Source organism: Megalops cyprinoides, chromosome 16 (genome assembly GCF_013368585.1).
Source record: "Megalops cyprinoides isolate fMegCyp1 chromosome 16, fMegCyp1.pri, whole genome shotgun sequence".
Taxonomy (NCBI): domain Eukaryota; kingdom Metazoa; phylum Chordata; class Actinopteri; order Elopiformes; family Megalopidae; genus Megalops; species Megalops cyprinoides.
Genome location: NC_050598.1, coordinates 9884921 through 9937500, shown reverse-complemented (window position 1 = coordinate 9937500; position 52580 = coordinate 9884921). Strand labels below are relative to the sequence as shown.

General features: G+C 44.1%; 2 protein-coding genes across 5 annotated transcripts in view; both read right to left on the bottom strand.

Annotated features, from left to right (window-relative positions):
- Positions 1–16075, bottom strand: part of ebf1a (EBF transcription factor 1a) — a 152716-nt gene extending 136641 nt beyond the window's left edge. For all 4 annotated transcript variants that reach the window (XM_036547929.1, XM_036547930.1, XM_036547931.1 and 1 more), the window contains exons 1-5: positions 15422–16075; positions 14090–14246; positions 12741–12804; positions 10901–10956; positions 2788–2861 (exon numbers count right to left, since the gene is read on the bottom strand). In XM_036547929.1, the coding sequence (XP_036403822.1) occupies positions 2788–2861; positions 10901–10956; positions 12741–12804; positions 14090–14246; positions 15422–15555 (485 nt within the window). In that variant the 5' untranslated portion in view covers positions 15556–16075. The remainder of the gene's footprint in view (positions 1–2787; positions 2862–10900; positions 10957–12740; positions 12805–14089; positions 14247–15421) is intronic.
- A 9173-nt stretch (positions 16076–25248) lies between these two features.
- Positions 25249–50424, bottom strand: rnf145a (ring finger protein 145a). Its single transcript, XM_036548991.1, has 11 exons — positions 50243–50424; positions 46717–46931; positions 36935–37043; positions 35077–35168; positions 32034–32269; positions 31101–31276; positions 29799–29939; positions 29311–29493; positions 28619–28766; positions 27564–27920; positions 25249–26554 (listed from the first exon to the last, which is right to left on the bottom strand). Exons 2-11 carry the CDS (start codon positions 46898–46900, stop codon positions 26066–26068), a joined length of 2115 nt encoding a protein of 704 aa, XP_036404884.1. The 5' UTR covers positions 46901–46931; positions 50243–50424; the 3' UTR covers positions 25249–26065.
- Between the last annotated feature and the right edge of the window lie 2156 nt (positions 50425–52580).

Genomic DNA, 52580 nt, shown 5'->3' with positions numbered 1-52580 from the left:
GAGGGAGGGGACGGGGGAAGGGGGGGAGCGCGGGGGTTCTGAACAGCAGGGAGAAACCTCAGCTCACGTTTCGTCCGCACAGATGGCAGAGGGGGGTTTGAATGAGGCTGGGGAAGACACCGTCACCTGAAACCGGCCGCATTGTTTCACTTCAGGAGCCCAGCGTGCTGCTGGCTGCCACCGTCCCTCCGCCCCGGTCATCTGCCTCCTCTACCTCTCTCCTTCAAAATGCCAGAAAAGAGGCGGCAGCTGATTCAGCGTTTCTTTTTTTCCCTTCTTCGTCTCCCCCCCCCCCCCCCCCCCCCCTCGCTTCGCTCCTCTCATCGGTAGTGCCGCACTCTAACTTCCGCTCCCTCTCCTCGTCTTTCTCCAACTTCTCTCCCTCACCTCCGCGAATGGGTGCGTCTTCGCCGATGTTCCGTTATTTCCTCAGAAGTGGGTCACAGCGTGGTCCCACCGGATCAGAACTGAGAGGAGCCGGGGGGGTGGGGGGTGGCGTTGTAGGGGGGATGGGGTGCGGACTGCTGTGATTTGCCACTTCCCAATAATCCAATCATCAGCCGGCACCCATGGGAGGCAGCACACTCTCCCACCCCCCCAACCTCCACAAAAAAGTATGCTAATTAGTACATGCATACAACAGCTTTGTTTGGGGATTTTTTCTTTTCCTGTTAATTCCAATTCTGTCCCGCAGGACATCTGAGGAAGTCATATCTTTAATCTCGACGGTTTCTTCCTGGTAAAGCTTTTGAAGAAATTTAATCTAAATTGCCTCATGTAATTACCAGACATGGCGATTCCAGTGTTCATTTGGACACAACTGTTCGCGCAACCTGGACTGGGCTTTTTATAGATGCGACATAAATTATACATAAATAAACCGCTTGCCGAGTTATTCCCACTAACCTTTTGAAAAAGCTTTGAAGCAAATCCGACGTTATGAGATGAAAAAACTAGATGAAGATTAATTTCCACACCTCTTAATTTGTTCTGTAGACAAAATATTTTTTTTTGCTGCCATAAATCTAAAATCTACTTCAAATAAAGTTCCCCCGCTTTGAATAGCGTTTGAAATGCTTTCTCCCCTTTTCTTCTGTCGCCCATGTTTGACAATAAAAGACTAAGCATTTCTGTCCCATGGTTGCAAGCTGGCTTGGCACCATATGGCTAATGGTAGAGCGCAGCAATTAACAGTACTGATTAATGGTGAACAGACTCTAATTTTATGCTTATAATTGAGACTGTGTTTGCACCCCCAGTGCAGAATCAGCACAGACACACAGGACAAGAGAAGGGGGGACATGTGAGGGAGGGGGACCCCCAAAACCCCAACACATACATGTACATTTCTAACACATTCATTCCCAGTTTTGCCTTTGTTAGGCTATTTTAAGAAAAGAGCCTCTGGGAAATGAAGAGCTCTGTCCTAGGAATTCTGGGAACACAGGTAGAACACAGTGTCTGAAAGACTTCACCTTCAACCTCTCCAAACAGGTATTTCATCCCACGCCAAGGCCTTTTCACACACTTGAGAGAAAACCCTTGTTACTGAAGCTAAGTTAATTTTTTTATTATTGTGTGTGTGTGTGTGTGTGTGTGTGTGTGTGTGCGTGTGTGTGTGTGTGTGTGTGTGTGTGCGTGTGTATGTATGTCCAAGTGTCTGTGTGTATGCAAACGTGTGTGTATGTCTGTGTCTGTGTATGTCTACACATGTGCATGTGTGTGTGTGTAGTGTGTGTGTGTGTATGAGTGTATGTGCACGTGAGAGAGAGTGTGTGTATGTGTGTGTTTGCGTGTGTCTGTGTGTCTCTGCATGCCTGCATATATTTCATCGTCAAGACACAAAGCAAATGGCATTTGTTACCCAAAGAATAACAAGAAAATTCATATTGAGTAATGAGTTTCTGCTTGTCCTAATTAACCAAGCATGAGTGGGATATTTTTAGGAGAAAAACTGTTAAAATGCTCCCCAGCATTCCCAAAAATAGATGAGAGCCTATCTTCACAACCCAGTTTTAAGCGAGAGATATTCATCTTTTGATTTTAATTAAAGGAGCAACGTTTGATAGTAACTCATCTTCCTCCTGTTTCCCCTCTCTCTTTTCCGGAGCTCCGTCTCTCCTCTGAGGAACACAGGGGTGACCTGGTTAGGCAGAGCACGGGGACTGTTTGCGACTGTTGCGGGGGGACACTGTATCACGGCACAGAAGCCTAACTTTGACACCCAGGCTGCCGTTGTCAAATATGTACGCCGGCGTGGCGCGGGAGAGTGAACCTCCAGAACTCTCGGGGCCGAACGTGACGACCGATGCCCTCTTCTTCCTGCTGCTTTTCACAGACGAGCATCCGCGTTCTGGCTACCTGGACGAGGCAGCTGGGCTTTAATCAGGGTAGAGAGGAAGTGTGGGAGGATCGGCCTCCAGAGCCTGGAATGTGAGCTCTCCTCTGTGCCATGCAGATGAAAAGGGGAAAGACTGGATGGGATACAAATGGAGGAGAGACGGGAACTCGGCCGGGGGGGGGGCTCTTTAAATCCAGTGCCATGCTCCGTCACCTGACTGCCACTCAGCACTCCAAGCCCCAGTGGGCTGCTGGGACATACGGAGAGTGCGTGCGGGGGGGGTGGGGGCAGCGAGGCGGTGTTGGTGTGCAAGGCCAACAGACAGCGGCGTCCGCCAAGCGCTCTGGTACGCCAACGCGGCGAAGGCTCGGGGGGGGGGAGCGTGGTGAGAGGGTGCGTGGGGGTGGGGGGGGGGTGTAGCAGGAGAAACGGCAACCGCATCATACCTGCACATGATCTCGTGGGTCAGCAACACGCGGCACATCTCCGGGTTCTTGTCCTGACCTTCGTAAATAATAGCCTTTAAAAAAATAACAAGGTTTGATTAGCGACATTGTTATTGCACAGTGTCTTGTGTAGCATGCATCTCCTGCATCAGTCACTAATACAGCTGGGTTTTAGGTGCAGCGATTTATAAAGATGACCTTGCTCAAGAGTTCAACAGTATCACCCCATGTGGGATTTGACCCTACATCCTGCTTGCAGGTAGTCCAGCACCCCAGTCACTGCTCCAGACTGCAACATTTCTATAATATACTTCCACCAAACTAACTGTGACAGAAACATGACTTTGCCCCTCTTTAGGAGTATGAAGCAGCCGAGAACTTAAAACTTGTTCCGAAACATGCCAACTCTGTGCTTAACAGTCTCTAACTGCAAAGTGCACAACAAAAAGGCATACAACGATCAGTGCATCAAATCAAGGGTTCTACTCCCCGCATACATCACTTACAGATTACAGATCATGCATTGCATTTAAGCTACACTAAAACTCACAACATTAAGGGAAAAAAAATATCTGGGCACCCAAACCCTCTCACACAAACTCCCTGTTCCACCTTCCAAATCACCCCTTTCACATTTCGCTTCAGATTGCACTTAAGATAAACATACACAGAGCGACCCTAAGAGCTTAATGCAGAATTTATTACATCTGGCAGGGGCGCTCCGGTGAATGACCGTATTTGTCATGGGAATCGAGAGGACCGTTCCAATATTTCAGGCCGAGTACGATCTGTTCAGCAATGACTGAGGCAGTTTCACAGGCTATGCACAGTGTGCAGAACATTACGTAAGGATCTCTCTCTCTCTCTCTCTCTCTCTCTCTCTCTCTTTTTTTTTTTTTAAATCCAATCAGCTCTGTTGGAGGGATTGTGCAGCTATTCGGCCAGAGTGTTCATCTGTTTATTGCACGGGCCGCAAGTGAAAAGTCTCCTTCAACACCCATCACGCGCCAGGCCGGCCGAGAGGCACTACGAGCCCTGAAAACCGCACCGATTAAACATCCGTCGGAGATGTCTGCTCAAGTGCCGTTCGCCCGAGAAAAAAAAAAAAGAGAAACACTCAATACTTGTACTTTAATTCTATTTTCTAATTTAAAAAAGAGATGTATATGGCATAACATTTCCTGGTGTTTGGATTGGACACCGAGTGCAGTGTTATAGCACCGCAATGGAAACCACATGTGGGGTGTGGGAGCCAAAATCTGAAAGACAGACCAAGGCTTGGCCTGCACTATGCAGGGCTTACACTGGACCAGTAGGGGTCACTGTGGTTCCCTAAAGGAAAGCTACAGTACATCCCATCAGGATAGTTCAAAATAAATATGAAATTGCCCATCACATTTACATAAACCACGCAAATAAATAAACTAAGATATAGACGCAAAGCAAGCATTTGACATATCACATGAATAACGCTCACTAAAAATACATTTAGATTCAGTCAGATAATTAGTAGCTCATTAGTTCAATTAGAAATTGATTGTTGAGAGTGTATGAAGAAAAATATTAATTTTGCCGGGAAGTGAATGGGTCACTTGTTCACTCAGAGCCCCACCACCGCACTCAGAGCTACGCCGGGCGTGAGGCCGAGATGGCGATTTGGAAACGGAGCCAGTTCAACCCTAACAGGAAAATAAACTGAAATATAATTTTACAATATGGTAGTAATGGGGCTGGTGATCTTTTTGACTGAAATACTCAGACGTTGAATGGTAGCTGCTCTGCTGTTCTCCTTGCACCATGCCTGTATTTAGGATACACGCTGCAGAGTCCCTCAGACAAGCAGAGAAGCCCTGTTAATTTTGTTGTTGTGTTTCGGTTTGTGGGGTGAGGCTAGTGGTCTCCTCCTCTGGCTGTATCTGTTTGTCAGAGTGTAATGGTGTTTACTTGCATTCTCACAGTGTCTACTCTAGCGTGTAAAGCCCCAAACGAATGGCTGTGTGTCATACCGTGGTGGCAGGAGGAGAGGGAGGGGTGTTTTTATTGAGGGAGGGGGGGAGTTTTGGGGGGGGGTGGAGGGGTGTGGGGGGCACGAGCAGTTGGGCTGCCAGACTGGAGTATAGCGAGCCATCTGGCCCATTCTCGGCTCCTTCCAAAAACTTCAGCTTTGTTTTCACCCTTCAGCCCCACACAACACGTTTTTTTCAGCGCCGCGAATCGCCCGTTTTCCCCAAACATACACGGCCCGGATTCGCTCGCGCGGCTTCTCTCCGTCGCCATCCCCCCTCTCCCACGATAGGCCAGCGCAGAACCGAAAAACGGGGCTCTCTTTGACTGAAATCAGATGCATGTTGTGCGTAGGTTAATATGCACAACAGCAAAAATTTAGGTGAGTAATGTTAACGTCGGTTTCAGTGACTCCCAGAACATGGGTAAAAAAGAACATACACAAGTACATATCCATATAACATATAACATCTACGTACATGTGTGTGACCTAACTTTTCTCTTCTCATTATCATTTTAATGTTATGTAATACATCTATCTATACAGAAATAATTAGATCCACACATAGATTTTGCTGATGGAATATTTAGATTTTATAGTGAGACTATAAAAAAGGATACAAATATCATGATTTCCTATATCTGTGTATGAAAAATAAAATAAACCAAATATAATAAACAAATAATGATAAATATGATGATAAATCATTTGAACTCGCAGGAAGGCTCTACAAAAAAGTATTTACTTAGTTTGAAATGTTCAGAAAGTTTTTTTTTTTTTTTTTTTTACTTTGATCTCTGTGTCCAGGACAGGATATTCCTTGTTAGTTGTGTTTCACTTTGAGAATATAAGGGCCAAGGTCTTCTAAAACTGAACAGTATGCATCACTGTCTGTGTGCCTAAGCCACGGTGCTTCATCCATTCAGTCTTTCTGTGACCTTACGGAGAGCTGCAGGATGGAGGAGAACGCTGAACTAGGCCTGGTGAAATGTCCTGTGCAGTTCCCGACAGCTACAGCAGCGAAGACACGAGTATTTCCAGTTGGCTTCAGCAGGACCGTATCACACATAACGAGAGGATCCGTGGAGAGTGTAGATATTTGATATTTGAAACGTACCCAGCGCATCACGCCGCTGTGAGAATCGCGCAGGGCGAGGAGCGGTAACGCTCTGAAACTCCACCAAAAATAACGCGAGCAACGCAACCCCGTCATTGCCTGGCGCAATCTCGCCGCCTGCAACCTGAAATTAGGTAGGACTCAGAAATATGCAGAGCGACGATCCTGTCCCAGTTTTCGAGTCCAAAATCGCTGCCGGGGCCTTCCCCTCGCAGACAACTGTTTAAAAAATCAAAAAGATGATGGCAAGGAGCACCGTCTAAAAAATCTCAATGTACGAAAAAAAAAAAGACTTCCAGTCGCTCGGAGTCTCATCTGTGTCGATCCATCCTTCTGTTTTCCACGCAGTGGTACAATTACTGTTCGGCGAAGCTTTAATTCTGCGGAGAGAGTTTTAAAAAACTAAAAAAAAAAAAAACCCAGGGAAAGGAAAGAGCAGGAGCAAAAAGGTAAAAACCCAGCCGGCTCATTACAGCGAGGAGAAAAGAACGTGACGGTATTCCCAGCTTGTCTTTCAGTCCGGCTTTAAAAGGGACCTGCAAAGCGACACCACTGTTTTCCCTCATTAGGGGGACGGTGCTGAATGAGCCCACGCAGCTCCTTTCAGGGACTGTGCATGTCCAAATATTTTCATACAGGCCCGTGCTAAGTCCCGACATTCGAGGGAAACAGAAAGCCGCATTCACACCCCCTATCTTACATAATCAAGCTCCATAAACAGGCCACGATTGTAGGAAATGTCTAATATAGGAGATTCATGCCGCCGCGCATTTTGTTTAGATTAGCGAAGTGTCTCCGCGTATGGGCGTATGGAAGTTATATGAATGGGGCCTGGATATAATTGATGGGGAAAATGAGCATTCAAGCAGCCGCCTCAGGAAGGAGGGCTGGAAAGCGAGGAAGGGCCGCTGTCCGACTTCCGAGGAAATACGACACCTCCCCTTTGTATCTAACCTGGCGGGCGAAGCCGCCGCGCAATTTGTCAGCGTCTCCAAAGAGCGTCCAATCCAGACACGGAGAAAACGCTCAAGGCAGAATCTCCCATCCTAGAGTCCAGAGCACCTTTAAAAAAAAAAAAACTGCTCCAAAAAAAAAAAAAAAAACTGTTTAAGCTAGGAAACATTCATGACACCCGGAACCGCCTCTTATATCAAGCCAAACATGGTGCGTATTAACAAGCGCGGAGCATTGATATGTCTTTTAATACATATTTTATTTTGCAGAAGTAACTTTTCATTTTTCATTTGCAGCTTTCTTCAACAGGCTTGATGTGACAACTGCATCTAAGGCATGTAAACAAGTTGCTATAAATACATGAAAACACACTTCCCTCTTTGTTACCGTCATCTGCGCGCGTGTCACCGAGAGTGCGACTGCTTTTCTTCCCCGGCTGCACCGCCACTTTTAAAGGGTGTCGTGATTGCATTGTGATTTCCTTTGTTCCCCCGGCTCAGCTGTTACGGCGCCCAACCCGGGGTGAGAGAGGCCCGCTTCTGCGCTGTCTTCATCTGATCTGTCAGCGCCGGAGCCGCTGATCACAGATACGGCTGTCAGTCTGACACCCAGGGCCCCCTCGCTGCCTCCACCAGCCCTCACGCGCGGGTGCGTGCGTGCGTGTGTGTGTGTGCGCGTTTGTGTGTGTGTGCGCGCGTGCATGCGTGTGCATGTGTACGTGCGCATCTTTGTGACTATTAATGTTATTATTTATTTCTTGGTCTGTTATTTTTGAAATTGTAGCTATTGTTATGTTTATCAAAATCATCAAAAGCATAATTATCATTATTAATAGTATCAATTATTTAATACTATTATTATTGACAGTTGTGTATTTGTAACTACAGCAGTATACAAATCCTGATCTTAAAATCCTGCAAGTAAACTCTTACACAAATAAACTGTCATTACCGGACTAAATTGTTATTATTATTATAATTATTATTATTATTGTTGTTTTTGTTGTTATTATTATTGATGATGATGATGCTACTGCTGATGTCACTTATCAGAGCCAATTGATGGAACGGCGGCCGTGTCAGCGCAGCGATGTGTGTAGCTCACAGTGAGATATGGTTATTATCACAGTTATTATTTACTTCCAGGGCTTTGGACAGCAGCAGCGTGTGGAGCAGTGTCTGTGGTCTGCTGCTTTGTCTGCCTCTTATGAGAACTGCGTGCTCAATGGCCCTCTAACCCTTAACGCATTCCAGGGCTCTGGTGCCGTTCTGTAACAGGAAGAGGCTGGGGGGAGAGCAGAGATAATCTCCCGATTCCTACCGACAATTCGAATTTCAGACCAAGCACGCCCGCAAAGAGTTAAACTCTCTTAAGCCTTGGGGTTTTAATTGCTCATAAAGTTGCACTGGTTTCAATCCTCCCGTTTTGCGGTTTGTCCACAGCTTTGACAATCAAATTTAAGCAAGACCTCACGTTTTCATTGCACTCGCTACATTATGAGTTTGGCAGTAACTGAGGTTATCGGAAAAAAAATGTGGAAGTCATAGAGAAAGTTAACGCGTGCTAAATTTCGCTTTTCAAGGTTAAGCACAAACCACTGAGCGGTTACATTTAATACGGGCCTAATCTTTACACTGGTAATCAGAGACATCGAGTAAAAAATCTGGGGGGGTGCATCCACTTGTGCTTCAGCCTGGAGATCTTAATCACTTCTTTCATTTTTGTTTATTATTATTCTATTCACCAAACAGAGTGGTGTTTGAGCAGCTGATGCTGGGACAGGGAGCCACTGGGACTACGCTTGCTCAGTAGACTGTGACGTTCGCGTCCAGCACCTCTTCAACACTCCACTTTTCAATCCAGGCCTCTCCTCAGCTCCACGCAAGCGCCATGCCAGCGTGTCCACAGGGTTGCCAAACCCTCCTCTCTCCTCCCCACCACATCGTTAACAGGTACTGCGCAGACTGCGCTGCGGTCTACAGGAGTACCCCTGCGAATCAGGAGATGAAATATGCCCTCCCTCCACATTTCTGACAGCTCACGGAACACAAGCAACTCTCTTACCCGAGACGAGCCCCCCAAAAAAACTGAGACAGGTCTGTCCCAGAGCCACCGTATTCATTTCAGGGTTATCAAAGACGCGCATACTTCGAAACGCAACCCGCCTGGCTCTCCCCGAGTCATAAATCTGTCCCGCAAAACGCATTCTTAACTGCTGTAAGAGTCTACGCGTCAGAGCTGCACACTCATGCACCTAGAGAGACGTTTGCTTTGGCTGGGTCCTTTTCACCATTCTGTCAAATGCTGCCAGTGACATGACAGCTTACCTAATGACTGCAAAAATCTGCTGATGCTAATTTGTATTTACAATCCAGGTGAAATAATTAGTTATGCCAAAAACAATGAATGTTTTTATCCCTGAAAACTCTGACCACAAGAAAAATATCTTTGATTGGTAATGTAATATGCAATTATATATTCTTTCAATTCAGTATTTTAGAGGGAGATGTGTACTATCCATATATGTTGCATGCTGTTTAATGGTGAAACACGTGTGACTTATTTTGGACCGTTGCAGTGTCAGTGAATTAACATCTCATGCATCCTAACTGCAACACACATCATCCACCAAATCCCTGACTTATTACACATGAACGGCCCTCTTCGGGGGGGGGGGGAATATCAATGCCACAGAATTGTAAATTATCCCACCTACTGGGGAAGAACAATACGGACAAAACTGTTTATTAGGAGAAAAAAAAATTGCTCTCGATAAATCTGTCGCTCTGACACGCCGGATCGCCTGTTACTGGCTTTAATTCTCTCCGAGGTTCTTTGATATTCCCTGCGACGCCGGCGCGCGAAGCGCAGCACAATCGGAGCACGCTGGCGCGCTGACAACACATGATGTGCTAAGTGTTCGGAGCCCGCCGCGCGCCCTGCTTCCTTTGCAGTGCTGTGACATTACGCAGCGCCGGTTAATTACCCAGCATCCTCACACACCTTTTCCCTGGGACCCGACAAAAAAAAAATAAAATCCTCCATCCATCCTCTTGCCGGGAACCGCTCTGCAGCTAGAGGCCCGGGGAGACTGCCCTGTCAATACTGTGTGTCGTATTTTGCATTTTACTGTGGACCACTGTTTGTTGTTTATTTATTTGCTTTGAGGAATTAATAATACAGGCCAGCTTTAGGTCACTCACCCAGAAAGGAGGGTTCACACTTTAAGAACACTTCGTAGATTAGGAATCTGGTGTTTGACAATGTTTTTTTGTTTGTTTTTCTGGCAAGATTCTGGCCTACGGATCTCAGCAAGGGACAAAGACACCCTCATGAGGGAATGCAATGTCTTGATGTAGCAGGTGCACGAACTTTGACCTGCCCACTTGTCTGGGAACAGTGTGAGACCGCAGAGATGACATCTAAATGAGCTAAGACAAAAGCGATTCCATTTTCCTTCACGGGCGAAGGCGACTTTGCATGAAACGTGATTGACTGCCCGCGGAGAGCACCACGAAGCGCCAAAATGACAGTGACACCCTCTTGCCCACCCACCTAAACTGCTGCCCCACCCCTCCCGCCCCCTTTCATACACATCACAGGAAGCAGCTCAGCAGAGCAACTTCAATGGAGCCGCCACCCCTTTGTCAGACACATGCTGCGAGTCACTACAGGGTATCACTGCTCCCACAGTGAGAGGCCATGTCTAAATGTGACATTACCCACATGCCCCCGGGGGCTTATTGTAAAACCCCACGCCCCATTCACGCACACACACACACACACACACACACACACATGCACACACACAGATGGACAACTACACAACTATATACTGAACAGAGGTTCACCCTAAGACACATTATCTAACTCACATGTATGTGTGTGTATATATATATATATATATATATATATATATATATATACACACACACACACACACACTTCCTTGTATTTGTTCAGCATTCTCATTGTTTGGAAGTTCTTTTCTGAGACGAGGATGGGGACAGAAAGACCCAAGTAAACAAAATGCTTACCTGTTTGGTCATGGAGTCTATCAGCCGCACATAAAAGTCTTGTTCTGTTCTGATACCTGCCAGAGAGCAGATTAAGGAGAGCATTTAAGTCAAAATGGTAAAAATTATCAACTTAAAACTTAGTTATAGGGTACAGAGCTCCTTGTTTAAGACATGCATGCACACACACACGCACAAACACACACACACACACACACACACACGCGCGCGCACGCACTCGCACACACACATACACAGCAAGCTCTCCCATGACACCTAAGTGGTGGCTCAGCTATATAGTGCTAGTACACTCAAACTGAGCACGATGACATTATGAAGTGTGCCCCTCTTCAGATGTTAATGGCTGCTTGCATCTGATAAGTGGTATCGTCCTTGTGTAAAAGACACAGCATTCACTCATTTCCAATTGTTCTCTCTTAATGCTTGGATTGCTTTTGAACTCAAACTTTGCTCTGCTGCCTCTAATTGTTCAATACACGGCATGTAATGCTCATCATGATTCTCCTAAAAAATGCAGCACAACATACCATGAGCTCTGAATATGCTCATAAACAACCTGCCATATTGGATGGCAATAATCCTCTTTAGAACATATAGGAGCAAAAAATAAATTAATGCAATTATTCCCGTCTGTATAATCATCGTTATTCTCGCTGTTGTTTTCGTTCTAAACGGCACTGTTATGTTATTAGCATGCATTTAATATTTTGGGGAATAAAAATTGCATTTTTGGAGCTTGAAAACATTAGGAAGCATTTCTGATTCTTATTTTTCAGGCAGCCACCATCTCTCCCACCAGGAAACAACGGAACCCGTTCTGTCATTAATTTAAAAACTATGAAGAAACACTATTAAATATGTATGATTATAGTATTTGGTATTAACACCAATAACAGTAATAGTGTTGACATGTTCTACAGATAGTTTTCTTATATTTTTATTATTTTTAATCTCAGCGTTAGCCTTGGCTACCCTTGCCAATAACGAGTCTTTGCGTGAAGCAATAAACTCATACAATAAATTATTCAGGAAGTCGCGCGAATGAGCTACTATCTGTACTTCCCAAATGTGAAGTCTGTAGAGAGAAAGCGCACATCAACAACTATTCAGAGAAAGTGAATAACGGATGTAGAGACATGTTACACACATAGCACAGTTTAAAACGGAGGTTTTAACAAAAATACGTTGTCGCTGATATGTAATAAGGTTGCGGCTATTTGAGCAGATATTTAGACACTAATAGCAAGTGTGGCTGTTGAGTAATTGAGCTGAAATTTGACAGATCCGCTGTCAATTAAAAAAGCCGCAGCTTAATGACTGCTGACTACACCCTTTTACTCGCCAAAACTGCTGTAAATTACTTTCGACTGGCAAAAAAATAGCTGGTTATAGAGAGCTACAATAATAATAATAATAATAATAATAATAATAATAATAACTTCAAAATTAACACCATTACGCCGAATTACAGCATCTAGTTTTTTTTTAGATTAGGTGATGACCTCGCGTTACTAATATTGAGTCGTTTGTACAACTTTATAATCGAAAACAAACAATATATGTGAGTGTACGTGTGTGTGTGTGTGTATGTATGTGTGTATGTGTGTCTATAGTAAAAGATTATAATCATTATTAATAGTCGATAGTAATGACAACATCATTGCCATGTTCTATAGTGGAAATGTTGGCAAGAATCATTCGCACCTGCTTTCACGTCGCTTTATTTCTGTACAGATCTATGCAAATGACATCTGTGGCTGCGACTTTCATGCGAAATAAAACTGCAAAGTCTGTGAACGAAACTGTCAGGGCAGATAAGATATACCCATGTCACACTTACCATTGCTGTAGAGAAGTTGTAGTCTGTAATGTATTCCATTGTTGGTCTTTTCGCCATTAGATTCCTGTAGAAACAATTATTTAAGTTATATTTGAAAATATACAAATAGGACATTTCCCAGGCTTTTGACTCCCAGCAAGGAGCAAGCAAGGAGCAAACCCAAATGAATTATTTTTAAAGATAGTCCATGCACAAATAAAAAGTAAACAACACTGACATGAACGCATTTCTCGATCCACCTATAACTTTTTGTTTGGTTACAATAAGGGGAAAATAGTGTCCATCTTTTGATTTTATGGGGATGACAGCATTTATAATTCATGGGCTATTCAACTGTCAATCGCTAATTAGTTGCTTTATAATTGATAAGTCTTAAACTCAGAAACTAAATAACACAGCACAGATATAAATCTGTTGATCACGTGACCCGGTTACCTACTGAGTATCAGTTGCGTGAACAGGTTAAACACACTGGCTTAATGTTGGTAAACGAATACCTTTTCTAAAGTGTGATTGCTATGAACTGCGTGACCAACCAATGACAAAGTAAACAGTCTCATAAATTTGTCAAAAAAAGCATGTGCTGATTCAAAATAAACTTACATTTAAACACAAAAAACATACAGAAAATTAAACCGATAACAACGCAATCAACAGCAATTTTTAAACCAAGGGAGATAACACACAACCAATGATTAAAACTGAGGCCGAGGCGTAATCTATGATAATAATAAACGCTATTGCGTACTTCCTATACACAAAACAAATGCATCGTGCTTTTGACTTTGTCTTTTGTTTCCTCGTGAAGGCATAGACCTGTGTTCATATGGGATGAAAATATAGAGCGTTTCAAAAGCAGCTGAAACGGCTTTTAAGAAAATTATGGAGGCAGGCAATAAATAATTTATGCAGCACAACGTATCAAATAAAAAGCTTTGCGTGCAACTGTAGAATGCATAAATATAGACCAAACAAAAATGAAGTGAAAATGCACCTATGTATGTATTCGCACTAAAAAACACCCATTTGAACAAGATGTGTTAAGAGAATTCAAGTTATTTTAAACTTCATGCGTGCCAGTTACAGTCGTTTTCAAAATAAATGTTCTAGTTCATCTCACACATGACAGCGAGGACCCAACAATTAGAAAATACCATGCAAAACGGAACTCTCCATATGGGGAAATTAGATTTAAAGCTTCGGTGTACAGAAGGAGAAATTAAAAAAAATACAAGTGAAATAACGCGGCGTCTCCTCTAATCAAGCAAGGTGACTTCATAAAGGACTGATCTGTGATCTCGCTGGAAACATTAATCTTCATATGTTTGTTGTAAATTGACACAACTCACCTTTTCTTTTTCAACAAAGCCAACAAAAGAGGTCCTTTCAATTTCCACCGGCTGACCTTGTCTATCGTACAGAGCCAAAACGAAGTGGAAGAAGTTGGATTTCCGAAGGTTTGACGGCGGTTGCTTCTCGAAGTGCGCCCTGGCAAGACCCACTCCACTGCGGAGACAAGAACGAGGTGTTAGAGGACCATTATGAGTCTCCTCAAATGTGATACTGTTTAATTCTATTCAATAGTGTTCATGTATCCTGGTCTTTTGGTTTGCCGACTGCTGGTTGTCAAAAATTTATATCTTTCTGTCCAACAGATCTTGCCTGTAAAAAGGATAGTATTTCACTTTCACCCGGCTCATTTTACACACTGTTTATATTTTGTGGGGCAATTTAAAACACCACTACTTCTCAACTATATGATCTTACATTTCTTAATTTTGCTAGAAAAATACTTTAACATTTTGGATACGTTTGTCATTTGACCTCTGAACACCTGTGTTAATTGTTTTTTTAAGTATCAAATAAACTGATCAAACAGTCATTAATTCCTTTTTTTTTTAGCTCCGAACTGACTTCCACTTTCTGCATGTTAACATTTGCACTGTGAAAGCTAAACATGGAGTTAAAGTACTATTTATGTGCAATGCTGAAAGACTAGGAAAATAATTATTCAGAATAATGTCTTCACCACGTGGGTTTGTATAACACTGGTCCCTTTATAGAGAGTTAATCATATGAAAGGAAATGTTAGCAGTGACAGCATATCGAATGAATTATTTTAAAATTCCATTTGATAATTATTTTTATTGCTTTGCTCACTGTCCATAAACACATTTCTGTTGCTATCAAAAACCTAACATTTGTATTTCAGGTTTCTTAAGAATATTTTTTTTAATATATTTTTGCAGGAGAGATCTATAATTCTTTTTTCATAAGCAGTTGTTAATATTCATATATTGTTATGAGTGTGTTTATTGTTATTTGTAGTAATGGTATCAGTAGTAGTAGTAGCAACAGTAGTATTTGTTAATGTACACTAAGAATTTAAAGAGGAGCTCACTTTTATTATTTGCGTTTTAAATCCTGGTAGTCGGCTAGAGAGAGCGGGAGCATTTCGAACTGAGCTCATCACTGGAACGAGGCGTCGCAACTTTAATCGAACAGTTAATACTAGACCTCTGAGAACCCAAACGGCTCGAAATGACAGAATTGATTGGTCTATTGTCCAAGGAGTTTTGCCATAAATAACTAAAACGCAAAAAAAAAGCGTACAGGAACAATCTGGTCTCTGTTCTGCGGGAGGCGCCGCGCGGAGCGGCGGATGCTGCCTCGAGGCTTACCTTTGAGCGGCCGTGTTTGCATCTAGCACCCCGGCTCCTTGCATCCATGTTCGAACTGCGTTCATCCCGGCTCCGATGGGCTCCTCTTTCATACTACTCCCACTCCTTTGAATGCTCTCTTGAATCCCAAACATGAAAACCGCCTTTTTGTCTTTCACTCTCTGTCTGCTTTGCTACTCCCCGGCCCCGTTTCTTCAGAACGCCGGTAAAATGATTTGCAGCGCGTGGACGAGATTAATGTCTATGTGCAGGTGTCCTTTTTTTTGCTCACCTATCTTTCTTTCAGGAACACAAAAACAAAAAGAGAAACAAAGTATGAGTGGAACTGCGAGCTGTCAGAATCCAGGTTTAGGTGCACAATTCGGGAGCACCAAGAACAGGAACAACAAAAATAAAATGTAATGCAGATGAGCGTAAATGAAGAGACGCTCACTAGAGGTTTGCCGATGTCCCCTCTGTATTAAGGAGGAGGCTTAGTACAAAAAAAAGCTCTGATGTCAGTTTAAGTAACAATAGGATCAACTACAGCTTTCAGTCTGGGCAAGATCAAATGTCATCATCCACCGACAAGTTTTTTTTTCTTCCTTCTTTCAATTTTTTCCACCAAAGACCTTTCTGTGTTCAAATCAAATGAATGAGAAATAGGAAATCAAGAAGAAGAGGTGGACCCTTGTGAATGCAGATCCCGCGTTGCTCCCCTTGTTAAAATGGGAGTGATTTGTGTCCCTTCCCTAAGGAATCCGATTTGGCTATCTCTGGGAACTCAACACAAGCACACTAACCCCAAAGGGAAGAGGGAGTAACTGCGCGTGGGGAGACCGCCCCCAAACACGAGCAAGCCCAGTCTTCGGTTCGCGATCAGCCAACCACCGCTCACGCTGCCCAATTACATACATGAGCCCGCCCCCTCCACTTAACAAACAGCAGCATTTCAAGTCAAAGAACGCCAAAAAATGAAGTTTCTTAACGCCAGATGTCACTGAGATAACTGTACACTCAGTTCCTCGGAATCGCGCCGCATTCAGACGACCTGTACTCTGTGATTATTCAATAATTTGTCCAGACACATCGCATTAGCAACTGCACTGCTACCCCGTCCGAGATAACATCCTACTAGCGGGAGCGGTAGCATCATCAGCAACGGTACCTTCTGCAGCCCGACAACTGAGTGAAGGCAATCGTCATCCAACACAATTCTTTCTCTCTCGATTCTCGGAACCCTTTTGGAGCGTTTCTTTTCCGTTCGCTTGATGTGAATCACAATTCAACAAAGTCTGTATTAATACTTTCAAATAGCCGTCCGACCAATTGAAATGCATAATGGATACGTGCACAACAACGTGGGTTACTTGTCAGCGTATAGTTGCCGTATGTGCTAAATGATTGCCTGTTTCCTCTGTCATATTTCTTTTCGGGTGAAACTTGCACGCCGTGAAACGGTTTGTTTTGTGAAAGCGAAAATGTCGCATCTGGGGCAAAATTATAGGCTTAGGACAGTGGAATGACTTTATGGAGTTGAATTGGTGTTGGTTTATGTAACCTAGATTTTGATTTGCAAATCTTGTAGGTTTAAATTTATGTTCACGACTAAAATATGGAATGTCTTAAAATATTACAAGCAACAGAACTTAAACTTTAAAAAAAAAAACATTATAAGTGGCATTCACTTTATGATTTTGAATCAACTTTCGCTTTTCGTTCCATGCCGGAAAGCCAGTTTCACCTTTGACTAAAAGAACAGTTCGACCTTTGACTGCAAATCCAGTGAAATGTGAGCATCAACCCTTATTTTATTAAAGCGGCGTTTGCGTTATAATTGGCAACGCGTTTTTACACAAATGTTTAGTCTAGGATCCCCATTTACACTCCACGGAGGGAATTGTTCTGGAGACATTGATTTTGAAAGCTCGGAGCGCGTTCTGTTTCTTTTCCCCTTTGACATCTACTTTTCGCTCACATAGGCAAATGCAATCAATCACGAAATATGTCAAAGTTGCACTTTCTCCTGCTGCCCCGAGGAACAGACCCAGCCTTGTCTATCTCGATTCTCTGGTTTAAGATATGATTTTCCAAGCGCGTGCAAGTAATTGTGTAAGACCATTACCATTGCCAGTTACATTTGCTACTCCGTGACAACGAGTTTTAGATGGCACGACTGTGGCTCTTTATTTTTATTTATTTTTTTTTGTAATTTGAAAAGTTGTTTCTTAAAATCAAACGAAAAAAAAATCAAGAAAATAAACAGTCTGTGGGACAGTAAAGGACAACTTGCAAGTAATGCAAAGGAAATATTGATGATAAAACCATAAAATAATGTTCTGTTCAGTGAAATTTACTTGCAATGACCTGGCGACGATCAAAATACCGTTTTGTTTCCCCAGAAATAAATCTCCTCTTTAATATGGTCTTAGACTAAAACAAAATATCGAACAGCTTCACCGCTCTGGTTAAATTCACTGTTTTTATTAAGCTGTCCAAATTATGAACATCAGTTAAAACGCGGGAAAATATCATTGCACATTTATAACAACAAATTCATTATCAAAAGAAAAAACAATGAAACAATAGTTAGTTTAAAATAACAATGAAGCGCATTGTGATGTCTTCCAAATTGTTTTTTGACTTGTATTTGTATTTTTGCTTGTTTTATTATTCCTGCAAAATATATCCGATGCAACAGCAGATGAAATCTTGGTAGATTTTATGATTACTATTAAAATACTAAAATATTTATGCATTTTTATCAAGAGATGAATATGGTTGTAATCTGACTATGATGTGTTTGCACAAGTCATTTTTGCAAATATGTATAACGCGTACATGTATTTCAACATTGAGGATTTTCGAAGGGGTATGACTGAAAAACTGTAGATGTAGCCAACTCTTGCTCTAAAATCTGTGCACAAAACACCAGTTTACCAGAGACAAATAAGCACATAACTTGTGTAGGTAGATCATTTTCCTTGCCCCGTGATAGTGAATTTATGAATAACAGTAAAGCTGCAATCGGCAAGCCTAATTAAGTCCTAATAAATGACACTTCCGTCGCGAATCACCACGTTAGGGGTTCTGAAATATCGCTGTTTTTCGTAACCTGTGATCCTACTATCTATACATAATATAAAATCTGCCATCTTTGCTTGTTGGAGGTTTTATAAAATCATAAAATCAATATTACTTCAGCAGCATGGATATTTTATGTTATTTGGACATCTGCACATTTGATGAAGAGAAAAAAAACACCTGTCCGGCGCACTCCCATTAAGTCACCCATATATACAGGGTGTAAAAAGGAAGAAGGTGAGATACAACGACAGATGATTATAAAAAACTAGAAAGGGAGTAAATGACAAGACAGCACTAAACTGATGTAATGTTGTTGTTTAAAAACACTGAAGATATATACAGCAGAGGTAGACACAACTATATATATATCAGAGAGTGAGAGAGGAAGAGAAGGAGAAACAAGAAAGAGGAGAGGAAAAGGGAAACGGGTATGTCTGTATATTTAGGGATGAAATCATAAACAAATGGAAAAAGACAAATATAGAAACAATTAGCTGTACTGATAGACAGACAGATATGTGGATGGCTAGATGTGCATTCAGATGGAATGGCAGACAAGAAGGTATACTGAAAGACAGGCATTTAGATAGATAGATGGATAACAATTGCGCCAACTGACGCACATACTATCCACACACAGACATAGTGAGAGAGACACACGAACGCATGCACGCACATGCATACTTATGCACCATCCTCACAGATACGCACCGCATGAACAAAGTGCAATAGCACACACACACACACACACACACACACACACACACACTCACACAAATGCTCACACAACACACTTGCATGCACACTGACATACACACACACAGGTATGCATGTGCATTCACACATACTCACACACACAGATACATGCATGCAACTATGCGCACACACACACACACACACACACACACTTCCCAGGCTGTCCTTCAGCATGGCCATTTGATTTTTTTTTCCCCCTCTCTTCCACAGTGAGCTGCCAGGCCTGACTGACAGACAGACAGCAGTGTGACCAGGCCCCCTGGGCCCTCAGTATTTATATCCTCAGGCCAAGATGAAGCCCAGGCAGAGATACTGCAACTATAAAAGGAATCTCAGAATTCAATAACAAAGATATTTACAGACAACTCTGGCCTGATGATTTAACACGTAAAGCACGTTGGACCCAGCATGTGTCAACCTCCTGGGGTCTGGGGCTAATGCAGCCCTCTGCTCGTACGAATGGCTTTTTGACATATTGTGCACTTGCTAGCACTTTGGTTTCTGTGCATTCACTAACATACCCATATCCATCAGGTCCAAATACAATCAGTACTATAAATTAAAACGGGGAGGTATTCCTGTTATTTGGGATGAAGAGGGAACCCCCTTTTCCCCCTTCACAAACAGTACCCAAATCCACCCATTAGGTCCTACCTGTGTGTTCTCAATCTTTCTGTGTAGTGACAGGTAATTTGAACAGCACACTCAAGCCAATTTATGTCACTTTATAACTGAGCAAACTTGATGAAAACGTTACACATACAACTCTCACATATTTATACATTGATTCTTGGCAAACTTCCAAGGGACTAAGTTGCTTGCGGAATGGCTGAGAAATTATGATAGCGTTTACACGCACCCCCATGTAATCATCACCTGTAACATGTAGCCGCTTCTTTCGTCGTACAGTGCTCCCTCTATAAATTTTCAGCCTGAAGTTAAGTCAACAATTGTCTCTTCTTATTAAGCCTTGCGTTCCCCTTTCGCCCTGGGTTACCCTTGAAAGACCGAGCGGACCGGGGAGTCGGGGAGGGACCGCTACAGACTCAAAGGAGAGACAGAAAAAGACCCGGCGAATGTGCGGATCCATTATTCCTTATGAACCTGTCCCACGTCAGGCTACGAGAGACACGAGGCCTTCTGAGAGTTCATTAGGAGCTCGCCGAGGTGCGTGTGATAAATTTCTGTGCCTCACCGGTGTCTCTCCTGAGCAATTTTACCTCAGCACTCCCGAAAAATAAAGACAGAACCCCCTTCCTCTGCCTACCCAAGGAAGTCCCCTAGAAGTCATGGATGTACACACTGAAGTGCAGTACGAATTCTGATTTGCAAGTAATTTTTATTACCACTGGTATGTTTTTTTACTTTGTGCAACCAAACTCCCTTTTCATCCTGTGTGTATTTTGTTGTCTTAATGCTTTGGTAAGGAGTTTAGAAAAAACGAACTGAAAACAATCGTTTGTGACAAAAAATCTTCACAGAGATATAGCATTGTACAAAGTGTTTTCACTTTACATTCTAAATGCAACAGTGCACAGGGATTTTATTTTATTTATTTTTAAACAATTTTCTGAGAGGATTTTCATAATGGGAATGTGAAATATTGCATAAAGCAATCATTTTACATCTGAGGTCTGGTCTGTGTGAAGTCTTTTAATGGCCCTGTTCTGAATTAAGCATCTTGTCTTTTATCTGACTACATCTGAAATTTGGAATTCATTGAACAAACAGATGTTCATATAAATCACGAAGTTATGTTGATGCTTTAGTAATAACCTTAATTAATTGGAGAATCGTAAAAAAGATGCATGTTATACAATGAGACACATGTCACAATAAGATATAGGCTAGATTTTAATTCCTAAACCTTATGGCGACCGAGCTGTTTTATAAATGAATAACGTTAAAAAGCTCCGTCGGATAAGTCCCACATTTCATTTTTAATGGTACTTTGTCATAAACGTATTTGTAGCCTATTCAAAAACACGGATTAGGAAATCTCATGTTACGCATGAAGTTAAATTCGGTCCGTGGATACGTTAAGCAGACTCAAATTGCTTCGTTTGCGACTCAGATTTAATGCGGTTTTGTATAATTATAGTACTTGTTTTAAACATAAACATGTAAACTATACTATATCATAGGCCCACTGTTGTGGTAGTTCCTGCTGCTGTGGTTTCTGGCAGTTGTTTTCATTATTCGGTGATAAGTGTGCTTACGAAATTACGTCTCCTGTATTTTCTCTTCCATGATGACCACCCACCGACATTTTCGTAAATCACAGACGTGGGCATTTCGACACGAGATTTGTGTCCTGTAAACACATAAACATCAAATACGCGACAATTGCTCCCTCTTGTGATCTGCAGCGGTACTCCAAGGCTGTTGTGAACAGAGTACGTTGCCTTGGTTCACACCTCTATGGCAGATTCAGATAAAACTGACATTATGTCAACAATATACAATAACGAATAACAAGCAAAAGCGCTCAGCTGAAAAACACATCCTTACTATTGCCAAGTTTGTGTGCTGGAATACAGCTTGCTCACTTAATACCAAGCTTAACCTGGATTTTACCCAAGAAAGTCGTCCAGATGTTGCATATTCAATGGCTTACGTTTTAAAGGCTTCTGTAAGCAATGCTGCGCTTTTAAACAATAACTGATTTAGCTACGATGAAAAGTGTTGTAAAGCGACAAGGTCTGTCCACAAATCCAGATGAATCTTGCGAAGATCCTAGTTTACGGATCCTAGTCTATTCTAGTGGAGTAACAGCGTCCTCTGGTGGGGAAGCCAAGAAGTTTTTTTTTTTTTTTAGGTGTCCACCAATTTTTTTGTTAAACCATCCAACACATTACGAGGTAAACACAGTTGGTTATATAAGCGTGATGTACTAGCACAATATTTCAAAGAATTACCTTTTTTCAATTGTCCCAGGCCCAAACCTCCATGATGTGCCTGTTTGGAGTTTGCCGTTGCGTGCAACCTTGGGGGTACAGGAAGATCCAGCCCTGGTGGGAATAGGCCGAGGACTGTGAGGATAGTACGATTTATGAGCCGGTTCCGGTGCACCGTTGGTGGGAGGGGAGCAAAAGGAGTATTTGCCCAGAAAAGACCTTGTTTCTCTCTTTCTCCATCTCCCAGTCTCTCACTCCTGTTTAATTTATCTCTTACAAAGGTCTGAGTCAAAGCCACCTTTGAACTTAACGAGTGAAGCTGAAGGGGGGACCCTCTGATTCACTGCTGGTCCCCCCCTCTTTCTCTTCCTGTTCCCTGCACTAAAGGGAGCTCTGATCTCTCACAGGAAACCCCGTCCATATGCCATCCCTCTTTGTGTCCGTCGTCCTCAACACTGTCACTCTTCCAAGGGTAAGCTGGACACTAGCTGGACAAAGCTGCAGCACTGGAATGGTTATAAGGATGCATGGAAGCTATGTACCATCACGTATAGCTATGTTATATCTACACACACACAGATGCTCTTTTTGAAACATACTGTTGGAACACCTGGGCAACCTACACACACACACACACACACACACACACACACACACACACACACACATATGCAGCCAGATGGCATATGAAGTCAAACAAGTGACAAACGGAAAGCTAATGCCTTCTTCACGCAAAAAATAATCTCATTCATCATATTTAGCAGACCATTGCTATGTTCCAGGATCACTCTATATCAGCTATAAGCACAGAAGGAAGGCTAGATTGCAGATCGTACTTAATGCCCTCTTAGGACTGTAAATAAGATAATCCGTTTGAGGATTCCTCCTCAAAGCCCGTCTCGTCTTTTAAATACACGGGTGAGATCTGGCATGTCCAATGCAAGGCTCATGTGATGACAGCTTCTCAGTAAAACAATAAACACTCTACACAAAGACTCTTGGCTGCCTGTTCGCATCACAGAGGGACTTCATTATTCCTGACAAACTCCCTCTGTAATCCACAAAAAGGTGAAATGTCCATCTGAACTCATCCTGTTGTGTGCTACACCAAATGCATCCAAACATTGTAGGGAAATCACAGAAAACTCATTCCAAAAAACCAGATGATTCAACTGATGTTTTCAACTTGAATGGACACACTTCTGTTCATTTGTGCTGGAAGTCGCTTTGGATAAGAGAGTCTGCTGAATGAATGTAATGTAAGGTAATGTAAACGAGGTAAAGCCAACAAAAATCTAGCGGAATTCTCTGACTGCAGTCTCTGGATCACAGGCCTGCAGCTCCCATAGATGGAGATTATCCTCATTTCAGTCCCTTGCTGCTTGTATCAGATCTCTTTCCTGCTTGGTGCTGTGTTTGCACTCCTTGCTGCAAAGGTGGGCAAAGTGGATCCAAACAGGGTGTAATTAGAGTGTGTACCTGAGATGCATGTGCAAATAAAAGACTACTCAATAACAATCTCTCTTGTTCATTTTGATTTATTTTGACATTCAGTTTTGTAAAATAATGAGACCTCGGGCAAACTCTCTTACTGATCACAGCTGCATATTGGTCAGAAATTTGCATTCAGATGACAACTTCTCATTCATTTTGTATTAAAGACAAATAAAAATAGAATGTTATTCATATGAGCATTTCGCCATGTTTCCAAAGAAAGAAGAAATCTCTTCAAGAGTACATTTCAAATGATGAAAGATACTAAAAAAATCTAGACGCAATTACTAATGTAAAATTTCCTTTGTGGAAAAATGTGCAAAAGCTACCAACTTGCAACAAAACAATAAAAAAAGGCATTTGTTGAATTTCTTCATACACTGTTCAATGTATTCATTCTCACAAATTCAATAAATGCCAAATAATACTGTTGAAGTAAATTCAATACTTGTTACCTGCACTAACTGTCAATCCATGGCCAGAAGCTCTTCCCACTTTTACCTATAGAGGGCACTAAAGTGTTCAAACAAGCTTCAGTCCACTTCACATTGGCTAGTGCAGCTTCAACACTGTGTAGCATATCAAAACCCCCTTACATATACTGTATGTATATATATTTATATTATTTATAGTTTGTTTTCTGCATACACACCAAAGATATTTGGTACCTGACAAGACAACTTTGGAGCATTGCTATAAATTACATTAGTGCAAATACAGTGGCGTATCTATACAAAATATGGAAAAAAAATATCCCTACAACTACTACGAGACAGAGCGTGCTAGCTGAAGCGTGCTTAAAGCTTCTAGTACATCGAGCTTCTCTTGGGGAAAATTTTTACTTCATCACACCCAGTTAGGTTCTCAGTGATGTTTCTGATCTGACCTTCCTTTTAACAGTCATGGCACAGGATTTTATTAAGAGAAAACAGCATGGAAGATGTGGGTGGGCCAGGGTACGGGAGGAGGCTGCACACTGTACAGCAGAGTAAGGGTTAATGTAACAAGCAGTGCAGGCGTATGGGGATGGGGTGGGGTGTCAAAGGGCAGTAGTGATGGTGGTTCTGTGAAACAGAAGAGGGTAGAGGCGGGTGGAAGGGTGAGGGTAGAGGGTGTGATGGGGTAAGGGTAGAAAGTATAGAAGGATGGAGTACGAAGTCTCAGGGGTGTGGAATACTGAGGCCGTGTCCCAGTCCATAAGTGAGTGAGGCGAGAAAGTGAACTAATCCACAACGCATGTGACATAAAATAGGTGGGTTTTGTTTGGGGAAGCATTTGGGAAACACTCAGCTATGGCTGAGTGAGTGGCTCAAAAAATATATAGGTGGTATAATTGATATGAACGTGAACCTACATGAAACCATGGAAGGAGGAGAAGTGGTAACACTTAAGAAATCACGTTGGAATCATAATGCTAACAGCGCTGAGAAACATTAAATACAAATCTGAAAAATGAAGTCCTCTCGTGCATTGATCTTTCCTATTACTCACGTGGAACATTGCGATATTGAGGGACAGCACAGAGGTTACACCTGCAAGAGGTAACATTAGATGTGGAAAAAAGATCTCAACAACAGCTCAAACCGTCACTTTAACATGTGAATCCCACTCCCATTCGCCTTCCAGTATTAACGATAATTTAAATGTCACACTGTTTATAATTGAAGTCAGTGGGCTAACTAGACTGTAGCAAAGAGCAGTCACCTCTAAATCCGGCTTTATTGCAAAACAGACTGATGATTGATGTACGTTTCATTTTTCCACCTCTTTACAAATGCCACTTGATAACCAGATTGATATCACAGTGATTAGTGTGAGCCTTAAAACCCTGCCACAAATTTTTTGTAAGCCTCTCTGGATAGGAGTGCCTACCAAGTGAATAAATGCAAATGCAGTCATTTCTCACAATTTATGATCACTTCTAATTAAAACGCACTGGAAAGATTTGGCTCAGAGTTATCACTGTTTCATGAGTGGGCATGAGAAACATTCACTCACACAGTAAAATTCAATACCGTCTGTGGTAAATGTTTTTCACATTGAGTTTTTCTGTTTCACTGCGGTTGAATGGGACTCTCAGACATTACACCAGGCCTGAAAGGTCCATGTCAGTACACTTACTCAGAGGGAGCAACTGAGGGTGAGTGAAAGTTCCTTTTGTGGATAGGGATACCCTCGACCATGTGACTCAGTGCCATTCTGTCTGTGTTTAGTGAGCAAAAATACAGATTGGGACGCAGCCAGTGTAGAGGGTGTGGTAGGGGAAGAGTAGGTGAGGTATGGTGAAGGTAGGTGTGGAAATGTGTGGAAGGGTCTGAAGGACAAAGTGGCAGGAGGGGGGACAACATTTACTCAATGACCTCAAACCCAGGAAAGTTTTATTTGCAGGGGCAGCTCTGTAGGCGGGGTGAACTTGGCTGCTGACACGGCCTCACAGCTGGAGGTCAGGAGCGGTGGGAGGGCCAGGCCCAGCTGGGAGAGGGGTGCATGGGGGCTGTCCACTGCAGGGGCCTGCCTGGCATTCTGACATGGGGGGAGGAGCTTGCCGTTCCCAGCACCCTCTGTCCACTGACCGTCCGTCCTCCAACTCGGGGTCTGGGCGTGGGGCTGGGGGTAGAACCGTGTCTTCCTGCTGGGCACCCGGTTCAGCCTGGGAGACAGGATCAACCTCTCCCGGGCTCTCAGCGTTCCCCTGGAACCCAGAGACATCCGGTTCCACAGACCCCGCCTCCTCCTGGCTCTGATTGGGCAGTGGGGGCTGGGGCGTGTCCTGGGCAGGCGTGGCGGAGCTGCCGGGCGGGGGCTGGCTCTTGAGCTGGCTGTGGCACAGGGGACAGGTCTCCTGCACATACAGCCACTTCTTGAGGCACCCGGCGTGGAAGAAGTGGCTGCAGGGAGTGATCACGGCAGATGTCATGTCCTGCAGAGGGCGACAGAGAGACAATGTGTTAACATCCTGCTGATTCAGGACCTGCTGCAAGTCTGCACCACTCAGCATATTCTGATTTACAGCCAGCATGATTAGTAGTATGTCTGTACAGAGATGGATGATGATGAAGCTTAACAGTCCCTCTCTGCTTTCATATGGAACTCCTATGTATAATAAGCAGATGACTCCAGTATGTACAGCACCTACTCTGCATAACTGACTGCTCTAAATAACTGACTGCATCAGTGAGTCTTACATTTCATACAAATTCCAGCCAAATTTATCTGGAAGTAATAAATTGCAAATGTAATACTACATTACTTGAACATGCAGCCCAAAAATCCTCAAAAACATGAGAAATCGCACTCCATGCTGATTCCTCCACACCTCACACACACACACACACACAAACCCGAACAAACATATCACACACGCGCACACACAAACACGCACATGCACGCACACACACAGACACACACACACACACACACACAAACCCGACCAAACACGCGCACACACACACACACACACACACACACACACACACACACACACACACACACACACAGACATGCACAAACTCACACACACACACACACGCACACACGCACATACACATGCACGCACACAAACCCCAACACACACACACACACACATACAGACACACACACACACACACACACACACACACACACAGACATGCACAAACTCACACACACACACACACACACACGCACATACACATGCACGCACACAAACCCCAACACACACACACACACACATACACATGCATGCACACAAACCCCAACACACACACACACACACACACACACACACACACACACACACACACACACACACACACACACACACACACACACACACAAACATACACACAAACATACACACACGCACACACACACACACACACACACAAACCCGAACAAACATATCACACACACGCACACACACGCACACACACGCACGCACGCGTACGCGCCTGGTAGCAGATGGCGCAGATGTCGTTGTGCTGCTGCAGCTGCTGGCAGGTGGCGGTGGGCATGCTCTTGATCTTGTTGACGGCGTCTCTGCGCAGCAGGAAGCTCTGCCAGCCCAGCTGGGCGCGCAGCCACACGTTGTAGTAGGAGTGGATGAAGATGATGGTGGAGCCCATGACCGTCCACTCGCCGAAGAGCGTCTCCGACACGCCGTAGGCCACCACGCACAGCGCCACCAGGAACTCCAGCAGCCGGTACGTGCCGTTGACGTAGTAGATGACGTCGTCCATGTTCTCCACCGGCTCCTTCCTCCACTCCTCCACCATGAACAGCACGTAGATGAGCAGCGTGCCCAGGACCTGCGGGAGAGGGACGGGTTTGGCCGCTGCGATCATCGCAAGCACAACGTCTCGCATCGACATCATCAGAACTGGCACCACGCCGCTTCTAAATAGCTGCGCTTAGATTAAGTTATGGGCACAGAAATGGCAATAGTGCTGATGGCAATCTCGTGCATTACCACTTCTCCACCTGCACCGCACTGTACGCAAGGAAATCAGAGCTCCACTAGGGGGAGCCATTTCTCTAAGATGGCACAGCGTACACAGCTATAGGCATGGGGTTTACCATACTGGAGCAAGTGATGTTTTTTTTTTTTTTTTTTTTTTTTTTTTTTTTAAACAAGAGACAAGAAAACCGCTGATCTAAAGCCAAAATGAGACGTATAGAGAGTAGAAATAATATCTACAAAAAAATAACAAGGTGAAGAGATGGAGCTATGGAGATATCTCAGGTGTGTAGCTTTTATATTTGTAAGGCAACTGCAGGAAATTCTAACAATCACTCCTGGGTTCAAAAACAGGACAGAGCACACTCAGAGATAACTCTCTGTGGTGTGTATTCAGTGTCTGAAGAAGTATATATGCAGAGTTAAATGGAGATGGTCTCTAAGGTGTGATCCATACTTTATGTCATCCATACTTTAAGCAGAAATATAGATTCATATTTAAGGAAATACTGAGAGTTAAGGGGAAGAGCTCTGAGGTGTGTCCAGTACCTGCAGAGAGGTGAGAATGCTGGAAGAGATGATGATCAGGAGCCAGAAGTCCATGTGGAAGAACTGGCAGATCATGTAGGCCATGTAGGCCGGGAACACCAGCAGGAACAGACAGAGGCTGACCGCTCGGAAGTGCTTCCACAGACTCCTGCAGGAGACGGAGACAGCGGGTCACACGCTGCTCTGCTTTATCATCTCAATTACTAAAGGCACATGGCAGATGGTCATCAGCTTCAAAACGTCTTCAACATCCTTTTTTCTTTTACTGGCCCCAAGTGGTAGCATGACCTACAAAGTAAGCACTCTGACACCGACCACAAACACGCTTATCCAAGAGCATGGAACATTTGAGATACTGCCTTCAATGCACAGGACAGCTCCGTCCATAAGTGAAATCTGACAGAGTGCAATGTTTCCCTTTCAGTATTGCTAGTCACTGTGTGAATACTGGTATGATGTAAAGTAATGTTGTTCTTACAGGTCATTGTTAGGCTCTAAGAGCACAATAACAAGAGGTATGCGTGCTGCTCTTGAGGATAATTGATAGGCAGTACCTGTAGGAGAACATCACTGCTGTATTCTTAGCTCAGCATGATTGATTTTCGATGTTGATGCTAATTAAGTGCTAATGGTGTAGAGTCAGCAGGTCTCTGCTGGTAGGGTGTGATTCGGAGTCCCCTCCCGACCCATACTTGTCCCTGGAGGCCCCCAGTGCCAGCACGATGGGGTCAGCGATCTCCAGCATGGACTGAAGGATGGAAGCCACCACGATGAAGAGGATGATGCTGAGGAGGAAGGCCCGGTGGATGACCTGCAGCTCGATGAGGCCGGTCTGTACTGCCAGGATGAGCAGAGTGATCCCCTCTGTCATCCCCCTGGAGACGGAGACAGAGAGACTGGTCACACACAGCAACACTGACAACACTGGTGCTCACACACTGATGCCAATGCTGTCACTGGGAACACACTCAGTGTTCAGTGTGAATATGGCCAGACCCACAGGTGTTGTATGTGCAATGATATTCATACAATGATGATATACACAGTGACGCACTGAGACAGAATCTCTCTCTCTCTCTCTCTCACACAAACACACACTCTCACAATCTCTCTCTCTCTCTCTCTTACACACACACACACACACACACACACACACACACACAAACATGCAAACACACACCTGTGCATGGTGTTGTCGTTCATGAAGGCTCGGTAGCCCTGCAGGTAGAACTTGCAAAGAGTGAGGACGCCCAGCGCCACAAATGACACAGTGAAGACCAGGCCCAGCAGCGAGTATGGGGTACTGCAGCACTCTGCGATGCTGGAGAGACAGAGGTTTGAGAAACATGTACTAACACACAAACACACACACACAACTGCGTAGCATGGGCCCTCACTGATCCAGACTTCTGTACATCCTTATTCAAAGCAATATATATTGCCTCACACTATACATGCACAATAACTTCAGATACTGATCCACTGTTGCTCATTCAACTTGAATAGATACACTAATGCTCCATTGTGCTGGAACTTGCTCTGGATAGGAGCGTCTGCTAAATGAATGTAATGTAACGTAATGTAACGTAATGAGGCTCAGTGTTTTCAGATAACTATTACGCCACTGTGAAGAGAGAGAGAGGTGGCACAATCACTGCAGAAGGAATATGAACATGATAAGAAAACTCAAAGAGCTTTTAATAAAGGAGCGGATCACTAACTCAAGTGTTTCAGCTGGGATTTTTCACGTGCCAGCTGGGGTCTTAGTGGAAGTAGGACAATAGTATTGTTGTTTTTATTTATTTAAGGACCTAGCTATTTTTGGCTGTAGGCCAGATCAACGTTTCAGAGGCATCCTTCTTCCAGCAGCGCCTAGCATTAGCAACATTCTTTATAGACTTGGTTGCAACCTATTTTAACGTTTGTACATACTTTTATGCATTTATCCTAGCTGTAAGCAGATATGTTTAATCCGCTTCCCTCACTTGAGGAAAGGCAGAACATCTATTGATTGAAATTCAGTAGCAAGGTTGACAACAAATTAACCTAAGTTTTATTTCACATGCTGTTGTTAAATAAGTAAGTAAACGCAATTATTTTATTGAACCTTATGTCAGTGACAATTTAATTGCTCGCTTTAATGAATGCCTGTCACCAGACTAACAATTTTGTTTCGGTTTTGCTTCAGCCTCCCAGCCTTATGCTGAACATGTTTGTGCCAATCATGGTCCAGGATCAGTTATGCTGTATAGCTCAGAAAGGTTAAGCTAAGGATTTGGATTGGGAACGCTTATCATTGACCGGCACAATGGCACATTTTTAATTCTGCTGGGAAGAAGGGCAGGTCTTCTGGCCAGGAATGCTGTCATTAACCCAGTTTGTTAAAATATGTGATAACATACAAGAGAAAACTATATGAGGCCACTGTGGTACCAATTGTGATGACTAAAACAATCCCCTACCCATAAAAGTGCGCCCTTACCTGGTGAGAAAGAGGAAGAGCAGCCTCTCGCGGGATGTGGGCTGGTCGCGTGTGCTGAAGTAGCTGTAGATCTGCAGGGCGAACAGAACCAGCCAGAAGCACATGAAGAGCACCGGCAGCACCAGCTGGTTCCACAGGGACATCCCCAGCGCTAGCAGACCATACACCTCCACCACCTGGACAAGAGCGAGGGACATGGAGAGGGGTTGAGAAAAAGGAAAGAGAGAGAGAGAACAAGAGAGAGAGGAGGGGTGGAGACAAAGGGGATATAAACTAAGACTTGGTGATTGCTGCAACCAAACTATCAACAGTTAAAACCTGAGATGCGTTCAAATTCGGCAAACTGAGGCGAACGTTCCAGGTGAACGGGTTTTCTTTCAACTTTTAAATTTGAACGTTCCAGGTGAACGGGTTTTCTTTCAACTTTCAAATTTGAACGGTTTTATGTGAACATTCCAAATTGTTCGGTTTAAACTGTAATAAGATGGCGACCAACAAGGCAATTGTATTAGCTGCAGCCTCTATTATTATCGACGATTTCACAGAGGAAAACATGCTAGATGTAGTCGATTTCATATAGAGCATACATACAATCCGCTCCAACTTCAAGTTTTTCTAGGACTTTAGCAAGCCAAAGATCAGCAGGACTCAACGTAATTATCTGAAGACTTGCATTGTTCCAAACAACCACAAATTTATCGTTAGCGTCCATGTCTGTTCGCCAAGAACTACCTCCTCAGACCATTCGTGTGTGTTTGCAAAGCTTCGCAGTGAACTCAAAGCAAACGGAAAACTGTTGACAAACGTTTGCCTTTGTTTGCTAATTTGAACGCACCGCTGATGTTTGTGAAACAAGAAAAGGGTTAAAGTAGAGTGAAGTGGACTGCCTGCAGTGTGATGGGCAGGCAGGCTGCAATGTGGCGGGTCTCCTACCTGCACCAGCTCGCGGTACGCCGTCTTGGCCAGGTTGTAGGGCACTAGCAGGTTGGAGGCCAGGAAGTACAGCACCTCCAGGCCGGTGAAGATCATGGCGAAGCGGTTGACGAAGACGATGGTCTCCAGGGGCACCAGGCACAGGCGGGCCACCAGGGGGAGCAGGTGAGCCGAGAAGAGCCAAATCTGCTTGGTCTGCATGACGCAGGAGCACAGGGTGCATACCACCAGCTGGCCTGGGACACGCAGAGGGGAACACTTCACTCAGGCACGCTCAGTCAACACCAGAGACACTCTCAAAGCACACTGACTGCCAGCGCTGCTGCAGATATTAAACCGAGACACTTCAATCTAGTCTAGCAGGCATTGCCTTCACCATTAGAACAGGGACCAGGGGGACTTATGAGTCCACAAGTGCTTCTATTACTCAGTAGAAACACTGAATTCCAAACCACTTCTCATGGGTTAACAAGGCCTTAAGCACCAATTAACTCAATATGTTTGACACAAAAGTGCCTTTTCAGCGAAAAATCTCCCTTTTATTAGGGCCTGGTTGCCAAACGTGTGCATAACCACATGTGCGCTATTGCAAACCGTCGCGAGTGCGTGACATCTTCGAGAATCTGCGACGGGACACATGAGAGGAGGAACGCTTCACTCGGACGCCGTCACCGTGGAGACAACCGTGCTGACAACCGGGCTCGTCTGCCGTGGAGGCGCTGTTAATCGACCGTGGAGAGTGAAAGGGAGACGGCTCGGAAGGTCTCAAATCAAACAGAAGCACTCCACATCCATTACGGAAAAACCAGCTCACTTGCTCTGACGTGGCGCACCATGGTCAGATTTTCCAGCGGGCATGCCAATTCCGCAACGGGATTAACAAAAGGTGTGCCCTGCGCATAATTTAATTCCTTTAAATACTTGTTTTTTTTTGTCACAAAACAACAAGTAGCCTTGTTACTCTTAGCAAGCATAGGCCCCCTTTTCCAAAAATCCAAAATCCTTTTCCAAAAATACGCTTTTGATGTTTCACTTCTTTCTGGTTACTCGACCAAGTGGCACTCCTGCTTTTCATTTTGAAACAAATTAGACTATTAAAAGTAACCTGAATGCCCTAAAACACATTAATTAGGTTAGCCTATCTGCTAATGGGCAGGGCACCTTGTCTAAAATAAGATAAGAAGCCTTCTAAGGCTTAATCAAAGGTTAAATTTCCTGAAACTATGTACATTATTCACTTTGATTTAAATATACATATATCAGGACACTTTCAAAGAGGTTACTGCCTGGGCTCAGATCGAGCCAAGCGTAGGGCTCATATTTAAAATCATGTGTCAAGCTGAATTGTGGGAGCTGCGTGGGACACCGCACGGCATGTCTCGTTCCATCGCTGTCCTCAGATGTTGATCTGACATCGCCGAGGCGTCTGACGCGGCCTGTCAGAGAGAAGCCGGCGCGTTCCCTTCAGAGCGAACATCACACGGGAGCGGACGGAAGAGCGAATCTTTTCTAACCGATGAAGACAGGATGTTACCCCCCCCAACAAAAAACACCCCACCTGCTACACAGTGTCAGTGAAGTGTCCAGAAAAGTGTCTATTCTCTCCTGAATGTTAAACTGCTCCCAGAGAAGAATAAACTATACATCCTGAGAGCTATTCATTGTGTAAATGGAGGTCAGCACATTCCACAGGCTTCCTATTCACAACAATGAGAGGCACAGAGCACTCCGGTTACTTCCCCTTCCTATCCAGCTCAGCAGCTGACCCCGAATCACGCTCTGGGAGTCCCACTATATTTAGTAGAAGGACCAACAGGTTCTGCAATATAAAACCAGTGGCATATAAAGACAGTTACACCCACCTTTGAAACTACTGTCATGCTTCTGACAAAGACACAAAAAAACCCTTCAGAGGTAACAATTGGGCTAGAAACTATAGCCTGTCTGAAAAGGTTTTTAGCAGAAATGAAAGTAGGCAGAAAGACACTTTCTCTCCAGCTTGCGCTCTCGCTCCTCCACTGAGCCTGTAGCTTCTCCCCCACTCAAAGACTCTAATTACCCTGCAAGCGCTGTTAATTAGCTGCTGCGGGTCCTCTGCAGATAATGACGGCCCCTGGAAGAAGGCAGCGGCAGGCTCAAGTTGCTGCGCGGCCCGCCTCCCTGCGTGACCCCGTTCCAAAACCTCCAGGAGAGGATTTCAGCTACGTCGGCCACGGGAAGGCGAGAGAAACTTCACAGTGCAGAGGCACTGCTGACACTCAGCTGAGAGCCTGCCACGGCACCATACTTTCCGGGAGAACTCTTCTCTCGCTGACCTCACCGAACAGGCGTCGTTGGGGACGTTTCTAAATCTTGGCCCTGGGTGCCCACATTGTTTTTCCTTCTAGCCGGGCTGGATTAATTTGCTTTGACTGAGATGCTAAGTAAATACTGATCTGGGGCTGGCGCGGTTTCACAGTTAGTTACGATAAATCCCTTCAGAACCAGAACACTTTGCTGGAGGTGTCTGTGCTAATGCTTAAAAGCAATGCTTTGTTCTGTTTAATATTTATGGATGTTCCCTCTAAAAATTTGAACTGGCCAATTCAATGAAGCAAAGTTAGTTGATTACTGTCCCTATAAAACTGAATGAGTTGAACTGCTACTTATTATTATTCATGTTCAATGTGAATATCAGCAAGAAATATTACATTTACATTTATTCATTTGGCAGACACTTTTGGCAGAATAACGCAGAATAAATATGATCACCATGTTTAACATAATGGTATACCTCATGACCTTATTGTCATTCAGCAGATTCTCTTATTCAGAACGTCTTATTCTCTTATTCAGAACGTCTTTTATTCAGAATTGTCATTCAGCAGATTCTCTTATTCAGAATATCTGTATCCTATGCCTACCTGTCAATCTCTGGTTCTTAAAGGTGTATCCCAGTCAGAGGTGACGCACTCTGTGAAGTTCAGGTATGATCCAGGTAAAATGAGGGAGTGTTGACTGAGTTACGTTACTGTTTGAGCTGAGAAACAGGAGAGGTACTCACAGACGAGGGCGGTGGTGAAGCGATTCATGGACAGCGGCTCCAGATAGAGCGGCCCCTCGTACCCAGACTCCAGCTCACTGCGAACGTAGTCCCTGAAATCGAGAACGCCCCCGCCATTAGCGCCCCCCTCCTTTGGATAACCATGACAACAACAATACTGACCCCATCTGTGGAAACACGCGACCTCATGCCTGGTGCAGTCCTACACGCACACCCCTACACCCTTCATTCAGACCACCTTAGCTCATCTTTGCTTATAAATCATTTTATGTGGTATAAGACAATCCATAGACGAAATATAAACTCCCTTGTCTAACCACATGTTCTTGCCCCAGAGTACATTGGTATTGATAATGTCTACGACTCTATGTTTGGCGGTACTGCATTTCATTTATGAGCTGCCAGCCCATTTTGTCAGTCTTATTATTCTATCATTTCAGTAGGTTCCTGTTTGCTATCCCTTCAATAAAGAGCCTCCCTCACACTCCTCTGTGAGCAGAGATAAGGGCTGACCTGAGAATTAGTTCAACATTAAAATTTCAACACCTGGTGCCTCAACTTCTGTTGTCTGGATGCTGCGGACATGTTTTGTAACCATGAAATCGATACAACATTTTCATTTAATTTTACTCAAGCTGTTGAATGAAAGCACAGTTCCCATGAAGGTATCAGAAACTGTCACATACAGGCTAACACTACATTTCCTTCCTCTTCTCTGCCTGTACACGAAAGATAAGGACAACATCCCCTTTGAATCATTCATTTAACAGTGTAAATACTGAATTTCAATAGGGCATTCCTGAGCCCTGGTCACCCCATGAATATGTATCTGGTCATTCTTTTCACACTGTTTATCCAAAATTTATTTTTATCCTCCATTTACCTTCAGGTATGAAACATTTTAGGAAAACCCATCCTTCAAGGTTACAATAACAAAGAGCATCACAAAAACTTCAGCACTAGACTCAAATAACACACCCCCTCTCACACATTAACATATAAACACACAATCTCTCTTAGCTTTGTACTCCTCCCCTCTCTCTCTCTCTCTCTCACACACACACACACACAAATACACACACAAACACACACGCAAACACACACGCAAACACACATTCACACAGAATCCAGGTTTATAAAACTTGGTAGATCCCCCCAGAGTTTTCACCAGGAATACCACGGTGGCTAGGTGTGTGTTGTGACTCTGCCATAATGGCTTTTACACGCTCTGGAGGTTTTAATTGGCCTATGTGGTGCCTGCGAACCCAGTAACGCAAGAGCAGAGAGGAGATAAAAGCTCCCTCTCAACTGGAGGCAACGCAGCTGCCTGTCAAAGGGCGGGCGGCCTGTACATGGTTACACTGGTCACTTCTGGTCCTGGGTGAGCACAGATTAACATCAACTACTCACCCTGAACTGTTCAGGACTGACCCATTTACTCACTGCCAATCATCCAATGCTGTTTTCCAGGCCTCTTAGCCACTGGCTGTGAGTACAGCCCATTTCCAAGTAGAGCAGCCCGGCTGTTATACCACTGGGCACAGTATTTAACCTTAATTCTGCATCCTGTTACATAAATGCATCATTCATAAATGCAGGTTATGTATGTCAGCTTGCATAAGGCCTCATATAAAGCGGTACATCCCGTATGGGAATTTGAAGTTTTCTTCAGTCAGCTATTATCTCTGGGTTAACCATTGTGGCTCTAAGTCTCTTGCTGACATTTTGAAAAGTGGCTGTCAGTGAAGTCCCCTGCTTTAACCTGTACACGCAAAGATGGTGACCCTGCCTACAGGACAAAAAAACAAAACAAAACCAAAAAAACACTGCAGTCTGTAGCTGTGATGCTGGCAGTTACCTGGAGATCTGATGTCCGGCGAAGAGCAGCAGAGCCGTGAGGACATACAGGTAGAGCTGGACCAGGTGCTGTCGAGGCAGGGTCAGGAGCACCACGCTGAGGATGTAGCCTGCAAGACACAGCACAACACGTCAGCAAGCAACAGGACTGAAAAGCACCGAGGGCTCTGCTGTTAGCGGTTAGCGTGTACATCTACATAGAGCCTAAAACGGAAATTCGGCACACCGGAAAAAGCCAGTAGGTACAGATGTACTCAGTTAATATCATGTTGCATAATACGACAATCCTCAGCTGCACGTGTTATTTATTTTTCCTTTTCAAAATCACTCGCCACACAACACTAGTTTCAATCTTAAATAAACTAGTAACATCAACAGGAAGAACTCTTACTGTCACCTAGCTAATTATAGCTATATATATATTGTTACCCATTAGGTGTATAGTTCTAAACTAAGTGATTTAACCAATAATAAAGTTAGCTTTTTTCTTTTCCCTTTCAGTTCTCAATGTGTTATTAATGTTACTGGAGGTGGACTCCTCCCTCTCACAGCAGCCTCTTCCTGGGGCTGTGTGTGAGAAGAGTCTCTCACTGCTTGTGGAGTGTGTGTGGGTGTGTGAGCCCGTCTGTGCATGCCCCTGTTTTGAGCAGCCATATGTGTGGCTGCGGGAGAGAGTGTGTGTGTGTGTGTGTGTGTGTGTGTGTGTGTGTAAGCATGTGGGTGGCTCATGAGTGTGTTTGTGTGTGTGCATGTGTGTGTGTGTTTGGAAGCATGTGGGTAGCTCATGAGCGCATTTGCGTGTGTGTGTGTATGTGTTTGGGGCAGCATGTGGGTAGTCTACGAGAGCATGTGTGTATGTATGTGTGTGTGTGTGTGTGTGTGTGTGTGTGTGTTCTCTCTTAGAACATGGCTCTTTGACGTGAGCAGATGATTAAGGCTGTGCTCGGTGCAGATTAATCCTTCCTGTCTGCGCAGAGATGGCTGGCCGATCCTTCCTGTTACGTAATCCTCGGTTATATTTAGCGGGCCTCCTCACCTGCGAAAGCTCATGACAGTTGCTCATTTAGCTGCGCACCGTGTAGCATTGCGGACCGGAGCAGGGGCTACGGATCGAATGGGCCAGGGCAGAGCCTGGTCCCCCTCCACAGAACACAGAGCAGAGGCTTGAGTATATCTATGAGGTAGCAGGGGCTTTATGTAACTGACTGTGACAGAAAGTGCACTGAAGCGAGTCCACTTCTCCACTCCTCACTTCACAGGTCTGAACAGTTGGTATCAATCTGACCACTCATCAGCAAGCGTGCACTCCAGGTCATTCTCTTCAGACCCGGCTACGCTTTCCCTCTGAAAGACTCCCTGGAATGCAATGCTGACACCACATCTAGAAGTGGGCACTTTAAATACCCTGCTGATTTGTGCCTCAGGTTCCAGAAATGAGCGTACGGATGAAAATAAGGCAAAAGGGGGTTGGTAAAGGGGTGGCTGGGATCAGGAGGGACGGAGGGAGCTGGGAGGAGGCGAGAGCCAAGAGGGAGAGCTATTAGAGTAGAACGGGTGCGGGGGAAAGGGAAGCAGCCAGGTAGGAAGAAGAAGAGAGGGAAAGAGAGGAGGAGGAGGAGGTGGTGGAGGAGGAAGAAGGAGGGGGCGGAGGAGGGGACGGAAGGAGGGGCCAGACGATCTGCATGCACGGCAGGACTCGCTGAGGAGAGTGCACTGAGGCCATGAGGAGAGACCAACTCCGCAGGGCTCTCAGACGCTCAGACTCACACTCACACTCCACACAGCTGCCAGCCTTCCCCTCTAATGAACCCGCTTGACTGCAGTCATTCTGCCGCGGGAAGCACAAAGCCTGCGAATGAAAACACTTCCAGGCTGAGGCTGCTAACAAATGGCCTAATCGTTGATTCATTCTATAGTCCTTACTTACACCAATACTTTCAGACCCTGCACATTTAATAACTTATTTAAAGGCTGTGGTTTTACCTTGGTGATTCATGTTGGGCACATTATTAGGGGGGCAGGAGACTGGTCCATACTTAGACACAATCTCCTGCCCCGCACTTGGATCTGTTATGACTCTCCGCAGATCCTGAAACTCTGCTACAACTCTTAAAGGTGAAACACCTAGGCAAGCTATCCACATTCAATGGTTTCTGACCTGCTTTCACAGTTTTGGATTAATCTGGTTCTTGCCACACACACACACACACACACACACACACACACACACACACACACACACACACACACACATACACACATACACACACACACACACATTACTGGTACACTCAGATAGCTCTGAGCCGAGTCCTGAAATCGACTTGCTACAGTGTTGAGTTCAATTCTCATTTTTCTGCATCCGACAGCACTGCCACTTGAGAAGCCAATTTCAAATTTGGAGAGGGACTTAAGAACTGAAGAGCCCGCACTCATAAGCTGAAGAGCTGCGACGAGGGCAAAACTGAACAGTTAGAGACGATGTGCTGGATTCTGAGAAACTCGACAGCACTCGACAGCCAGCTACTGCCCAAAGCAGCAGCGAGGCAGAGCCTACCATCTGATTGGATGTTGAATGGGGTTTTTGCACCCTGTTTTCTGATTTCTATCCTGCCTTGGCTTGCCCTCTATCTGACTGCACTTCACCTCAAGCATAGCTACACGGGCGGCAAGCGCTCATCTCTGCTGAAGTTAAAAGTGAGGGGGAGAGTGGGGAGGAGAAAGACTGCTGTAAAACAATGCCTTTGCTCTCCCCAATGAACTGAGTGAATAGATGAATTCATGTTGTGCAAGACTTGTACATGCTGGAGCAGCCGTCATGTATGGTGGCCTCGGAGAGTCAGGATTCAGGTCATAGCATTCTTACTATGCAGTGAAAAGAGCTTGTGCACCAAGTGTAGTGTCTGGAAGCCTGTCTACTGCAAAGGTTCACCTCAAGCTTTTTAACAATCTGCATTGCTTATCAGGAGTTGAATAACATATTTAAAGGAGTGATTCAGTGAAACTACATAGGAATGAGATCAAACAGCTTGTGACAGCACAAACGTACTACAAATAAACAATAAGTCACCCCAGTAATATCCATGTCATCCTGCTTTGGCTGAAAGATATTGGAGTGGTTATTTGAGATTTGTTGTGCAAGATGATTTACTCTTTTGCCTTGTTAAGGCAAGTCTTCTTTCAGTCATACAATAAAGAGCATACCAGAAAGCTAAGGATTTTTTTCCTCACTGGGTGACGCAAGATGCTGTCACTGTCTCATTCAACAGATTGTCCAAAAGAGCAAAAGGAAGTATATTACCTTTCAACCATTTCTGCTTACGTTCCTTCGTCTTATCCCCCAACAAAGCGAACTGAAAGAGGATATTCAACGTGTCTGTCAGGAGTTAGCTCTTCATTCAGCCCTATTTTTCAGCCTTACTTCATGGTTTCAGGATGGTCTGGATAGCCAGTGAACACACAAACACCCCTGCAGGCCACAGGGACTACCGAAGAATCACCAAAAATCTTCACTCAAAGAAGCCTTGAGTCATATACACTCTTTCACTCAAGGTCACCAGGAATGCTTCTGCTAAGGACTACCCCACCTCAGCTCTGCACATCACCTGCAGTGGCCAGGTTAAAAACCTGTCACTAACACGGACATCCATGAAGATGAACGTGTGCGTGCATGCACATACACATGCATCCCAAATGCACACTAAAGGATTCAATGCAACAAAGTAGGGTGTTCAATATAAGGCTGCAGAGCCGGAAACACAGTTTGGCCATTTCGTCCTCTGGCACCACATCTGTTACAGATGGGAGATGGAAACTCAGCAATCCCCTGCCACAGTATTCGAGCAGATTAAATATTTAATGGTCAGAGAGTGAAAAGAAAGTTAATTAGAGGCCGATGAGGTGCGCCTGCCAACAAGTTAATGGGTGCAGCTTCCGAGCTTCACTCTTTCAGTCTCAGCAATACCGGGCGAGCAGAGCGGCTTAAAATTGCACCACGCACAAGTGCAGAAAGTAGGAAATCCCTGGCGCTTCTGTGCCAGATTTATGTACAGTAAAGCCATAAATGAGTTCAGACATCACAAAATGAGCATGGACAGAAAAAGAAACGAATACACAGGAGCTCCCTAAGTGAAGTGAAACCAGATGTATGGCCTAAATGCTGAACATGTGACTACAGACCGTGGCATTCCAACCCAGCCATTCGCTTCTTCTTTAATTAGCTGTGTGTGAATATTTCTAGTCTAACGGTATCAAGGTGTCAAGTATTTGCCTCCTTCTGTGTTACCTGTTCTTTTAGATGTATGGAGCAGAATAAGTTATTTAAAATCTGATTACTGCAGTTCTTCAAGAGAGTAATGACTGGGTTGTCACAAGCAGGGTCAGTCAAACTTGCATTTGGATATGTGGCAATACTCCATCAATAAAATACCACTGAAACTACAGCAACACTGGTGAAAAAAAAGAATCAATTTCAGCACTCAAACATTATTTTGACAGTGGAAGGCTGCAGCTCAGCTAGACTACGTCATGACTCACTACAGAAGTAAAAAAAATGTAGTATATTACTCAGAGGCTTATCATTTCTGCTTTCTTTGTGTATGTCTAGACTCCAGCTTCACTCTTCAGCTGTTGAACAAATGCAGGCCTGTTAGCCATTCAAGTAACACTCCCTGAAACACACACACACACACACACGCACACGCACACCCTCATGACAGACTCTCATGTACAAAATCAAATAATTTGGTGCATTTGTGCTAACTATGGAGATCTACCCCATTTACACTTAAAATAGTGTGAACAAGTGCTAAACTGTGTTCCCCAGTTACAGACCATGCACAAAGGATACCAAAATACTTACACCACGCCAACACACTTACTACACAAAAATTTAACTCTGAGCTTACTGAATTCTATCCTAAATCAGACAAAGGTTACGGTTTTTGGTATGTGATGAAAGACTCAGCTCAAGTTTCAGCATTTGTAGCCTGCTAGGTGTACCAACATGCCTGGATTTGTCAACACTCAGATATGCATGAGAACAGACCTCCAGACAGCAGAATACATTAACACAATGTGGCTTGATCATTATAACCATCAGTGCAGACACCCGCCTTATCTGCTTTTCTAGGAAGCCAACATATCAAACACTTGATTGCTGAAATCGAGAGTGTTGTAGGTTAATGAGCTCCCTCACCATAATCAATGAAGCAGCAAAGGGCACAGTACATCTGTCTGGACCCAGTGACACTTGTGTTAACAGATTTCCCAGCTATTTTCCATTGTGAATGCCTTGCACTCACCTGTTACAAAGCTCTTTCCTGGCTGTCGACATTCATCTTCCCAGGCCTTTCAGTTATAACACGACACCAGTGAGTTCTAACAGTCCGATGGTGATTACAGCAGTTGGTTTACCCCTTTTTCATTGGTGTGGGGAAAAATGGAACCAAATCTTTACTGACACACCATCCCTCAAGGTGCAGACTTGTTGACTTCATCATTCTGACATTACCCACAATAGGGTTATGAGCAAATGATACCACCACAAGGACATTCATTTACTTTTTAATCCGGCTGTTCAATGTTTCTGCCTTTAGAAATGTCTTGTTCTGTAGACTCCTATCTAGACAGCAGTGTTGGAGATTTTTGTATTGGGGGGAAGGCGGGACTTGTTATTTCTTCTGTCTGCTAATGGAGGAGCTAATGGGTGCAGTGAAAGTTGAAAAATTCCTTTGAAAAATACCTAGAGGAAAAAAATCAATGAGACTTGCAATAAAAATGATGTGGCACATTAACCCGATTATTGGACTTTTGATGTTGATGTTTCTGAAAGTGTGGTGTTACTCTCATCCCAAGCACAGACCACTACCCTCCTATGTGAGGAGATGATTTGCCTCCTTTGAGATCCAAGGGGAAAAGATCCTCTCTGACGGAACATGATGACCACAGATGTGAACTACAGTAAGAAAATGAGTGTCTGATCCACTGCCATGCAGTGGGTATACAGCTGTGACCACACCTCTGTGGTAAGAGAAGAATGAAGCATCAGGTGCAAGTTTCTTTTCAGCATGGCACATGAAACACACGGCTGATCAACGCCGCCATCGGCAGTTTCAGCGGTGCTTATATCCGCAGCTGTCCACGGCTGTAACCTGATTTGAGTATGGACGACAGCACTGCTGCTGTGAGCAGGAAACCGCTCTAGCATGCTGGGATACAGGTGTGTGGGCGGAACCTGTGCCGGCAACAGCATACAGGTTTTTCCTCTCCTAGCTGAAAATAACAACTGTGCTCAGATCGCAGCATTCACTACAATGGTGCTCAAAGTTCAGACAGGAGTTCGTGCAGAAACAGACCCTACTGTATTTCTGAAGACATCCTAATTAACATGTCATAAAATAAACAGTGTTTAACTCCTGCCTGTGGGACAAACTTGGCATTTGTCCTGTGGTCTTGGGTGCAACCAATCTTAGGTGTTTGCTGCTTCCAGCATTAAAACTAGAATACGTCTTCATTTGCTCTTAATGTATTCATTAGAGGAACCAGTCAATATGGGCTATTCATTTTTATTGTCCAAGTGGACACAAAAAGACTGCTGGATCTGTAGGTAAAGGAAGGGCACTAATAGTCTCTGTGCTGAAAATATGTCTGTTTGGACCCATATTTCAACACAGCGTGGCCCAGTGAGAGACAGGAAAAACTGTTTGATTGCTGAATTTGTTTAGGTCCCTGCTGATGTTTCTCTGATGAGCTGGTAACATACCCAGTGTCACACACATGCGGTCACTGGACAACCCACTGACACGTGGCCTTCCTGTTGTCACGGCCGGTGTCTCCAGCCAAATGCTGGAGAAAAGACCTTTGGTGTGGGCCACTGGAAATACACTCACACACACACACACACACACATGCGCACACATCCTGAGTCACACACACACACTCCCTCTACCCGCAGATAACCCATGAGCCGTGGCTTTGTGAATAGGCAGCAGATGAATCAGAGTTGATAATACGCTCCAGCTCCCCCATTCAAAGCCCAAAGCGGGATGCTTTTCTGGGATTCGCCTCCATGGCCAGGCGCCTCTCACAGTGGGCACTTTGTTTCCCTTCCAACCCCAGTCAGCAGAAATAACACAGTAAACAAACCATCAGGGAAATCACTCAATCCATCACTGATTCTCTAAATGCCCCCCGTCCCAAATAAAACAAAACGAAATAAAAATAACCATTCTACATACAGGCCAATCCCTTTATTTCATTCATTTCCTTACTTCAAAACTTCGCCGCATCGGTTGCTTGACCGGAGGGTTTTGAAGAACACTGAGGTAGATTACCTTGTACATACTGGCCAAATTGGTTGAAATGACCGTTAATGTTGTTGCAGTCACTGAGCATTTGATAACAACCTCAAACAGTCTGTCCTGCTTCATGGCAGATTGCTTTTTCAGCTGTAAAACCCACGTGTGCGGTGGTTACTGAGGTAGATGATGGTCAGTGTCCCCATTTTATATCAGTTATGTAAGTTACATCAGGAATCAGGGTTTTGTGATTCTCTGCAATTAAATGTAAAATCTAAGTAGCTGACAAGAACTAACAATTGAAGCAGTTGTGGCATGGGCAAGCTACTAATGTAACGAGCATAGAAACCACATCTATAAGAAAACCCAGGCGCCTAAGCAGCACTTATCTTAGCAATCTAGCAACAATTAGTATTTTATGCTCATTATTGATTGAGTGGGACAGTCAAGTAACCACTGTTTCTAACCATTTCAGTAAGAGCACAGATATTATAGGTAGCTACAGCTATAGCAGCAAAGAATGAATAAAGGCATCTGAAGCTGCAACTTGATCTGACTTACACTCAAAACTGTTCTACGTGACAGCTCTTTTTTAATAATTACCATTATTTTGTGGGTGGAGCAGAAAGGTAATGCAACTGTGTTAAACACAATTTAGTACAAAGGAACCAGTTGCTGACGGATGAATCCTTATTGAAAGTCGTAAGTGTGTTAATCACAAAAAAAAAAAAAACCCACAGGTTTAGAACCAGGAACCTTGTTCGCTCTGAAGCATGCTTTGATTCGCTCACCGCTGTCCTAATGGCTTCCAAGCGCTGCTGTGTCCCTAACTGCACTTCAGAAGCAATAGAGCAATAAAACTGAGCCATAATCTTGCCATAAAGTTTCTGCTCAGCAAAGGCCATCTGGCTGAGCAGGTACTACTGTTGATGGCTCCCTGTTATATATAGCAAAAATATTCAATTATTACAAACCCAACCGTGCGAAACAAAAAATTGTTCAAGAGGGCTGTAGAACAAAGTGGAGTGTTCCGTCTCCTTAATGTGTGGCTTACTGGGCCTATCTGACTCAGGCTGAAAGAAGCTGTCCTTTCTAAGGGAACTTAGCATGCACCTCCTATTACTTTGACTAAACCCACAATGTGACCTGCCTCCTTCACAGCTGCACTGGTGCAGCAGATCACAGCTATGAGCCTTATCTGGAGCGCCTCCTTAACCGCAAAGACGAGACATCACGAACAAAATGATATATCTGCAGGGAAAACACTTGTTATTGCAGCCCTAAGTAGGAAATGGACTCTTTCAGTGTTCGTTCCCCTTTTATGAGCTGACCTTAAAAGGCTGCGACCATGGCAGATGTCTCAGGCTATAATTACGGTTTTAATGACCGCATGCCCTTCCTGCTCGAGTCCAAAGCCCCAGCAGCACCCGGCGCTTCGATCACTCTCAGGCAGCCAATAAGTCACACCTTCTGCTACCGTGCTCGGTGAATTACGATTCGCTATCAGTTCGGTTGAAACGTGTTCAGAATCAGTCTGTGGTAGATTCCGTCACCTGGACTTCACTGCAGTAGCACAGGTGAGATGCTGTCAGGGTACCATCTGGGATACAAGTCCACAGCAGGATGGGGGGGGGGGGGGGGGGGTTCAACGTTACCCCACTGTTCAAACCTCTGACCTCATACATAGACACAAATCAAGATGATGGTTTATGTGCATACAATTGCCAAAAGTCAGTAAAATCTTTATTTTAAATATAGAATTCTTTGTAATGAGTTTCCACAGCTGCATAGAGAGGAGACAAACTGTGGAGCGAGTTGCTGAAGTAAAAAGAGACTTCCTCGTGGTCAGTCAAGCTGCCCCGCCCCAGTCATAACTGTTACTAGCTCTGCTGCAGAACGCCTAATCTCTGTGCACAGAAAAACGGCTCTTCTCTCTTCTCTTCACGAAAAAGATAAGAGGTGGGGACAAAGAAGTGTCTGTTAAGACTGTCCACATCCAAACAGAGATAAGCCATTTCCACATTTCCTGCCTCCCTTCTCAAATACATGACACACACACAGTCTAAGTTACCTCTAAGGAAAGGGCACAGCCATTTTACAGAGACAACACTTTGCTGTTTGTAGTGAAGACCTCCGTTGTCCTGACTTGTGTGAATTGAATTACACAGGTGCAGTCTTATGACTCCATGCGTCCTCACATGGTTCTGACCCACTCCCAACACCACAGAGTCTACATTTTCTTGGGTAAGTATCAAACACTGCATGAAGCCATGATGAAGCCATGGTGTCACTATACATTTTACTATTTAGCTAGCTGTAGTAAGGAAAAAGAATTGCGCACATATGGAAAACAGTAAAAGATAGCTAATGTACCACATCGACCTCATCATCCTCATGTTCAACGTCCATTTAAACTACCAGCCTCAATCAACCGACCTCACACCCCTGAGAGAGGCCCGCGGTTCCCGGGACAGAGGACACTCACCCACATAGTGCAGGTAGAGGGCCAGGTACTTGTACTGGAAGAGGGGGTTGTTGCTGAGGCTGCTCCGCTGGATCTTCTGGAAGAAGGAGCTGACGTCCCAGCGGTACAGCACGTCCAGCAACATGATGCTGGGGACCCGCAGCCCCACGTTCAGCACCGCCTCCAGCTTCTCCTTCAGAGCCATGGGGCCCGCGCTTCACTGCGCTCAGTACAGACTGCGGAGGGGACAGAGAGACAGGGGTTACAGGCGGATTTACATGCCAGGTGGGGTGACACTGTAACCAAAAAGGACTTTCAAATGAGCAGAAGTATAAAAGGCCAGTGTGTATGTGTTTGTGTGTATGTAAAAATATTTTATGTCTGTATATATATGTATATATATACACACACATAAAACTATGCTGTGCAAGAGTATCTGCTGTCAAACAACAATAACAATGCACTCTTGAAGTGAGTAACACAATTCAACATAAACAGCATGATTACAATACCTTGTCCAGCCTTCCTTCCTAAAACTGACTACACCACAAACCTCCCCAGAGCCTTTCAAATCGAATCTGAGAGCGGGAGGTAGGGGGCATGTGTGTCAGTTCAGAAACAAATGATCAAAGCAGCACACTGTCACCCGCTGCAGTGGTGGGCTTTACATACTGCTCCTTCCTCCAGCGCTCTGCTTCGCAGGCATACACCCAGGGCCTCGAGAATGCATGGAATGCCTCTGGCTATTCATCCCCGCTGCACAGCTCATGCCTCATTATGATTGGTGGACCAGCCGAGGAATGACGGGACAGGAGGTTACTGGCGTGTTAGGAGCTGTGCTGCTCACTGTGGGATATGCATTTTCTGATGTCTTCAGCTGGTGTTGGATATGGCCGAACAGTAACCTGTGTAACCGCTGCTAATCTACACACCCAAACAACTGGGTGGTCCTATTCATCAAAACATGGTTGGATATTCCAATTTGGGACAACAGTTTTCACTACTTTTTAGTCGCCTGTTGCATCTAATATTTTTAAGCCCCCTCCTCCTCAGTGGGGGCTCCTGTATTGCTTAAACCAGTGTAAGTTTGAACTGTTATGGAAAAGGTTGGGAGGGGGGACGATCATGCTCAGGCACGGTACAAGGCAACCAGGCTTAGTGTGAGTACGCCCTTAGAGGATGCTCTGACCAAAGGCTGCTTGGGGGAGATGAAGTGAAGCTGGAGATTTTCGTTCACTGGAGTGTGAAGCTGACAGAGCTGCATAAACTCTGCACAAAGAGGCAAAGGTAGGGATGCAGGGACGGTCCAATCAGTAAGCACAGAGTTCAACTTCTCTGTCGCTATGTTGTTGGCACAAAAAAAAAAAGGCTGGAACTAAGTCCACACAATATGGAGAGCAGGGACAGCTGAGATTGACATGCTGACATTTGGTCCCATTCAAAGATCTTCACCTGCCACCATTTAACCACTGAGGCAGTCAACTAGCCAAGCTCACCAGTCTGTAAATGGGAAACATAGCCAAGTGTTTGTCTTGCAGTGTGAAAGCTGCCTTAAGCCTGGCTTCTCCACCTGCTATGAATGAGGCTAGGTTTGTTTCCCCTTAAAGAACAAGGGCAGTGCTGATATTGTGCAGGAGAGAGTACAATGAAATCTGACTCTCCTTTAATTCAAGCCCTCAAGCCATGATTTAAGGCTTTCCCAGGATGGCTGAATTTCAATCTACTTTCTCACTGGAAGCTAACCACTCCCTTCCCACAACACAGTATGTAGCTACTGAAACCTGAAAGCAGATCATACCAGGTCTTACCTTATCACTACTGGAGAAATGGACCATTCTTCCAAGCACAAAAAACAGTATTGAAAGGTTGTCTTGTTTATATTTTGTAAAAGGCTGGTAATATTTAAAGTGAGCTACTGGGATAACTTCACCATAGAAAGATGTGTTGTTGTACAGTTCAAAATATTTCACTGGGGTTCCTATAGAATATTGCTTGATGATTTGTACACACAGTATTGAAAGACAATACCAGTATACTGTCTCTTGTTGGCAGGTTGCATTCATCACTATATTCCACTGCTTTCACGGTAGCTAAATCTTACCACTGAAAAGACACAGTCCATGTGGACTTTCACAGTAACGACGTAACCAATGTAACCACTGTTAGACGTTACAACTAAAACTCCACCGCAGCCCAAGAGCACTAGATAGCTTGCCAATTGTATGTTAAAACCAATTTCACATAAATCTTAACCCCTGCCTCTACAACACACATTACCCTGCAATCTTATTTATTTGGTCTTATTTATTTGTAATTATTATCTTATTTATTGCATAAAACCAGAGTTGACCTCATAGAAACATATCTGACTTGCCAGCTTTAACCATTTATAAATTAGTTAGCTGCCTATCACGTTGATACATTGTGTACTATCTGCCAAACGAAACATGAGACATCAAGAGGATGTAGTTATATAAAGGTGGAGTTCTCTGGATAATTTGCAAACCGTTATTATTGTTCTTAGAAACGTCTAGCTGTCTAACTAATTACAAAACACCTCTTACAAACAACCCACACACACCCTATTCGATGTTAATGTTAAGCCACCTGGTTTATTAAGTCTTTCATGCCCCCCTATGCCTCACAGGCAGACAAAGCTCGCGCAGGCTGCTACCCCAGTCCGTGAACTGCAGTAACCTCGCTCTCATTGAAAATTCATTGACGCCTGTGCTCAGGGCTGGCAGGCTAACCAGCGAAATAAGCTTGGAAGCTAGGTCGGTGCTTAAAAAAACGAGATTGTATCAAGAGCTCGAATTGCACGCATACCAAAGCCATTTCACTTATTTGGTAAAAACTGAAAGCTTTTAGCTATCAGTCTAGATGTTGCCACACACCGCCCGGCTGTTCTATCCATCGCCATCACCACGATTTCCCAAACGATTTAAGTGAGTCCAGACCCAACATAGGACTGGTTTTCTGTAACGTTAGTTATACACTAGCTTTCTACAATACCAACGCGCGACCTGACAAGAAAACCAATCACTGGTTTCATGCGACCGTTACACAAGAAAAGTATTAAGGTCCATATGCTAGCAACAGTGCACGCACACAGAGTAATCCATTGATCAGAATCACATTAGCTACTATATTAAAGAACACCACATTAGGTGAACGTTAACCTAGTCTTAGACAGCCAGCTAACACTGCAGCACTTACAGCGAGCCACCTATAAATTGAAAACTGAAAATCGTCTAAAACATAAACGCAATTCCCAAAGGAGAAAACAAAATCGATTATGACCTAACTAGAGATCTGTTTTTGGTGCTCAAATGAACTGCGGTAGCCCAGCTACCGATAGATGCGCCTTTCTGCTGCTGTCACTAGCCAGTGGAAAGTGTCCGTACAATCAAACAATACGATGGCTCGCTTGGTATGGTAGCGACCTAGCCATCTAGCTGCTTAGCCGGATAGACTCCTCGCTGGCCGCTTCACCGTCATATCTTTTTTTTTTTTTTTTTTCAAAACAGTGATAACAAAAATAACCCACCTGCTCGGGTAAGACTCACTTCACTCCGTTTGTCTGGTTTTGCGCAAGCTTGTCCGGTTTGTAATCAACCATTTTAGTTCGCGTGAGCGCCGCTTAACGGTTTCGGATTTGACTCAATTTCCACGGAGGGGAGACGGAAAGTCGGACTCGGCTTCATCCAACCTCGCAGCCATTACAGACGCTGTCACTGCCGCACTGAGCATGTGTATGACTGAGAGCGGATTAGAGCGCTCCGAGCGCGAAAGCGTGCCAAGTGCAAACGGAACGCTCTCCACGCTGTGCGCTGGTCGAAATCCGGTTTGACGCCTAACGTTGTCAATGGGATAACTGTTAAATGAAAGCCTTCGGTTTGAAAAATTTCAGAGTGCAGTGTATGTATTTGAATGGTTTAGGCGTCCCTAGGCGAGGCTCATATTTTTTTAATTTGCGAGGATACTGTATTGATTGCTCCCATACTTGGTAGGATGAAGAATGCAAAATATGTAATGCAAGATTATCGACAGGGACTTGAACAACACTCGATTAAGAATTCACTTGTCTGTTGATTTTACGTCATTGAAGTGAGGAGTTTTGTCAGATATCAAAAAGAACCAGATAAAGTCATATGAAATGTAAGTATCATACATACATGGGACTTGCAGTGCGCGCAGAGTACAGAAATGGGAATAGGCCTATCGGGCTATAGTTTATGTAGAGGTTTGAGACAACAAATAAAAAAAGTTATGAAACAGGAGGCACACAAAATCGTTTATATGGAGCAATATTGATTAAGTTGGCCAGTTTATGGGCAGTTTTCCTACTTCAAGTTGAGATTCCACTGAGTTTCCACTAAGTTTTGGCAGTTTTGATGGTTTCAACAGTGAGATTGCATGATTTAAGGTATTAGCTAGTACTATCTATCTGTCTGTCTGTCTATCTAATTGTCCCAATTCCGAATTTCACGTCTGCAACTTGGATGGCATTTGCATTAGTACTTTGGTAAAGTTTGAGTTATGTCAGTTGACAAGATGACAGACACCATAGCCTCCAGCCTGAGTTGTCTTCTCTTGAGGTCGGGCCTCCCAAAACAAAATCCCAAACGCTGGCAAAGCCAAGACTGCACATTAGACAGCTAACCAGTGACTGAGGAAAAGTACACTGCTGTGGGTTCTATTGCTTATATTTTCAGTCGGTCTGAATACAGAAGTACTGTTTTTTTTATTCTTGAATATGTAATACTATTTCAACATTTTTTTCTGCTAGTTGCTCAAATCCTATTATATATGTTCAGATATATGTTCACTGTATGTTCAAAACCTTTTTGTTTATTCCATAGCTATGGTAATGTAAACCTATGAGAATCAGTAATTTAGATTTTTTTTTCTGTGTCTGCATATGCTTTGTTTAGTATGGGATGTGTATCTGCAGCACTGATATAGTGCACAGTCAGACAGATTGAAGCTCTGAGAGATGTATCGATCAGTAGACTGCTGCACACTTTCTTATTGAGATTCTGTATGCACAGTGCTACCCTGGGGTTCAGGACCACTGTACTCACCTTATTTTACCTCAAGCAATTTCAGTTTCCGTCTTCCATGATTCAAAAGACACCTACAACAAGAGGTTAAGCCAGACTTCAATTAGGTGCTGAGACCAACAAAAGCATATAGACAGGCAACTTGGGCTAGACCAGGCAATTCAAATAGCATTTCAAGCATGACATGATCGTAACACCTACTTTCACTGGTTTAGATCTAGATAAAACAATCTATCATGTGAGAATTAAACTGCTTTGGTAGGCTGATTACAATATTGCACTGACACGTGGTATATCTTGCTTCCCAGTGTTGAACTGTGAAATACTCCAACTGAAAGATCCATTGCTGGTTACCTTCTATTGCCCTCTTGTGGTCATGTGGTGTAAGACAACAGGGAATTGAAGTCAAGGGCCCCCTTGCTGGTAAAACAACAGGGTGTTGGCATCACTCGAGGAAGAAAAAAAAATCTGTGGAGAAATTATTTTTAATATGAACCAATTAACGAGTAACTCCCTTGTAGCAAAGGGCGAGAGCAGTCACCCCACCCTGCCTCGAACCCAGGTCTACAGGGTACCAAACATGCGACTCCAAAGAGCCAGGCTCATTGGTATGGCAGTCAGAGAACATTCTCAACTGTAGTGACAGCACTCCGTCACACTGCCCTCCCCTTCAGGTAGCGCATATTCAACCGTAGTGACAGCACTCTGTCACACTGCCCTCCCCTTCGGGAAGCGCATATTCAACCCTAGTGATGGCACTCCGTCACACTGCCCTCGCCTTTGGGAAGCGCACCCACGCGCTTCACCCACCATGGCGTCCCT

What these genes read in the sequence shown, in the direction of transcription:
- rnf145a (XM_036548991.1), bottom strand. Translation starts at nt 46,900, where the DNA reads ATGGCTCTGAAGGAGAAGCTGGAGGCGGTGCTGAACGTGGGGCTGCGG. An exon ending in AACGACAACACCATGCACAG is followed by an intron (nt 29,494 to 29,798) that starts GTGTGTGTTTGC and finishes CTCCGTCTCCAG; the next exon opens with GGGGATGACAGAGGGGATCA. An exon ending in GCATTCTCACCTCTCTGCAG is followed by an intron (nt 27,921 to 28,618) that starts GTACTGGACACA and finishes CCTCTCCCGCAG; the next exon opens with GTCCTGGGCACGCTGCTCAT.